General features: G+C 34.7%; 4 protein-coding genes and 1 pseudogene across 7 annotated transcripts; 1 reads left to right on the plus strand and 4 right to left on the minus strand.

Moving 5' to 3' along the window:
- Positions 1–9,550: 9,550 nt before the first annotated feature.
- On the minus strand, positions 9,551–13,600 carry LOC145001721 (uncharacterized). 2 transcript variants are annotated; one of them, XM_078961069.1, is made up of 13 exons: positions 13,297–13,600; positions 13,071–13,170; positions 12,857–12,944; positions 12,576–12,675; positions 12,407–12,480; positions 12,167–12,238; positions 12,006–12,083; positions 11,806–11,930; positions 11,647–11,719; positions 11,486–11,547; positions 10,172–10,546; positions 9,999–10,101; positions 9,551–9,920 (listed from the first exon to the last, which is right to left on the minus strand). In XM_078961069.1, the coding sequence occupies exons 2-13, from the start codon at positions 13,148–13,150 to the stop codon at positions 9,732–9,734; spliced, it is 1,419 nt and encodes a 472-aa protein (XP_078817195.1). In that variant the 5' UTR covers positions 13,151–13,170; positions 13,297–13,600; the 3' UTR covers positions 9,551–9,731. The 2 variants fall into 2 exon arrangements, with proteins under 2 accessions (XP_078817195.1, XP_078817196.1); XM_078961070.1 differs by having other exon boundaries at positions 13,309–13,594.
- Positions 13,601–29,220: 15,620 nt separating this feature from the next.
- Positions 29,221–34,315, plus strand: LOC145003085 (uncharacterized). The gene is made up of 3 exons (XM_078962234.1): positions 29,221–30,348; positions 32,745–33,214; positions 33,293–34,315. The coding sequence occupies exons 1-3, from the start codon at positions 29,221–29,223 to the stop codon at positions 33,885–33,887; spliced, it is 2,193 nt and encodes a 730-aa protein (XP_078818360.1). The 3' UTR covers positions 33,888–34,315.
- Positions 34,316–36,115: 1,800 nt separating this feature from the next.
- LOC145001986 (uncharacterized protein At4g37920) lies at positions 36,116–38,172 on the minus strand. Its single transcript, XM_078961303.1, has 6 exons — positions 37,940–38,172; positions 37,287–37,648; positions 37,048–37,216; positions 36,694–36,938; positions 36,418–36,605; positions 36,116–36,325 (listed from the first exon to the last, which is right to left on the minus strand). The coding sequence occupies exons 1-6, from the start codon at positions 38,067–38,069 to the stop codon at positions 36,166–36,168; spliced, it is 1,254 nt and encodes a 417-aa protein (XP_078817429.1). The 5' UTR covers positions 38,070–38,172; the 3' UTR covers positions 36,116–36,165.
- An 880-nt stretch (positions 38,173–39,052) lies between these two features.
- On the minus strand, positions 39,053–41,085 carry LOC145001876 (membrane-anchored ubiquitin-fold protein 6-like). The gene is made up of 3 exons (XM_078961209.1): positions 40,578–41,085; positions 39,649–39,819; positions 39,053–39,354 (listed from the first exon to the last, which is right to left on the minus strand). Exons 1-3 carry the CDS (start codon positions 40,705–40,707, stop codon positions 39,299–39,301), a joined length of 357 nt encoding a protein of 118 aa, XP_078817335.1. The 5' UTR covers positions 40,708–41,085; the 3' UTR covers positions 39,053–39,298.
- An 11,973-nt stretch (positions 41,086–53,058) lies between these two features.
- Positions 53,059–55,713, minus strand: LOC145000197 (eukaryotic peptide chain release factor subunit 1-3 pseudogene; annotated as a pseudogene). Of its 2 annotated transcripts, none has more exons than XR_013661153.1 (3): positions 55,581–55,713; positions 53,749–55,199; positions 53,059–53,367 (listed from the first exon to the last, which is right to left on the minus strand). The product of XR_013661153.1 is annotated as a eukaryotic peptide chain release factor subunit 1-3 pseudogene, transcript variant X1 (transcript). The 2 variants fall into 2 exon arrangements; XR_013661154.1 differs by having other exon boundaries at positions 53,749–55,196; positions 55,581–55,708.
- Between the last annotated feature and the right edge of the window lie 16,376 nt (positions 55,714–72,089).

Below are 72,089 nucleotides of genomic sequence, written 5' to 3' on the forward strand. Positions count from 1 at the left end.
CACATTGAGAACTCTAAGAACTCATATGCAAAGCCAACTTTAACTAGAATGGGCACAGAATATGTCAACACGATAGGTTATAAACCTCAAGTCGTGTGCTAGTGAAGAACTTCAGGTTTCATTCTTGATTAGTTCTTGAGACTATCAAGACCTTTAAGACTCCCACTGTCCTCTTGACCTATAAGACTTCCTTGTCAAACATCCAAGAGATAGTGTGGATTCTAATCAAGACAAACACTTCACACAATTGGCCGAAGTTGGTCTTTGTTTTATCCAAAACATCACAACTTACCAATTTCAAATGTACAAGAGTAGAAAACTTTTACTCTTACATTTGTCAAGTGTTTTAAACCTTATTTAAGACATGTCACTCATATTACAATCTTGGAGTATGACTCTAAGACTTGTATTGAAACGAAGTATGACTCGTCTTCTTGATTTAACCATTTCAACAATTCAAGATCCCTTCTTCTTAGTCATAAGAATGCACTAAGACTTTCTTAGAGAACAAATTTTGATATGGTTTCTTAATCATTAAGATGATCACAAAGCTGATACTAAAGTACTCTCCCATCTTTTTCAGATTTGAGAAACTTTTATCCTTCTGCCTAATTTGATTCTTCTTATCCGCTCTGCTATGCATTGAAGCCTTTTCCAATGTCTCAGAGTTACACTTAAGCTTGTAAGTATAATCATATTTACTGAGCTTTAGTAAACTATGACGAATAGCCTTACATCTTTTGTGGTGGACTTAATCAGTGCACATGACTATGTGCTCGATCCCTTAGTCCATTACTTGACTCACACATCCATGTGAACAAGTAATTAGTCTTAATTTTTCCAATACTTGAAAGTTCTCATACATCATGCTATACAACTTGCATGATTCCAAGTCCCGGTCCAATTGAGACTTTGGATGATGAGAATCTTTCCTTATTTGGTAAATTTAGACATTACCACAAATGAAGAATCAATTTCATATTTCCACTCTTGCTATTAATGGAATCATATAAGCAACAATTTTTTTCCTCAAATGCCATTGTAAGGATATTTTAAAATAAATAAAATCAAAAAACTTTCTTTTATTTTAAAACTATGCGGAAAAACTTATCCTTACAACCCATATGAAAAACTTGTTGTTATCTATTCCTTAGCAATATCTCATAACTCCTAAGAATTAGCTCAAGAATCCGATTTTTCAAACTACGCGATAGAAATCCATCTATGCGATCAGATTCAGCATATTCTTTTTTTTTTAAGTTCCTTTACTTTTCTTTGATTCTTAAAACATTACCATGTGACCCAGTCACATCATGCATCAAGAATCTCAGAATAGAAACTTAACAGAGTTAGATAGTGGACTTTACCTGAAGTAGAGTCAAACTTATTGACTTTAACATCCTTAGGTAAATTAGGCAGCTTCGCAACTAATGACCTTTCCTTTGGCAATATAAACATATGGACCCTTTGATAATGGTACACGGGACTATCACAGACTTAGTTTTTCTCTTTACCATTTGTTCAACCGAGTTGACTATGGCCGATCCCTTTCCATTGGGAAGAGAATGCTTTTTCTGTATTTCCAGTGTCACCATTGTCAATGTCCATAAAGTTTTAGGAAGTTGATCTTAACAATAAATAAGATCATTAAGGGTCTTGTCGTAGTCTATGTCATAGGTGTCCCAAAGGAACTCACTATGTAACTTAGAAAGTGATTGAACCACCAACTTTCTCAAGACATTGACACCCAACTCTCCCGGCTTGTCAATGTGTGATTACATCTCCAAGATGTGATCACACCTAGACCTTGTCTTGCCAATAGGGTTCGAGTGACCTTAAATTTTTCAAGAACTTGTGGGTTAGGGAGAATAATTGGAAGAGGAGAGAGAAGTATGATATCCATGGGACATCATCTTCATTTAGGAAAGCTTGTTTCAAGAGATTTGGGAAGATCATAAATGTCTAATCCAGACATGTTATGGGAGATATTCAAGATAGTTGATCTTTGAGTCCTTAATATGACACCCAATATGAAAATATTAAGGCTAGGACCCAACAAACTATTTTATAACTTAGAAGAGGTATGCCGTAATCCAAGCTATAAAACAATTTGAAGGTAGGTGAATGACGATTCACCAATTTCCACCAAGATAAACGAAATGTATTATTAGGTTTTAATTGGTTTTGAAACTCCTAGATCTTTTGAGATTCATTGAACTGTTCAATGGCATGTTTCAATCTCGAGTGTGCCCTTCAGGTTTTGTGACTGGGATGCCGAGGATCACAAAACAAGGTGTGAAGTAACCATGCAAATTACTGGGTACCCTTAAGTGTTTATCCCTCAATCGATGTGCCGGTTAACCACACACGCACCATCGATACTATGATAAACATTAAGTTACCCTTTGCCTACCTTGTTAAATACGAGTTAGTGTGCCGGTTAACCACACACGCTCCACTAACCGACTTAAACAAAGTGCAAAGTGTAATTTCATGGATTAGCACCTTATTCACATTTTCCTAAGTAACTAAGATTGGGTATTTTTAAAGAGTTTAGTTACTTAGTATTTATCATTAATACTTTTAATGAAAGGGAGAATTAAAGTCATGTCAAACCCGTTCGGCTAACGACCCTCCACCAGTCAAGCAAGCGGTGGGTGAGAGTGAACACCCATTAAGTTGCCATTTTATAGGCAACAACCTTATACCCACCTTATAGACCGGCTTCGTGAATGAGGCGTACTAGCGGTAAGACCGACTTTACTCTTATACATATAAATATTATTAACTTATAATACTATAAAGTATAAGGGTTGAATTTTAACTTTTAAAATTCTAAGGGCTAACTTGGAATTAAAGTATTCATAAGAGAAAACTTTACAAATTCCAAAACTTGAGGGCAAGTTTTGAAACTATTCAAAACTAATTAATTCCATAACTTATGTATTTAAAGTAGTTTTAATCCAAAAACTCTTCAAGTTCCATAACTTGTGGACAAATTATGGAAGACTTTAAATTAATAAAGAATTAATCTTTTCTTTATTTTATAACTTATGGAATTAATTAAGGTTACATATTTTATTTATTTATTTTTTAATGAAGTGACTCTTGAACCTCCATAACTTAAGGACAAGACTCTTCATCTTTTTGTAACCTTTGCCAACTTTATGAGTTTTATGAGTCTTTAATGTGACTCTTCATGTAACTTAAGGATAAGTTACACAAACACATTTTATACTCAACTCTTAGATTAATTTGGATTGAAAACAACTTTTTCACTCAACTTTTCTATTAATCTAAGCAACTCATAAGAACAAGATAATTCAAATCAAACTTTTTCATGTAATTAGTCTAACCTTTAAACTAATACAAAACATGAATCTATTGACAATTATCTTTGAAAATGGATTAGCATGAACATTACCACATTAAAAACAAGTTTATAAGTTCAAAAACAACTTAGGGTAATGTTCCTAGTCCATTTCTAGCCAAAAACCTCGAAGATATGTTGTCTGGGGTCCAACTCGTCGAGTGCATGAACACAACTCGGCGAGTTGGATGCATTTTGCCTTGGACTCGTCGAGTCCCTTCATGGACTCGGCGAGTCAGCTGGGCTGACAGCATCAAAACTCGATTTTTCAGCTTCTATTGCAGGTATAACAAGAAAACAAGCCTAGGCTCTGATACCACTGTTGGGTTTTGAGCATTCTAACACTCCTAAGTGTACATGCAACCCTAAATACCTTGGATCTATGTTTTCTCTATTATACATGCAAATATGAACATCCAAGGTATTATCCTAATCTAGCATACAAAATAATGGATATAACAAGATAGAATACATACCTCTTTGATAGTGCTTGTCTTCATGAAGCTTGAGTGCTTAGTGCCCCAAGTGTGACACCTCAAATGGTTCACACAACACCATAAGCACTTGGAATAACTTAGAGAGAAATTAGAACACTTCATGAAATCGTGTAGCCCTCATACATACACATAGTGTTAGTCATAGTCATAGTCACGATTTCTTGAGCCATGGGTTTCTTTTATATGGTGGCTATTAGGGTTACACCATGTAACTCATGACTTTACCCATTCCTTATGCTCCATGGGTTTTAACCTCCATGGAGTATCCATGGGTCACCCCATGGACTTAGTCCAACATAAGAAATCTTGGATCACAAGCCCACATATATAAGAATGAATGATTTACACAATCAACCCATATATTTAATTAGTCTTCTTTTGATCACTTAATTAATTCTAGATTAATTCTTGATCAATACTAATTAAATAATCTCATTATTCTTATTATTAATATACTAGAACTTATAATATATTAATAACCGTAAGTGTCTTATTTCTCTCATTATAGTCTATCCAAGTGCATGATGCCATGCAACCCAAATGGACCATGCCGGGTCGGGTCAAGTCTTACCAATTATAGTTATGGACTTAGACGTTAATCCAACAAAAAGGGCTCTAGAAGATGATCCATTTCCAGATCTACGAGCTCCAACCACCCCACTCCTTCTTTGACAACTTCCTCTTTCTTCCTCTTGGCTCTCCTTTTCCAAAACAAGCTTTCCAAGGTCAAACACACCCAAAAAAGGAGGTGGAACGGCTATCTAGGGCTTCTGAGGAGGAAAGAGTCTTTATGGAGGCTAGGGTGAGTACCATTATGTTCCTTATATAGTGGTTGGCCCTAAATTTAGGGTTTTGAGACTCTGAGCATACGTTGGGCGTACTCCTTATACGCTAGGCGTACGCCTTGAACATCCGCGTCCAACTTGCCCCATTACGCTGGGCGTACCCACACGTGTCCCAGCATGCTTGCATGGTCTTCCATGCAAATTGTTTCTATAAGGGCCATTCTTGACAAATCTTCAAAGTGTCGTAACTCCTTCATTCTAGACCCGATTCTGATGAACTTTATATCCACGGAAAGGTGGCGAGAAGATCTTTGCTTCTAGCAGCACACCCCAGTCCGAAACCTTCCCGAATAATAACCCATCGCTCATGAAAGACCGTAATGCCCTTACTCTTGATCTCGGGAACCCATAAATAGATATTTTAAGAACGGGGTGTTTCATCAAAGATGAGTTATTAATCAAGGAAATCCACCCGAACACAACCCTCATACAATTCGGTGTAATATGTTTAAACAATTAAGTGTGAATATACCATCAAAAATTATTTAATAGGGGATTGAATTAGGTGTTCAGGAATAAGCTTTGATGTTGATTCAAGATAAAAACCTTCCAATGTATTGTTATTTTAGTGTTTGGACCTTAATTGCTTTATGATATGGAAATTGGTTAATTTCGATATATACTATTTTTGGATATTAAATTGACTTAAAATATGTAAGGGGTGTTGATAATTAGGGCACTTCTAATTAAATAAATGAATTTAATTATATATTTATTCGAAGTAATAAGTTTTGTCTAACTAGCAACATAGGGGTTAAGTAAAAAATATAACAAATCGTAGTAATACTTGGATGATTTTGAAGTGTAGTGGCTAAAAGCCAAGGTTTGAGATGAAAAACCTTTTATAAGTTAAGTCATTTGGGAAGGAAAGAGTATGTTTATGGTTTTGATAGGTGAGATGAAATCAAGATTTATCTCCAAGGAAAATTTTGTAGTGTTAATTATAAAAGCATCAAAGCTCACATATGAATCCCTAATGGTATAAACATCACTCCTTTGATTCCATTTTTTAATTTTATGATGAGAAATGGTGAAAAAAATGAGTTTGGGTGTTAATTTGGGATTTAATTAGTAAATAATGTTTCCATTGGTATTAGAACAATGTCTTTTGCCTTGAATCAATCCTAAACAAACAAATCCACTCATTTTGGTTTCTAACGCGATCATAGATGATTGGATGTTAAAAGTTGAAAATAAAACACGAGTTTTGAATATATATATATATATATATATATATATATATATATATATATATATATATATATATAATGTGGATGGATAACGACGTGTGATAATGATAATAGTTATGTAAGATTAAACGTATTTATATTATTAAACAACATATTTTATTTGTCATTCTTACAGAATAATATTTGCCTATATATCCGCACAATAGATATCAATCCAGATTTGAACATCTCTCTCTCTCTCTCTCTCTCTCTCTCTCTATATATATATATATATATATATATATATATATATATATATGTGTGTGTGTGTGTGTGTGTGTGTTCCAATATGTTTGTTATGAGCGTACGTGGCTTGTACCTAGCCCATTTTTGACTTGTGTTTAGTTTTGTGGAAGACAGATAATAGTACTACCTTACAAATATTTTTTTTACCCGTAAGGGTAGTAATACAACCTTACAAAAAAATCAATTCATACAATTTTCACATGATGAGAAAATATAAGAAATGTTTGTGGAATGGATGGTATGGTCTTAAAGATGTAATGAAAGGACCCTTTTACAGGGAAAATAGAGTTCTAAGTGATCATATTTTTTAAAATTAGAAGGGGTGTGATAATTTTGTTGATTTCTCAATCGAGATTGAGGTGACTACATAGTGTGCTCTTGTCAAGGTGTATGCACGGTTGTGCAAATATGAAGAAAAAAAAACCTTCATGTCTTAATATAAAATGGTCGTGTTGAGGTGTATGCATAGTTGTGCAAATTTGAGTATGTTGAGCACCATTAAGGTGGATATGAGAAAGAATGATCTTTGCAACCCATGTAATTGCTTTGGATGATATAATGTACCTTATTGGCTTATCTCTTATTAATATGAATGGATATAGTGATGATAAGTGCACCCTTATGAGGGAAGGTGATTTAGGAGTACATCCTCTACAAGGAAGCTACAATGTAAGGATTTCAGCCCCTTCTAAGTTGTATGAGGCATATATCATAAATATTAGAAGGTGTATTATCGATGGGTAGTATAAGCGTATGACTATGAGTATGATAGGTATACATGTACCTTAGGGGTGTACAATCTTATGAATTCAAGTTTCAACTCGTATGAAGTTGAGAATATAAGGGTTTGTTAGAATGTTATAGTACAAATATATACCATTATGTGACATTGTGCAAGCATACATATAAGAGTGCATGCGCATACTGTTTTGAAATGATAAGTTTAGTTTGAGCTATAAGGTATGGATTTCATGACAAATTGCATAGCCATAACATAATAGGTAAGACCTACATAGACATTATAGGAATAGTTATGGCAAGTACATACTTTAGGTAAGACCTACATAGACATTTTTCATCCCAAACAAGATGATTTATAGGAATCAGTGTTCTAAAAGGTGCGCAATGGCGTGAGGTGTGACTTCGCCGTTATAAAAAGTTTCATAACGTTGCTGTTAGGCGTGGCACGTGGCAAGGCGTGTTATGGTATGTTATAGCGCATGTTTTTTCATTTGAGACAATGTTTTTTTTTTTTTTTTTGCTATTTTTTTGTCATTTCCAATCGGTGATATAAGTATTATGTTTTTTGTTAACTTTTTGTTATTAATTATTAATATAACACTTCTAAAAAGTAGTTATCTTTAATATAAATTTATATTTATGTGGTAATATAATTATAACTTAATACAAAATCGTCGTCTTACATCACGCCTTGAAAAAGGTTGTGGCTCATCATGGCTCGTTAAGCTTGAGGATTGGTCTTGCAGCCACGCCACGCTTCACGTCATTTAGAACCTTGATAGGAATAGTTATGTCAAGTACATACTTTAGAAATGCATTAACGTGGCCTTTAATGGAGTGCATTCATGTTATATGGAAATGTCGGTGTGATTGTGTTAATAATTCATCTTTATATGATAGAAGTTCATTACAAGAGATGAGAAAGATGTTCATGACATGTAAAAAAACCGTATATGATTTAATTTCTAAGGAGGAGAGTGGGTTGAACTATCCCATAATGAGTTGGGAATGCCAATGTGTTTGAGAAATTATGATTTAATGAAACATCAAATGAATGGTATTTAATGTCTAAAGACAAGAGTATGCATGGGTGTAATATTATTGCTCAAAGCATTTAAGCTCCTAGCTAAGGGAAGCCATTCGTGTTTGGCATATGTCATTAGTGTCACATAAGAGGAACGAAATAAAAGAAGAAAGATGTTTCGATATGAAAGATATGATTGTGAGATGGTATTGCATTCGATTCACAAACATTTTGAGTTTTTGGTGATGTCGTTTAGCTTGAAAAATGCATCATCCACATTAATAGACCTTGTGAATTGGGTTTACAAACCATTTATTGACAACTTGATTATTGTGTTTATTGATGATATACTCGAGAAGGAAGAGAAGAGCATCACTCAAAAGAGAAAGAACATAGGGTATAAATCTCAAGATACTGACTTGTAAGTACCCTAAAAGGACAAAGAGATATCTAAGTGATGATGTTCTTCGGGATTGCAATAGGTTCGATACTTGTATTGAACCCTCAATCAACATCAACGCGATACATAGTATTTTGACGTACATGTTCATATTTTACATTACAAGCATGTTGAGAAAAAAAAATTAATAAGAAAGGTCGCATCTTTTTTAGGTTTTATCTCTTTAAAGGATTTTAACTTATTTCAGCTTATAACTTTTTTACTTGTACGGTATTTCTCGGATTTCAACTCATCTTAGCATTAACTTTTATTTGTAATGATACCAAACACATGCTTTTGAAGGATGAATAAAGTTTTAAAGATGAAGGAGTTATGTTTTAAAATATATAAAAATTTTGCTTTATACGTATTATTTATCATTCCTAACCTTAGTACTTGCTACATGGAAAGAGGAAGTTTATAAGTAGCATAGACTTTATCGTATCGTCTTTGTTTGACTATATATTCCCTCGTATATTTTTCTAAACAATGTTTTTATTGTTTTAAAACTCTTGATAAAGTTTTATTGGTACTTGTGCTATTTTATAAAGTTTTTAGTAACTTTTGATCATTACGACCATTTTGAATCGATCATCCTATAAAATATAACATGTGTGAGGCTTATATCATATCATGTCATCTTCAAGTTAAAGTTAAATATATCGAGTAAAAAAAAAATCTCTCAAAATAGCTCTTTTACTTCGTAGAGAAGGAATGCTCAATCTTTTACTTTGCAAGTGCAACCAGTTGCATAAAGACACCACAAACTAGTTCCCTGTCATACATATATTATTTTAAAAAAAATGTGCTAAAAGTTTTTCCTTTTTCTTTTTCATATTTTACTAATTCTCTCTCACCTTTAGTGTGTGTAACTGTGCATGTATGACAAAGTTTCACACATTTGTAAACACATTCCATTGTTTTGCTATATATATTGTAATAGGGTAAATTACACAAATGAACCCTATGGTTTAGGGTAATTTGCAAGTTTGATCCCTAACTTATTTTTCTAACTCGAAAGGTCCCTACTGTTTGTTTTTGTTATACGCTTGGTCCCTGTCTTACATAAAAAATCTATTTTTCCTTTTATTTTTTAATTTATTTAAATAAACACATCTTTAACCCCACCCTATCACCTTACCCAAAACCATAGGAACCATTCGTGTAATCTACTCATTATAATAATATGATAAGATTGTTGATAAATCAGACTAAAAGCCTCCATATGTACAAACTTGGAATCATTTCCTATTTACATATTTCTTTTTATAATATAACTTTCCCCCAATCATTCCAACAGCTACTTTCCCCGATGAGTAAATGACCATTATACCCTTTTCTTACTTCTTGGTTGCATCAATAAACATGGCTCGAGTCCAATGTTCCACATCTTCAGTGTGGGATGGAGGAGGAGGCAAAGTAGGATGCTCCACCAGATCCCACCCTTCCGTAAGTGTTTCTTTTTTCCCTCCATTGTGGTTGTGGGCCCCAGTTTCATTAGCATAAAGACTTTTATCATGTGTACTTCTCTACATATATATATATATATCAAAATAAGCATTAGTATTTATTTAAAAAAAAAAAAAAAAAAAAAAAAAAAAAGGTACCATGGAAGATGAAGTATGTGTGCTTTCAAGTAAAGTACTTGAAGAGATAGCTGAATTCACATTCCATACTGAATAGTTTAACTGCTGAACTTGTTTCGATGATCTTAAAGAAAAATATGTTAGGAAGGACTAAAAGCGTAAGTTGAAGAAAAAAAGAAGGACTAAAAGCGTACCTTGAACAAGCCATTTTCAAGGAGACAGCAGTTCTAACTTCTTTAGAGGAAGAAAGCATGGCTAACAATTTAGCAAAGGCTTCAAAAGTAGAAGCATCAGGAGGAACTTCAAGGCACAATGAGTTGTAGCAATAAGCAGTTACACATGCGACGCTTTTTTTCAAAAGTGAAATTCCTTTTTGTAAATCCATGTGTGTTTCAAGGGAATGAGGGGATGCTGAGGTGTAACTGAAGCTACTAGAAGATTCCAAACGAGCCTTCTTTTCTGATTCCATTGAAGCAACTCCAAAATTACTTGAGCTTTTGTCTGACCATGATGTTTCTACACCCGTTGTGCAAAAGTTTTGTCTGGGTATGAAAAGTGGGTACTCGTTGCTGCATGATAAAATAGCAATGTACTTTCATTCGTTTGTTTATTGGATTAATTTATTATTATAGCGAAGTTTATCACTGATTTTGTGAAATAAATTATTTAAGTTGTTTTTTTAAGTTGCCAACAAACCAAATTTATTGTGTAAAACGGGTTGGGTGTTTTGAGTTTTGACCTACTATTAAAAGTTTATGTATTTACACTTTTGGCCCAAGTTTTTGACTTTGTTACAAATTTGGTCGAAACTTAGTTTTACAGATCTGCAACAAACTTCTTTTCGTATATTTAGTTTTTTACAAGAATTTTTTTGAAAAAATTAAGACTTTGCACAAACTTCTTTTACACAGTTTTTTATAAAATTGTTTCACTAAAAAAATTACAACTTTTTTATATTTTTAACAACTTAATAAAAAAAAAATTATACAGCCTTTTTAAACGTTATTAACTCTTTTTTCACTTATGTTGTAAAAAAAGTTTCAAAAATCATGTAAACAAAGTTAAAAATGTTGTCATAAAAAAGTTGTAAAAAATTTAATTTAAAAAAAGAAGTTAGGACCATTTTGTAAAAGAAAAAGGTTCTGACTAAAAAAATTACAACTTTTTTATATTTTTAACAACTTAAAAAACACACACAAATTATACAACCTTTTTAAACATTATTAACTCTTTTTTCACTTATGTTGTAAAAAAAGTTTCAAAAATCGTGTAAACAAAGTTAAAAAGGTTGTCATAAAAAAGTTTAAAAAAGAAATTAGGACCATTTTGTAAAAGAAAAAGGTTCGGACGAAATTTGTAACAACATTTAAAACACGGGCCAAAAGTGTAAATATGTAAATGAAAACTGAAAGTACAATGATGTAATTAACAGAAACAAAAAAAAAAGGATTTTGTAATACAAAAGTAGGTTGCTATTTGTTGCATTTAGGTGAAAACTGAAGTAATACCTTCTAGAGGAAGGGCGTGCATCCCAATAAGAATCACGTTGCCATATACGGGAGCATGAACCCTGCATCAAAAATTGATACCGGAATGCAATCACTCATTCCATTCCTTTGTCCAATTCCATTCCATACTATAAACAAAAGGTGATGAGAAAAGAAATTACCGCAAAACCTGAGTTATGAAGTGCAGGAGCACCAACATTGTGAACAATCAGATTAAGAAGCTGCACCATATATCTGTTGTATTTATTAAAAATAATAAATTTAAAATTAAAAAAGATAATTCAATATATATAATATCATAATTTAATAAAATTCCTAACCCTAAAGAAGCAGCAAGCTCATCTGAAGGAACAGAATGTGGATCAAGTCCCCTTGGTAATTTTGCATTGCAAATTTGATCATATTGTCCACTCAATCCATCTTTTCTCTCTCCATCTATATTCACCTGCAAACATTGAATATTTACAAATTTGCCCTTCATCATTTATCTAGACAACACTAATAAGTGAGAAATATGTACCTTGCGTTGTGGAAACAATTTGCATATTTGTTTGATAACAACAGATTGTTTGTGGAGGCGTTCTGATGTAATTGCCATCTGTATGTAATATATAGAAAAGAAAATTAATAATAATAATAATTTCGAAAGAAATTGAAGGAAGTAAATTTAGTAATTCTTACATGACCAAGGCTTTGAGTGCATATAAGATTAGGATAATATTTTTCCAGTTGTTCTTTTCTGTTCTTTTCCAACTGTAAATGGAAAGATGGGTGATTAAATTCAAAATTCCCCTTCAGTGTCTTCAATAGAAGTGCTAAAACTTATGCAACAAATTGCATAAAATGAGGAAAGGTGAAACATTTTGCATAAATGTGCATTTAAATTAAAAAGAAAATAAAAAAGGTAAGAGATTTTTATACCACATCCATGGCTGATTCAAGCAATTCATATCTGACTTTTAAGTCAGAAGTCGTTTTTTCAACTTTGGCTTTATCTGTAAAGAACAAATTAAGTATAAAATGATCAATGATTTGATAATTAACAATATCACTTGCAAATATTAACTACAGGAATATTATAAAATCTAACCTTTTGAAAGCTGTTCTTTTCGAAAATGGAGCTTCTCTCTCAATGTGGCGAGTTTCTCATGTTGAAGGATTCTCCAGCTGATTTGATCATCTGCCTTACTCTGAAAAAACAGAGTTGGAAAATTAACTAGTTTTTTAGCAGCAACAAATAAAGGAAAAACAGTATGTAAAAAGAGTATGAAGAAATCAAACAAGTAGAGAGGAGCATAAAAAGCAAATTAATCATTTTCGATCAAAAGAATCAGAAAAAAGACAAGCTATGGAGTATGGAGATGATCAAACCTTTGCAACAAGAACTTCACTCAGTTTTGAGTATAAAGAATCTCGACGACTCTTTAATGATGTCAAATTTGTGCCATATGAATTCAACCTGTATAAAGAAGATATCAATTCAAAATCCACTTTGGGAACAAATGGAGTACAAATTGATGCCTGTTTGAGCTGAATTGCTAAATTAAAACACTACAAAATACTAAAAAAAAATCGTAAATTTTACCTGTAATTGACACAAACCGTACAAATAGAAGCAAGATTCGAGTTCTCGCAGAAAGCGCAAGTAGAGGATTTCCTAGTCATCGTCCTTAAATTCTGAAACCCTAGAATTTTTTTAGCACAATGACCAATATCAAGCTAACGGATTACAACAATTACTATACAGAATTATTTGATTAATATAAACAACGAATGCAAATATTCAAATTGAAATTGTTGGGAAGAGCTACCAAATACGTTACCCCCAAAATCGAACAAGAACACCGCCCCCCTTTAGCTTTCTATAGAGTTGATCATGTAGGGTTTTGCTATCGAAGACGAAATTGCTGAATACATGCGATTTATACGCTGTAGAATTACAAGTAAACGAGTCTTGATCTTGGAATTTCGAACATTTTCAATTTTTATAGTGGTCGATAATCGGATTTGGGTGTTACTTTACGTGAAAGATGTATTTGAATTGATATATACGAGTCATATACATCACTAAAACGACCAAATATGGTTTAATATTGTTGTATAACTATTTTTTCTCTTTTTTGTCAAGCGACTAACGTTAAAAACCATTAAAAAGTATAAGTATATAGGATACGAAATGAAAAAGAGTTAACTAAGTTGGTGAAATTTGAAAGTATAGATATTATGTTGAAATAATAGGTGTTATTGAACATACACACATCCTTATAAGAAAATCATTTAACACATTCCTTTTGAGATTGTAATATGAATACATTAATTTCAATAATTTATTATATTTTTTTTGTGACGTATTTGTAATATTTCTACGTGTTATCTACAGAAAAATTTTAAATTTTTTTCAAAAGTCTTAATAAAAAAAAATTAAAAAATTAAACAGAAAAATCTCAATATTTTGATGTTTTGTCTAAATTAACGAAAAAAAAAGTTATATTTGAATAGCAAATAATAGATTATATAATTTTTTTTTTAAATATTGAGACTTTTCTATTAAAAATTTTTTTAGGATTTTATTGAAACTTTTAAAAAAAAATTGGGACTTTTCTATAAAATCATTTCCTATAAATTAAAGAATTTGGTATCAAATAACATATTGGATTGATATAATAACATAACTTCTTAATTTGATAACTGATAATTTTATTTAATAATAAAGTTTCATACATAATACATATTTCTTATAAATTTACATTGTCTAAAAATTTACGAATTTGCATCTATCTTTGAACGATGATAGCTCACATGAAATATTAGGTGCTGTTTGATTTTCTGAAGCAAAAATTCATTAAGTCTGCGAACCACCTCTGTAACCCTCTGCAGTAGAAGAGATGGATCAAACGGATACATATTGTAATAAGAAGAGTGTTTTTTTTTAACATCTGCATATTGCTGCAGATATTAATGTATAACTTTGCGGCAAGAATTAATGATATTTCAGTAAAAAATAATCATATTTCAACAAAAATAAATAAAGATATTTAGTAAAAAATAATGATATTTCATCAAGAAATTATCATTATTCAATATACAAAAACGAAAAAAAAAAATCAACAAGAATAAACAAAAAAAAAAGTGAAATAAAATTTCAACAACATATAATAAATATTTCAGCAAGAAAAAAAAAAGTTGGAAGAGACAATATAAGTGTTGCGTCAAACAAAGCACGCGTAGAGGTTTTTGACACTAAAGACTTTTAAAAAACAAACAACTGCGAGATGAAAAATGATGCGCGTGTACTGCGTCGCGCGTCAATAAGAGGTCTGAAGTTATTTTTTTCCAAAAAAACAAACAACACCTTAGTCTCCTACATACTTTCACGTAAGTAATCCTAAAACCTACACCTACAGAGACATCTCACAATTTTATCATGTAGTCAATGAATACCAACATCGACACCAACTTCAGGGTTGAATGGAGGATGACAACAAACAACATGCCTCTAACTTCAATTCTCATGGTTGGTGGAAGCAAAGGTCAATAATAAGGCTTCAACCAGCAAGCATTGATAATTCAATTGTCGTCTTCATTCTTTTTAAGGGTTGTTCGTTTACCTCTTAATACCTCTTAAAAACAGAGATATCTGAATTTTTTCAATTAAGAGTGTTTGGCAGCATCTTATTTTTGCCTCTTAATTTTTCAAAAGGGTTTTAATATTTCAGATATGAGTACGCATCTGAAAAGAAAAAGAGGGCACGCGTATTTCACTTTTCCTAACATATCCTCTTCAGTCTTCACACTCCTCTCTTTTTCTTGCAGCCATCAAAAAGACTGTCACAACTGGAAATTTTCTGTCTTGTAAACTATACACTCAAGCTAAAGTGAATCAAAAGCTTAACAACATGTGTAACACCTATGATTGCGACAACAAAATTTCAATCAAATACACCATACAAGCATTACAAATAGTCAACAAGCAATTGGAAACCCTAGAAGTTCTTATTTAGGTCCATTTTGGACTAGAACTTCCTTATTGGGCCTAATGGACCAATAAACTTCCAATTTGACTATCTTGGGTTTAGAACTCTTAAATGTGCTCTAATTGGACCCACATCTATTTGTTTCAACATTTTGGGCTATATTGGGCCTAGAATGAAATAAATTCAAAATTTTGAACCATGATTAACCTAAACTAGCCCAACAAAGTGTAAGAATCATATTATAATTTTTTTTAGGTTAAAACTCACCCAACTTAATATACACATGGGCTTGTGGGCATTAAAGCCCAAATTTTCCCTTTTTCCTTCCAAAAATCTCGGCCCAAGGCCCAAACCCAAGGATAAGATGAGAGTTGACTTTGTCTTGCCACTTCATTATTGCCTTTTGGATATCTATGCAACTCATCCCATATCTCCATGCATAGCACTTCAAAGGTCACCTCCTCTCCTCTCTCTTCTTGCTCTCGGCCGAACACAACACACACACACTCACAAAAATCCATTTCATTCTCTCTAAGTCTTGAAGGACATCTCCTTCCTCCTTCTTCAAAAGTTTCGAGAATCAAGAGCTTTTCAAGGAGGTTTTTCCCACAAACACATCATCTAAGGTAAGTTGATGACTAATCCATGATCTAGCTACTTCATTTCATCAAAAATCTATTCTAAATCTATTCCAACTTGTGATCATGCACCTTAGAAGTCACTAAACTCGAGATCTACCAAGGAGACTTGCTAGGATCGAAATTTTCTTCTTTTCTCTCTTCAAAACCGAAACTACAACTCAAGGTGAGCTTCGTACCCCCTATTTTCCGTTTTTATGAGTTTTTTTTTTTTTTTTTTTTGGGGGGGGGGGGGGGGGGGAATACAAGTGAAAGTGTAGATCTATATGTGTTTTGTATGCTTTGTATGATTTCCATGCTTATATGTGTGCTTTTGTGAGTTATAATGTTGGATTTAGCCACAAAACTCCTCAAAACCGAGATTTACCTTATGTTAAATGATTTTAGCCTCTACTATATTTCTACATACTAAGTGTCTCTAGAAAAATAGCTAAGTGGTTTAGTAATAATTTCTTTGGACTAAAAACACAATTTTTGGACCTAAAATGTGAAAAATACAAAAATTAAGGGCCCAAATTGACAAATCACGAATTCTGATGGATGAACTGTGTCAAAACAGTTTCAATAAAACAATTTCTGGAAATATACTCATTTAGAGGATTAAAAACATAAATTTCAAGCTTAATGGGCTAAAAATGACATTTTCGGCCCAATGAGGCCCATTATGCGAAATTTTCTGTTTTGGAGGGCCAAAACTGTGTTTTTCTGTAAAACAGTGGACTATAAGTGATCCAAGTCCTTTCCAAAGGTTTAAAATGCTTTTTAAATTTAAAAGGGACTAAAGTTGCAAAATTTTACAATTTGGGCCAAAATTGTCAAACTTGCGAAAAAGAAGGGTTATAACCGAGAAAACTGAAATTTCAGGGACTTAAGCTGTTTTCTAGGAAAAATATGCTGGAAAATATTTATTTCAATAATTTTTGGTATTAAAATGTCAAGAAAATTGATTTAAGGACCAAACCGAAAAGTATTTAAATAAAGGGTTGAAAAAGTAAATTTTTACAAACAAGGAGGGGCTGAAAACAGAAAATTTTCAAGGCTAATTCAATACATGCAATTTGACCAAATGATGGTACCACGACTATCAACGAAATACAATACATTACAACACCAAAAGTCGTTAAACGAATTGGTTCGGTCTCGAACCAATAAAAATCCGAAACTACTAACACGACGACACTATGACACTACGACATTACGATTCATAACTAATAACGTTTGGGAATTCAATATACATGCGAGTGTGCACAGACGTCTACGCACCATCTTTGGGCCCCAAAAGTGTAAAATCTTGTTTGTTGAGCCTAGCTAGCCCAATGACCTGATCTTAAGGCCCGAAAACCTCTATCTTACGAAGTGTTGGGTTTTACCGATCCGACATAACGTAAAAGGACTTTCAATGGCTTGTATACTACTGGTCCCCAAGGGTCCTTTGGTATTGCTAGTAGAGTCTACCTTTTCATGCGAAGCGGGTCTGGGACCCCTCGTACCTTTTTATCCCCAACCGGCTAATGGAGTCATCGAGGCCTTCGTGTCCTCGTTCTCTTCGGGTGTGGGACTACACGTAGTCAGGGCGGTTGGATAACATGATTAGTACGGACGACGCCTACGGGATCGTTAGTATTGCTATAGACTAGTCGTTTGTGGAACGTGTGTTTGTAGCAAATAATCATGCTCAAAAATAATCCAACGTCGCCTGGTACTGATAATTTCACGCGTTGCAATTGTTTCAATGTACATTCATGTAATTCAAAGAATTAGGAAAACATCGGGTTTTCCTAGGGTATCTCAATACATACGGATTCGGAATGCACACAATTTTAAATGAACAATTTTTACAAGTATAGAAACAAACAAGCATACCTATGGATCTTCACACCTTTTTAACTATACTATTTTCAGAAAATATCGGATTTTCTGGTGGTTTTTCAACACATTACAAACATTGGATTTCAAACATTACTTATGAACTCACCAACATTTCATATGTTGACGTTTTTCAAAATACTTGTATTCTCAGGTAACAGATAAAGTGAAGGATGAATTGTACTCTATGATGTTTTGCTGTGGTTTAATTTAGTATCGAACAGTTATTTTTGAGAATGTAATGTTTTGGAACAATGTAATGGATGTAAACGCTACCAGTTGTATCATTCCAAATGTTGGTGATGTATAATGTTATGTTTCATGTATATTCATTGTGATGGTATTCAATTGAGTCACGACAGCCCCCGGACGTTTCCGCTGTCTGGTTCGGGGGTGTGACAGGTTGGTATCAGAGCTTTGTTTATAGTGAACTAGCATATCTAGCCACACATGGATATGCAACTATAAACGAAAAAGAGGGACTAACATAACTCTAAACAAAACAAGTAAATAAAACACCCTTGCTTGCATTAGGAGTAGGAACATAACACCGAACCAAACAAAAATAATACTAGTATCTCGGTTAAATTCAGGGCTGCTCTTAGTGGTACCAAGGAGTGGATGTAGCCAGATCAACTACACTCTCTCCAAAGTATAACTAACACACATCTTGATGAGACCAGGATTTCTAGGGAATCTAAAACTATACCCCTACCACCAAAAAGAGAACGCCTGTTTAGCTTATGCAATAGCGGTAGAGTCATAGGAAAGTGATAGCTTATTCGTATACTTTCTCCCAGTCTTCGTGGAGGGAGAGCATCAGGGCATTCAGTTTCACCAAGCCCTAGGAGCACACGGGATACTCAAAGACGAACCAGAGGGGAATCAGGAGGGAGTCCACGGCGTTGAACCTGACGAATACATGGACACCGACTACGAGTTCGAGGAGAACAACGATGACATGGGGGAGGATCAGGCCTCGGACATAGATCACGTCGCATCTCCTGTTAGCGAAGCGCAACAGGATCACCACGTCCCACCAGTGAATCCCGCGAGGGAAAATCGCTCCCCAGAAGCTGAGATTGCCGACTTGCAGCAACAACTGTTCGCCATGGAAGCACGTGCCGTGCAAGCAGAGCTTGAGAGGGATGAGGTCATTGTAAACATGACTGAGATGGCTCAGCTGTTGGCTCAGCACTTCGGCATATGATTTCACCGTTATAGTAGGACGCAGCTCATCGCGGTTAGGGATAGACTTATCATAGTAGGTCGTTAGGAAATATGCTATGTACTCCGACTCTATGTTTAAGTGACTACACTACTCATAGAGTCGTTATGCTGTCGAACTAGTATCACTCATTTATGCTCCTACGAGCAAATTTTGATGTATCAAATGCGGATAATAGTAATAAATTTTTACGTGTTTTGTTACGATATTGCAAATTGCTATATGTTGAGAAATTATTATTGATTGGTCAATGGTAGTAGTGTTTAAGTTCGTACCATGCACCTAGTCTGTAGGATCACGACCTCACAGAAACAACATACCCTCAACATCTTTCCGTATTGTGACAGAAAGATGCCTCCCCGACCTACTCGCGGAAACCCAGGACCAACCCCACCTAAAGTTGACTCAGCCGCTTTCCAGGCAGCTGTATCTGCAGCAGTCACTGCAGCGATTGCGCAAATTCATCAAGGGAACAATGGAGGAGTCAATGGGCAAGGAGCCGGAAGTTCGAACAATGGAATGAATCAAGGACCCCCCAAGACATGTACCTACAAGGACTTCACAAACGCCAAACCACGAACTTTTAATGGCACTGGAGGGGTGATCACTCTGAAGCGATGGATCGAAAAGGTGGATTCGGTATTCGAGATATGCGATTGCCCAGAGCACATGAAAGTGAAGTTCGCGGCCTGCACTTTTGTGGATCAAGCGCTCACCTGGTGGAACGGACATGTAGAATCCATGACGCTCCCTGTAGCCAACTCTATGCCGTGGACAGAGATGAAAGAAATGTTAATGGCTGAGTACTGCCCACGAGGCGAAATACAGAAGATGGAGCAAGAGCTATGGAACCTCACTGTGCAGAACGCGAATATCGATGCCTACATATCGAGATTTAGCGAACTATCTCTGTTGTGCCTGGGTATGATCACCTCGGAAGGAAAAAAGATTGAGCGATTCATCTGGGGACTCACATCACCAATTCAAGGGAATGTGATAGCTGCAAACCCCGAAACATTTGACAGTGCGAAAAGATTGGCAAAAAGGTTGTATGACCATAACAACAAGAAGGGAGAGAAGCCAGTGGAGACTGAGAAGACGAAGGAAAGTGATGGCAAGAGGGGAAAGAACAATAAGAGTAAGGGGCGCTAGGGCCCCGACACCTCCAAGAAGTAGCAGACAGTGGCGGTTAATGCTGTTACCGCAACGGTTCCAGCCGCACCACATGCTCCAACCTCAGCCACTTCAAATGCTTCCAGACCTTATTCCGGTAATCTTCCCAAATGCAACAAGTGCGGTTTCCATCACTATGGAGAATGCAAGGATTTTCAGTGCACCAGTTGCAACCGAAGGGGACACACTGCAAAGTACTGCAAGGCTTACCCTCCCCAGAACCAAAATCAGGGAACCAACAACAACAACCATCGCAACAACAACAACACCCATGCTAGCGGCAATAACACAGGGCCTAGCCACACCTGCTTCGGATGTGGGAAGACTGGACACATCCGCCGAGACTGTCCTAACAACAACAATTTAAGAAATGGAGGAACAGGAAGGATGTTGACCATGGGTCAGGGTGAGGCCATTCAAGACCCCTCTGTTGTTACCGGTACGTTTCCCTTAAACCACGCTTATGCATGCATCTTATTTGACACCGGAGCGGAGCGAAGCTTTGTAAGCAATAAGTTTAAGCATTTATTAAAACAACTGCCCCAAAAGCTAAATGAAACCTATACAGTGGAAATGGCCAATGGGAAAACCGAATCCACTGGGGAAATCTACACCGGATGTACCCTAACTCTTAATCAACACGTCTTTCGAATAGATCTAATGCCAGTGTCAATTAGGAGTTTCGATGTGATCATCGGCATGGACTGGTTAAGCCCCCACCATGCCGAAATTATGTGCCATGAGAAGGCCGTTCGTCTTCGTCTCCCAAATCACGAAACCCTAGTAATTTATGGAGACAAATCTAGCATGAACCTTCACCTCATTTCGTGCATCAAGGCGCAGAAATATCTAAGAAGGAACAATCTGGCGTTCCTGGCTCACGTGGTGGATAAAACCAAGGAGGAGATTAATGTTCGAGACATTCCCGTAGCATGTGAATTTCCGGACATGTTTCCTGAAGATCTCCCAGGAGTACCCCCAGAGAGACAGGTTGAGTTTCGAATCGACCTTATTCCAGGAGCAACTCCTCTCGCTAAATCACCCTACCGGCTGGCTCCTGCCAAGATGCAGGAATTATCCAGCCAACTCAGCGAACTTTTGGACAAGGGATTTATTCGACCTTGTTACTCGCCATGGGGAGCTCCGGTGCTCTTTGTCAAAAAGAAGGACGGATCTTTTAGAATGTGCATCGATTACAGAGAATTAAATAAACTCACAATCAAGAACCGCTACCCACTCCCACGAATCGATGACCTATTTGACCAGCTCCAAGGAGCTAGTTATTTTTCTAAAATAGATCTACGGTCCGGATACCACCAACTCAAAGTCCGGGAAGAGGATATTCCAAAAACCGCTTTCCGAACTCGCTACGGACATTATGAATTTGTCGTAATGCCCTTTGGTCTAACGAATGCCCCTGCCGCATTTATGGACCTAATGAATCGAATCTGCCGACCGTTCCTCGACAACTTTGTCATTGTTTTTATCGATGACATCCTCGTCTATTCTCGAAACAAGGAAGAGCATGGCCAACATCTCCGACAAGTCTTAGAAACTCTGCGATCAGAAAAACTTTACGCCAAACTTTCTAAGTGTGAGTTCTGGCTGCGAAGTGTGAATTTCCTAGGTCATGTAGTCAGCCAAGATGGAATCCATGTGGATCCCTCTAAGGTCAAAGCTGTAGAAGGATGGGCAATCCCGACAACGCCCACAGAAATTCGTCAATTCTTGGGATTAGCAGGCTACTATAGGAGATTCATTCAAAACTTCTCTAAGATCGCCAAGCCACTTACCTCGCTTACGCAAAAGGGCGTACCATTCAAATGGACAGACAAACAAGAGATTGCGTTTCGAACCTTGAAACAAGCTCTCTGTAGCGCACCTGTACTATCTCTGCCTGAAGGAACGGAAGATTTTGTAGTCTACTGCGATGCGTCAAATCAGGGCTTAGGTTGCGTTCTCATGCAACGTGGGAGAGTGATAGCCTACGCATCCCGCCAACTAAAAACGCATGAAGTAAACTACACGACCCATGACCTAGAGTTGGGAGCTGTAGTCTTTGCCCTAAAGATTTGGAGGCATTACCTTTACGGTACAAAGTGCACCGTCTTCACGGATCACAAGAGTCTCCAACACATCTTAAACCAAAAGGAGTTGAACATGAGGCAACGAAGATGGGTTGAATTGTTAAACGATTATGAGTGTGAGATTAAGTACCACCCAGGCAAGGCCAACGTGGTAGCTGATGCCTTAAGTCTGAAGGAGTACTCTAATCGTTGTACGAAAACTCTCTCGATAACCATTCAATCGCACCCGGCCACTCAAATTGCAGTAGCTCAGTCAGAAGCCATGAAGACGGAAAATAGAGCAAGCGAAGCATTGCGCGGAATGGAAAAGAACCTGGAGGCAAAGGAGAATGGAGTATACTATTTCATGAACCGTATTTGGGTCCCTAAATTTGGAGGGTTCAGAGATGTTGTCATGAAGGAAGCCCACAAGACGCGATACTCCATTCATCCCGGTTCCGATAAGATGTATTTGGATATTAAACAACACTATTGGTGGCCTAACATGAAGGCGGAAATCGCGACCTACGTCATTAAGTGCCTTACGTGCGCCAAAGTAAAGGTGGAATACCAAAAACCCTCAGGATTGTTACAGCAACCGGCAATCCCTGAGTGGAAATGGGAAGGGATTTCTATGGATTTCGTGACCAAGCTACCCAAAACATCGGATGGATTAGACACCATATGGGTAATAATCGACCGACTGACGAAATCTGCCCATTTCCTGCCAATTAAAGAATCGTACAAGATGGAGAGATTGACGCGTTTATACATTCGAGAGATCGTGAGACTCCACGGAATACCAACATCTATCATCTCGGATAGGGACAGTAGGTTCACGTCCCGATTTTGGCAATCACTTCATAAGGCGATGGGAACAAACCTCGATATGAGCACCGCTTATCATCCACAAACGGATGGTCAAAGCGAGCGAACCATCCAAACGCTCGAAGATATGCTCCGCGCATGCGTGATAGACTTTGGAAAGTCTTGGGACACCCACGTACCCTTAATCGAATTCTCATACAACAATAGTTACCATTCGAGCATTAAGGTGGCTCCTTTCGAAGCACTGTACGGGCGTAAATGTAGATCACCGTTATGTTGGGTTGAAGTAGGTGACACCCAGCTAGCAAAAACACACATGTCGGACAAAGCACTAACGGGACCGGAGATCATCCGTGAAACCACGGAAAAGATCGTTCAAATCAGAGCTCGATTGCAAGCATCGCGTGACCGAAAAAAGAGCTACGCTGATAATCGCCGAAAGCCCTTAGAATTTCAGGTCGGTGATCGAGTACTATTAAAAGTCTTGCCCTGGAAAGGAGTCATTCGTTATGGGAAGCGGGGAAAACTAAATCCATGATACATTGGACCTTTCGAAATCGTCGCCCGAATTGGTCCAGTAGCATACAGACTGCAACTACCCGCAGAGCTAAACGGTGTACACCCCGTGTTTCATGTCTCTAACCTAAAGAAGTGCCTATCAGACGAAACCCTTGTCATTCCTCTTGACGAAATCTAAATCAATGAGAATCTCCTGTTCGTCGAAGAACCAATCGAAATCATGGACAGAGAGGTGAAGCGTACTAAACAGAGCCGCATCCCGATCGTGAAGGTACGGTGGAACGCAAAGCGTGGGCCAGAATTCACTTGGGAACGCGAAGATCAAATGAAGCGAAAGTACCCTCACCTATTCTAGCATTCTCAAATCTAGCTTTCAAACAGAATTTCGGGACGAAATTCCCTCTAACGGGGGGATGATGTCACAACTGGAAATTTTGTGTCTTGTAAACTATACACTCAAGCTAAAGTGAATCAAAAGCTTAAGAACATGTGTAACACCTATGATTACGACAACAAAATTTCAATCAAATACACCATACAAGCATTACAAATAGTCAACAAGCAATTGGAAACCCTAGAAGTTCTTATTTAGGTCCATTTTGGACTAGAACTTCCTTATTGGGCCTAATGGACCAATAAACTTCCAATTTGACTATCTTGGGTTTAGAACTCTTAAATGGGCTCTAATTGGACCCACATCTATTTGTTTCAACATTTTGGGCTATATTGGACCTAGAATGAAATAAATTCAAAATTTTGAACCATGATTAACCTAAACTAGCCCAACAAAGTGTAAGAATCATATTATAATTTTTTTTAGGTTAAAACTCACCCAACTTAATATACACATGGGCTTGTGGGCATTAAAGCCCAAATTTTCCCTTTTTCCTTCCAAAAATCTCGGCCCAAGGCCCAAACCCAAGGATAAGATGAGAGTTGACTTTGTCTTGCCACTTCATTATTGCCTTTTGGATATCCATGCAACTCATCCCATATCTCCATGCATAGCACTTCAAAGGTCACCTCCTCTCCTCTCTCTTCTTGATCTCGGCCGAACACAACACACACACACTCACAAAAATCCATTTCATTCTCTCTAAGTCTTGAAGGACATCTCCTTCCTCCTTCTTCAAAAGTTTCGAGAATCAAGAGCTTTTCAAGGAGGTTTTTCCCACAAACACATCATCTAAGGTAAGTTGATGACTAATCCATGATCTAGCTACTTCATTTCATCAAAAATCTATTCTAAATCTATTCCAACTTGTGATCATGCACCTTAGAAGTCACTAAACTCGAGATCTACCAAGGAGACTTGCTAGGATCGAAATTTTCTTCTTTTCTCTCTTCAAAACCGAAACTACAACTCAAGGTGAGCTTCGTACCCCCTATTTTCCGTTTTTATGAGTTTTTTTTTTTTTTTTTTTGGGGGGGGGGGGGGGGGGGGGGAATACAAGTGAAAGTGTAGATCTATATGTGTTTTGTATGCTTTGTATGATTTCCATGCTTATATGTGTGCTTTTGTGAGTTATAATGTTGGATTTAGCCACAAAACTCCTCAAAACCGAGATTTACCTTATGTTAAATGATTTTAGCCTCTACTATATTTCTACATACTAAGTGTCTCTAGAAAAATAGCTAAGTGGTTTAGTAATAATTTCTTTGGACTAAAAACACAATTTTTGGACCTAAAATGTGAAAAATACAAAAATTAAGGGCCCAAATTGACAAATCACGAATTCTGATGGATGAACTGTGTCAAAACAGTTTCAATAAAACAATTTCTGGAAATATACTCATTTAGAGGATTAAAAACATAAATTTCAAGCTTAATGGGCTAAAAATGACATTTTCGGCCCAATGAGGCCCATTATGCGAAATTTTCTGTTTTGGAGGGCCAAAACTGTGTTTTTCTGTAAAACAGTGGATTATAAGTGATCCAAGTCCTTTCCAAAGGTTTAAAATGCTTTTTAAATTTAAAAGGGACTAAAGTTGCAAAATTTTACAATTTGGGCCAAAATTGTCAAACTTGCGAAAAAGAAGGGTTATAACCGAGAAAACTGAAATTTCAGGGACTTAAGCTGTTTTCTAGGAAAAATATGCTGGAAAATATTTATTTCAATAATTTTTGGTATTAAAATGTCAAGAAAATTGATTTAAGGACCAAACCGAAAAGTATTTAAATAAAGGGTTGAAAAAGTAAATTTTTACAAACAAGGAGGGGCTGAAAACAGAAAATTTTCAAGGCTAATTCAATACATGCAATTTGACCAAATGATGGTACCACGACTATCGACGAAATACAATACATTACAACACCAAAAGTCGTTGTTAAACGAATTGGTTCGGTCTCGAACCAATAAAAATCCGAAACTACTAACACGACGACACTATGACACTACGACATTACGATTCATAACTAATAACGTTTGGGAATTCAATATACATGCGAGTGTGCACAGACGTCTACGCACCATCTTTGGGCCCCAAAAGTGTAAAATCTTGTTTGTTGAGCCTAGCTAGCCCAATGACCTGATCTTAAGGCCCGAAGACCTCTATCTTACGAAGTGTTGGGTTTTACCGATCCGACATAACGTAAAAGGACTTTCAATGGCTTGTATACTACTGGTCCCCAAGGGTCCTTTGGTATTGCTAGTAGAGTCTACCTTTTCATGCGAAGCGGGTCTGGGACCCCTCGTACCTTTTTATCCCCAACCGGCTAATGGAGTCATCGAGGCCTTCGTGTCCTCGTTCTCTTCGGGTGTGGGACTACACGTAGTCAGGGCGGTTGGATAACATGATTAGTACGGACGACGCCTACGGGATCGTTAGTATTGCTATAGACTAGTCGTTTGTGGAACGTGTGTTTGTAGCAAATAATCATGCTCAAAAATAATCCAACGTCGCCTGGTACTGATAATTTCACGCGTTGCAATTGTTTCAATGTACATTCATGTAATTCAAAGAATTAGGAAAACATCGGGTTTTCCTAGGGTATTTCAATACATACGGATTCGGAATGCACACAATTTTAAATGAACAATTTTTACAAGTATAGAAACAAACAAGCATACCTATGGATCTTCACACCTTTTTGACTATACTATTTTCAGAAAATATCGGATTTTCTGGTGGTTTTTCAACACATTACAAACATTGGATTTCAAACATTACTTATGAACTCACGAACATTTCATATGTTGACGTTTTTCAAAATACTTGTATTCTCAGGTAACAGATAAAGTGAAGGATGAATTGTACTCTATGACGTTTTGCTGTGGTTTAATTTAGTATCGAACAGTTATTTTTTAGAATGTAATGTTTTGGAACAATGTAATGAATGTAAACGCTACCAGTTGTATCATTCCAAATGTTGGTGATGTATAATGTTATGTTTCATGTATATTCATTGTGATGGTATTCAATTGAGTCACGACAGCCCCCGGACGTTTCCGCCGTCTGGTTCGGGGGTGTGACAAAGACCCGCCTCTATCCTCTCCGTTGCACTTCACATAGGACCATTGTCGGCCGTCGCACACACCACCTCTGTTGCAGGTCACCGTCGACACCCCCCCCCTTCTCCTCCCACTCACCCCCACTCTGTTCTGCCTCCCTCCGGCTAGAGACGCCGCCTTTCTTTCCCTCGCACACCGACCGCCACTACCTACTCCTTCCCCTCAATCGCAGAAAATTTTTTACTGTTTACTCTAAAAAAACGTGGACCAGTTTTAACATATAACAATTTCTGATAATTTCGTTCGTTCATATTGTTTCTTAATTCTGATGTAAATTTCCAGGTAGAAAACATGAGATAGCAAGGTTCCCAAACTATCATTCCGTTATAGATGAATTTCATTATACAAATGTTGTTTATTATTTCCATTATCCAAAGATTAAAGGATACAATCTCTAAAGTGTTTTTTATAAAGGTGTTTAGTTTTTATATAATTGTTTGAAGGTATTTGGTTTGTTGATTGTGTATGGAGGACTATTTGATTTTATACAATGAATGATGTACATCTGGTGTTCGATGGAATGCTCGAGAGAAGTTATTTATGTTATGGTGAAGAAATTATAACTATACATATGGATCTGATTTTTGTGTGTGCTTTGGGGGGTGTTTGGTTTAGCTTTTTAGAAGCAAAAGTTCTTTTTGTAAAATGACTTTTTGTAAAAGAACTTTTTACAAAAGTTATTTTTTAAAATGTGCTTGGATTGACTTTTAAACGGAAAAAGTTAAAAATTAAAGTGATTTGTTTAACTTTTACATGTAAAATGATAAAAAAAAAAAAAAGACTTGTTTAGGGTAGATGAGGGGTATATTGGTAATTTAATATTTTTAGCTGGTGAAAAGTTGGGAAAAATCAGGTAATCGTGACTTTTCAAAAAGACTCAAATTACTCTGTGGAAAAAGTCATTTACAAAAGTCTTTTTTCCTTTGCCAAACATTTTTTGAGACTTTTTCTAAAAGATAAAGTCAAAAGTCATTTAAAAAGCTAAACCAAACACCCTTTTGATATTAATTTTAGTTTCAATTGACAAAAAATTGCTTGTATATATTATTAGATTTCATGTTAATTTTATATGTATTTCAAGTTGTTTTTGTTAGGAGGGTAAAATGGTTATTTTTATCATTTGACACAAAAATTCAGATGTTCCAAACAAACAATATTTTAAAAATTCAAATTTTTAAAAATTCAAACCCTCTTAGAAATTCAGATCTCTTAAATATTCAGATCTTAAAAATTCAGATCCTACCAAACAACCCCTTAGTTTGATGATTAGTCAACATGAAAATTTGAAAATTTTGATAAATAAAAGGGAAAATGACCTTTGAGGGTAATAAAGTATTCGTCTTGTATTCATTAGGTCCCTTATCTTTTTTTTTGTCTTTATTATACCATTGAACTTGTAATCCCTGTTCACCAAAGCCACCGTGACCGGTTATCACCTGTTTTACCGGTTACCACATTTAATTAGAGATGACATGTCTTATTACGTGGAATTAGAACACATGTTTCTCTTTCACCCGTTTGTCCTTACAGTTAGGGTTCTTTTTAATTAAGGGAAGAAAAAGTTCAATCGAAGCATACGGTTAGGAAATTGAAGACAACTGGTGAATGCGAGTGTTATAGTGAAGAAGATGGCCTCCGATTCCAAACAAAGTAAGTATTTAACAGTTTATTTACATTATAATGGTTTATTCGCACCAAAACCATTAGTGTACTTGAACGCTGTTGTTGTTTCAATCTGTGATGTCGATTTTGGTGCAATGGATTTCAAAGACTTTAACTTGTTCATTGCAAAGTTGATTGAAGGCAGTTGTGATAATGTATATTATTGCACTAGAAATGAACCATTGGCATAGGGTATTAGGAGAATTACGAATGATGCTGACTACTTTGAGTTTATTGAAACGGGTTATAGTGATGAAGCCGGTCTAAGAATGAATGTGTATATAGACCACGAAAATGAACCTGTACTTGATTGGGCTGATGATGAAGGGCATTATTTCGACGAAGACCTGGATGATGATAAAGATTCACAACTTTCTGATGATATTCCATATGAGCATGAAGCAGATGATTACATTCCTTCTCTTGACAAGACTATTGGTGATGAATTCTTACATCGGGTGTCAGGTATGTGTAAGGATATAAATGATGAGGCTGAAACTGATGAGGTTGAAACCAAGAATGGAGATGACAAACCAGTGTACCCTGTCCATAATGAGAACCAGAAATGGGACAAAATGGTGCCAATTCTAGGTATGAGATTCTCTAACCCCATGGAATTGAAAAATTGTTTGACTAACTATGCAGTGAAGAATGGGTACAACCTTTATTTTGAGAAAAATGATAGTCAGAGGTTATTAGTGAGATGTTGTAAAGAGAACAAGAACCCCTCTTGTCCTTTTAGACTGTGGGCTTCCTGGATGAGCAGTGAAAGGTCTTTCCAAATTAAGTCATTAGTTGATGAACATAACTGTTCAAGAGTCTTCAAACTTGGTTCCATTGTAACATATAAATGGATTGGAATGCATTTTAAGAATCAACTTCTAAAGAACCCTAAAATGAGCATAAGGAAAATGAAGGCCAAAGTGAGTACAAAGTTTAACTTGATTGTTAGTGTCACTCAATGTAGAAATGCTAGGAGATATGCTTTGGATGAGATAGAGGGTAGTTTGATAGAACATTATGGTAAAGTATGGAGTTATGGAGAAGAAATAATGAGGACAAATCCTGGTTCAACAGTAAAGATAGATGTGAATGTCATGCCTGATTCCACAACCTACTTTTCTAAAATGTATGTTTGTTTTAAGGGTGTGAAGGATGGTTGGATTGCAGCATGTAGGAGGGTAATAGGGGTAGATGGTTGTTTTTTAAAGGGTATATGTAGAGGCCAACTGTTAGCAGCTATGGGTAGGGATGCAAACAACCACATCTTCCCTATTGCATGGGCTGTGGTGGAAGTTGAAAATAAGGAAACATGGAAGTGGTTTCTTGACCTCCTTCTGGATGACATTGAAATGGGAATTGGTCATGGATTGACCCTCATATCAGACCAACACAAGGTATATTTCTGTAACGCCCGGGTTTTCAGGGCTAAGCATTTTTGTCAATATAATAGTCTAGGTCAACTATTGTAACTCTTTTTGAAGTAATAAATATGAAATATTTGAGTATTATGTGAATTATGTGTGTTTATGTGTTTATTATTTAATTATAAATGTATAATTAATAAAGAATAAAAATGAGCGTCAAAATTAAAGTGTGAGATAATCCCGATATCTCTACATAAAGTTGTAGAATATGTCCCAAGGTTTCCGTGCATATAAAGAATGCCGAAATCCGAGCTATAAAGAAGAAGTTATGGCCCGCCGAAGTTTTACGACAAAACCGGCACGACACCGGGAGACGTAAATAGTGAATTTACGATAGAAGACTTTTTAGCCTTAGCAATCTAAACAAAAGTCGTAGAATATGTTAAACTAAGAACATCGATAAAAAGAACGCCCAAATCTGACTTCGTATGAAGAAGTTATGATTTTTCTAAGATTCGGCTTAGCAGTGCACGGCCTGAAACTCGAATTTTAGTTCGAGCGGTTTTTGGCTTACGCAACATAAATGAGAGTTGAAGATCTCATTAATAGGAAATCAACGGTAAAAAGACAGACAAAAACAGAGTCCGTATGTAGAAGTTATTAATTTTACGCAGACGTTTAACAGTATAATCTCCTTGTACTGTTAAATTTAAGATCGGTCGAGAATTAGCTGACGGTGTCAAAATGAAAGTTGTAGATCTTATTATTACCTACGCGTGGATATAAAGAACGTCAAAAACGGAGGTCGTATGTGAAAGTTACGGATTTTAGAAGTCGGAAGTGTGCTGTGCGAAAATGGGTGATGTGGCACAATCTTGGCCATTGCTTTCTCCCCAAGGCTTGCCACCAGATGGTGACATGTGGCACCAAGTTCAGCCACATTTCACCCTATAAATACCACCTCTCCCACCCTCATTTTCTTCACACCTTTCCCATTCTTTCTTCTCTTTACTCTCTCTCTCTCTAGAACCTCTCTCTAGCCCCGAAATCCCCCGAAAAGCCTAGGGAACCTCCCTAGCACGAGGCGGAAGCCCCGGAGTGCTCGAAGGCTCTGAGAAGAAGAGATTTTCGGCTCGGGAACGCTGCTCCAAGCAAAGCCCGGTTTTCTATAAAACCCGCTGTAAGTGAGCTACGCCTACGCTATTTTTAATATAACTTTTATTTAATTATAGTAACGTTATTAGGAACTTATAATAAATACTTGGGCTATTATTATGGGTTATATAAGTATTTTTTTTTGACGCTTATATAATAATAATAATAGCTAGACTATTAATTAGTCTCGACGAATAATAAACTAAACTCTAGTGGTAATAATACTAGGTTTCGTCGAAGAAAAATTCTTTTTAAGAAGCGAAGCGCTGTCTGAGTTCGGAATCACCACCTTTTCCGGTGAGTGCATAGTTACCTTCAACTTACACATAGATATGAAGTATTTTATATAAATTACGTGCTATGTGTGCATATTATCTGAATACTTGCTATCTATGCTAGATGAACGTTGTTATACATGTTTTCAATGATTTAAACTGTATATGTATTTTATATCTACGAAAATGTTGGGGTAAAACATGGGTAGATGTAATAGGTGATGTGTGATAAAATGATGAGAGGCCTCGATGTTGTTGTTGTTGATCCAGTCATCTAGCGGAGTATAGATGACGACCACGGACTCTTCTAGACAGTCCAGTGGAACACTAGCAGGCTCGCAACCTGTAGGTGTTGTGAACGATGTGTTCACCGGTGTACTCCATCCCCCACATGGTTGCCTATTAGGACATTTATTGCTGAGGAATCCCCTTAGCAGTAGTGTCCGTCCCGATGATAATCCTTAGGCTAGGTCCCTTATGATAGGTGTTTAGGGACGTAAAGTGAGGATAACGGGAACGGGTAATCGGGTTATTGTTGATTGATGAAATTAATAAACTTATTTATTGTGGGTTGAAAACCCTATGTGCTCACCAGGCTCCCAAGCCTGACCCACTCAGTTTTATGTATTACAGGTAGTGGCGCATGAGCATAGGTGTGATGTTTTGGACGAGGGATTACGGATATAGACCTGTAGATATGAAATAATGTAGTAAGGCTTATATTGTACTGTTTATACTTTTGATCTGTACGAACATGACATCCCGAGTCTTTTAATGAATACATTTCTATGGAAATGCTTTTGATAAATCTTTATCATATTATTGTTTTGGGACAAATTCCGCAAACCATTTATTAAAAGATAACTCTGATTTTGAAATAAAGTATAAACAAAACCGGTCTTTTCTGGCCGTGATTTTGGGGATGTCACAATTTCTGTTTTGTTTTGTTTAAGTTGAATGTTTTTGTTATGTCATCTATTTCATGCTTTCTTTCAGGGATTAATAGAGGCTGTCAAAGAAAGGGTTCCAGCAGCAGAGCATAGACAATGTGCTAGGCACATCTATGCTAACTTCAAGAAAAGTTTCAAAGGTGAACAATATAGGAAGTTGTTTTGGGCAGCAGCTGCTAGTACTACTCAACCAAAATTTGAGGCAGAAATGAATTCCATAAAAAAAATTGATCCTTTGGCTTATGAACACCTCATGGAAAGGGACCCTAAAAGTTGGTGCAGGGCATTCTTTGAAGTGGACAGGGCTTGTGATGCTTATGAGAATGGCATATCAGAAAGTTTCAACTCTGTTATTGATCTTGCTAGGAAAAGGCCACTCATCACCATGTTGGAAGAGATAAGGATTTATGCAATGGAGAGGATGTATAAAATGTTGCAAGAGGGACAAAGTTGGGGGAATTTAAAAATATGTCCATCTATAAGGTTGAAGATATCAAAGCTAAAGAAACAGCAAAGGTATGATATAACTTCTATTTTATAAATATTATATGTCTCATCTATAAGATTAATAGAACTTCTTATTTTTTTGGGCAGATTTTGGGGTGTTATACCATCTGGGATACAACAATATGAAGTTAGGATTGGAAATGATGGATATGCTGTGGACCTTAACAACAACACATGTGGATGTAGATCTTGGCAAGTATCAGGTATCCCATGTGTGCATGCAGTGGCAGCCATTTCATACCTTAACAGGAATGCAGAGGATTATGTTGCACCATGGTTCCATACAGCCATGTTCTTGACTTGTTACAACCATACCATTAACCCACTTAATGGTAGTTCCATGTGGCCTGAAGCTCCCTACATGAAGCCATTGCCTCCTCAAAAAAGAAGGTTACCAGGAAGGCCAACCCTTAAAAGGAAAAAAGATCAATCTGAGATGGAAAGCAAGGGGAAAACAAGGCATACTATCTCAAAAGCAGGTTCAGTTAATAGATGCAGTATTTGTAGAGAAAGGGGCCACAATAGATCAACATGTCCTACTAGACCAGCAGATGTAGCATCCACTTCAAGGCCAAAAAACAAGAAACCTAAAAAATGTAAAAAAGAGAAAGGTATGCTATTAAAACAATATAATTTAAATGGAACATCCAACTCATTAGCTACATATTTGTATAGCAGGTAAAGTGGAACCAATTCAAGTGGATCCAGTTCAAGCAGATCTAGTGGATCCAGTTCAAGTACCAGCTCCACAGGTTGATCCAGTTCAACAGATCCAGTGGATCCAGTTGATGTACCAGCTCCACATGTTGAACCAGTTCAAGTAGATGATCCACATCCAGATGTTGATGTCCCTGCTCAACCAGTTGCAACTAGGCAGAGGATACGAAAATACTCAGAAAGAATTACCAAGATAGGGTTGAGGAGGAAGGTTTTGAAGAAAGAAGGAAGCACTGGACACAACCCAATGGTGTTGGAATGATTTTATTTGGAAAGACAAACTTTTAGTCTTATAAATATGTAATTGGGATATTAGGACAACTGTGGGCACATGGCACATCTTTTGACATATTAGGACAACTGTGGGCACAGCTTTTGTAATAGTGCACATGATGATGGAATATTACAACTTTGTCTTTTATCTATATGCTTTGGTGTACGGTTATTTGCATATAGATTGTTTAATCTTATATTATCTATCATAAATCAAGTAAATTTAGTATTACTACATTAAGCAAAGTTTGGTGTTGTTGTTGTTGTTAATCTGGACCATATTACCCTTGGATCACATCAACACATTAACAATTGATTACTGCCAAATTTAATATGGACCATTTTACCCTTGGATCACATCAAGACATTAACAATTGATTAATGCCAAGATTTAGTCTTGATACATTAAGAAATGTTTGATGTATCCAATGTGGTTAATCTGGACCACTTTACCCTTGGATCACATCAACACAATAACAATTGATTACTGCCAAATTTAATCTGGACCATTTTACCCTTGGATCACATCAACACATTAACAATTGATTAATGCCAAGATTTAGTCTTAATACATTAAGAAATGTTTGATGTATCCAATGTGGTTATTCTGGACCATTTTACCATTGGATCACATCAACACAATAACAATTGACTGCCAAATTTAATCTGGACCATATTACCCATGCATCATGTCCAATTCATTAACCTTTTAAACATATTAATACTTCTTGGAAAGCACTCAAAACATCAAACTATCATTAATCAAAAAGATTTAGTCATAATACATCAAACAAATTACAACATTAAGGATTACATTTAGTCTTTGAATACAGCTAAACTAAGGGTTAAATTAAGGGCTAAACTACTTCTTAAACACAAACAACAGAAACAACACAATCATCACAACTTTATGAGTAAATAGCTTCCATTTGAGTTTTTCAAACTCTTGTCTAACAACCAAATTTTCTTGTTCCATCTTCATCTTACATATGCTGATCTCGTTTTCCAATATAGAAACTTTGAGGGTTAAATTGCACGGTTCTTTTTTGTCCTTCCCAGAATTGACTTCATTTTCGGGGGTTTCAGGCTCCAACCATTCCCAGAACTTGCATTTTGGTCCTTCATTCTTGAAAAAAGTAACAAATTGGTTAAAGAAAGAAGATAAAACGAAAAGTAAAAAACAATTGCTTTACCATGGAGTTAGGGCACAATCTGAATTTTTTTCCTGGATTGTCTTTAGTTCGTGAAGTTCGTACACGAGATGGTAACCCACAGTAACAAGGATTTTCAGGTTGAAATTCAACATTTCGTTTGGAAGAAATAGAAGAAGAAGAAGAAGACATGTCGATCTAGGGCAAGAACGGGCAAGAAGATGCAGTACTTAACTTTGCAACTAATAAGCCCAGTTTATGGCACATAATGCCACGTAATATCCACATAACTAGTAACCTACAACAACCGGTATCAAGGGCTTTGGTGAACAGGGATTACAAGTTCAATGGTATAATAAAGACAAAAAAAAGATAAGGGACCTAATGAATACAAGACGAATACTTTATTACCCTCAAAGGTCATTTTCCCTAAATAAAACATTAATGACATGTCAAATCTTCACAAGTCATGAACTTGTTCTTGATTTTCAAACCTGTTCTTTAGTTCCGAACATATTTTTCAAAGTTCGAAAAGGCCGTACAAATTTTTTTGAACAAATTCTTCCCCATTATTTCGTGAATATGTTCTTCTCTTTTTGCTTGCGCAAATGTTCTTTCCTTTTTTTTTTTTTTTTGAAAATATTCTTCCTTGGTTTTTTTGATAAATAGAACAACAAAAAGAAGTTTCAAATAACATTCATGTTTTTTTTTTCTAGAAAAGATGGTTATTTTGTGATATTCAAATACGGAGTGTGGTGATACTACTGTATAATATTCATTTTCCAGATCATATAAACACCATAACCATGTTTACAATGTTTACATGAATTTATCTCGTATCAACTTCTCAATTTCTTCCATTTTTTGAATGATTTTAGGGTTCATAAGATCCCGAGCTTCCTTTACAAGTGTCCCTTCTCTACTAAAATGGTAAGCATTCACCACAGCCTTAATCCAAGTATGTAGTTTTTCAGGTGTCCTACAAAACCATATAATAAAAAAAAAAATTAAACGATATAAGTTAAATTGTGTCATAAACTCATAAATGTGATAAAGGCTAAGGTTACATACGTATATAAGTTATCGAAATCCTGTCCCTCAAGCTCATCACCAGGGGTAAAAGCGTCATTTAGCGCACATAACAACCTTTCGGGATCTTCAATAGTAAGAAGATATTTAACAATTCGGACCTCTTTTGGCATAAGTCTTTGAAGATTACCTCTTGCTGTCATGTACAAATGATACAATATGTCTTTTACCTGTCATAAGATTCAAAAACGGTTCCTTCAATTCCATTCCAGTAGGAATTACTGATTCCAATTCCATCATTTCAAATTCATCACTTACCTCATCTTTCATCATGTTTGTCTCCTTTGCAGCTGACCAAGCTTTTGTAATCATCAAAACCAAAGCTGAATCCAATTGATTTTTTTCAGCTAAATTATCAATCTTCCTACAAGCAGCATCAACAGAAGGAGAATTTATAATATCTTGAAATTTTAATTCTGCAGCATTAATTGCTTCAATGCTTTCTGTTGCAGTATCATAAGCTTCTACAGCAGCCAAACATTTGTTCCCAACTTTTGCAATCACTAATCATAACAAAAATAAATAAATATACATATATATATTTTTTAATGTATTAGGTTATTAGCAACAACACAAATAAGCAAAAATAAAAATGGGGATTGAGTCACTCACGATTTTGTTCTTCCTCATTATCATGATAAGATTCTGCAACTGCATGAAGATGCATAAAGAATTCTTTTGTGAAATCTTTTCGTCTCCTAGCAACAATATCACCAATTTCAGAAGGTGAATTTTTAACAACTTGTAGAAGTTCATTATGTCTTTGCACATCTTCATCAACCTGTATATGGTTTAAAACAAGTGTTACACAGTTGGTAAAATGTCGTATATACCCTTCAAATATGAAATACCTCTTTCAGCTTTCTTCCAAGTCGAAATAGCTTGTGCTTCATTCCAGGGTCGTCTTCTTTATCTGCTCGATCTTGACATCTTTCAAAGAAATGAGGGCGAATGGTTTCCCATTCCTTGCTAAAAGCTAACAATCTTCTCCAATCAACAGGGTTAGGTTTGTCGACCATGAAAACTTCAATCAATTTGTCACAAATTCGAATCATTTTAGGGTCACCAGAATCGTCGACATTCTCTTCACCAGTTTCAGAACTGGTTTTCATGGTAGAATCGTTTGGTACAGCAGTTGTATGATTTGCATCACCAACAACAGCTTCGACTGTAAAGTTAGATGGTTGCAACCTTTGCGAAGTCAACTTAAGACCTGTAAATTAGGGTTTAGGGTTTTTCTCAATAAATATCAGAATCATAATCGCTTCTACACAAACATCCAAACACCCGTTGATGTTGTTAATAACTTCGTTGAAATCGTAAAGTTACTAGAAATCGAGAAAGTTCTGTTGATAAAAAGTAGTGATGAAATTAATTTGAACAAATTCAATTTCTGATATTCTATTTTTAAGATTTCAATTTCCGAATTCGACAAGAGAGCTGAGTAGCTAAACAAAATACATGTTTCAGATATAGCAAACCATGAAAGACGGTTGAAACTTACTAAGTGGAAAAGATGATTTTCTGTTTGAAATTCTGATGAAAGAGGAAGAACATTCTTTGGAGGTAGAAGTTGATTGTTTGCAGGTGAAGGAGCAGTATGAACTGAGAGATGGGGATGACAGCAACTCCATTAATGAGTTCTAATTAGGGTTTCAAGAGATAAAGCAGAGACGATAGTGAGTAATGGAGACGAAGAGAAACAGAGTCGTGAGGTTTTGGGTGAAAATGAGATTTGGATTGCCTTTCAAAACTTTTTTTTGTCATTTTCTTATTTTTTGGTTTTTTTTTTTTTTTTTTTTTTTTGTACAATTATTTGGTGTGTTTATTAAATTTAGGTTTAATTTTAAAAAACCACAAATAATAGTAAATCGTTATTATTTTATTTTATATTCAAAATATCAATAAAAAAATTTAGTTTCTTGTTACACCCATTTCAACAAGATAAATAAATAGGTATTGAATTTTATGTGTTATCCAGTTTCATTCAATATAGCAAAATTGGTTGATCTAAATCTATCTTGCATTAACATTTAGTAACATCTAATATGACAAAATTATCTTATTGGAATGTATTCCAATTGCATAATGAGAACACACAAGAAAAAGGTTTAGTTGCATGTTCAATACAAATATAAGATAAGTAACAAGTAAATTGTTTACTATTGATCCTTAAATAACGACATTTTACCTTTAAATTTATTTCGTTGTGTTTGTAACATAACATTTGTTGTATCTATATTGTAGGTTGGACTAATGCCATAAAATGACAAGTAATAACATTAAATTTTTCCTTTGATTTATCTTTTAATTGTATTCAATAAGTCACTATTTTTTAGTTCATATTGAAAGACATTTTTAATTGTATTCAATAGGTCACAACTTTCTTTTTTGGGTTCACATTAAAAGACATTTCAAACGGATAATTATGTATATAGAAAACTATAATGAACACGATGTCAAAAAGCTAAATGTACATAAATGAACAATTATGTCATATTTAATATCACGATCGACAACAAGATTATATCAAATCAAATTTGTATGTTTTAGATTAGCAAATTTCTTAACATATAAGAAACCTTGTTCTTTATTTGTATTAATTCGTATAAGTATCTTTAACAACCAAACAATCAAACCACGAATATGATTATAAGACAAATTAAAAACAAATGATGAAATTTCTTATCTTTTTAACATCTTTTCAATCTACAAAGCTTCTATACCGATTCATATACCAACATAAAATCATATTTTCCTTTTCTTTTTCCCTTTCTGATTTTGAGAAAAAGATTTAAGAAAATTTGTAATGATCAAAATATAATAAACCCTCCAAGATCTCGTGAAAATCGATGTATAAACTTCACAGAATCATGCATGAACAACTGCTCGTTTTGGGGGAGCCATCCTGCAACTTTTCTGTTGAAAATTCAAAGAAAAAAAAAGTGTTAGAAATGTTGATCTGTTGACTATTACAAACTTGGTTTGACTTTTGAGGTCAAATAGAAAAAAACATTGAAATTTACTTGTTATAATCGTCTACGTATAATAGAAATTGTGTATGTGTGTGTGTTCAAAATTACAACAATCAATAACAAATCTTACATTGCTCTTTCGTGCATTGAAACCATCAAAAATTAACAATAATTTATGTAACAAATACTAGATGAAATGAAATTAAAAGTTTTACGAATTTGTGAAGGATTTTTTTACCACTTTTTTTATCGGCCATTGGAGGTCGCATAACGATATGCATAGTGATGACACCTCCTGGGATTTCGCTAACATGAGATCTTGATTCAGCAAGTGTTTTGTTGTTTTCAAGAATCTTTCCCGCGTTTATGAGCTTCACATCATTTATTGTTTTGGGTGCGTTTTCTTTTTCTGTCAAAAAAAAAGATTCATATAACGATTGAATATCAAGAAACGATTATCATCATTTCCTCTCATCACATAAAAAGTTTTGCTTTTTGACCAATTTTCAAGCTAATATCACTAAAGGTCTTGTTTTTTTTTTGAATGTATTAATAATACTATCAAATTCACGACATGTAATAAAATCCTAACAAATTCGTGGATATAAACAAAAATTATCAAAAAGCATATAAAGTTCGATTTTCAGTTTAATGTAAAATTGTATGAGTGTGAGATTTTCAATCTTAACACCGCAAACATTGACCAATAATCAAAACCTTTTTTTAAAAAGTAAAAGTTGGATGTTGCAATTGTGTAAGATCGATCCTAAATTAAGTCGTGAAAATGAAATTAGGAGATAATCATCATCGTGTAAAATTTCGTGAACAAAATTAATCCCATTTCGGTTTTAAACAATTAGTTTATGCATCAATTCATAATCTTTCTTTCTCCAAATTTATAAAATTTCAACAAAAATAATCTGAATTCAGAAACCCCATAAGCCAAATTATCCAATAACCAACTTGAAAATATGTGATTATGCAGAATTTCGATTAGTAAAAGAACAAGAACAAAATTCAAGATTTACAAGCAAATAAGGCTCAGGGAGCAGATGCAACTTTTAAAACAAACCCCCAAAAACGAAAACGCGTGAACAAACAAAATTAGATATGAAAATCAAGAAACTTGATTTAATATATTGATGAAGATGATGATATTGAATTAACCTTTGGGCCATTGTGAAATAATTTTCTCTTTTAGAGATCCGACAGTTGTAACAGAGCTGTATTTGCTAGGTCCGATATCGCTGCCATCAGCTAACCTAAATTTGACATCAATAAGTTCTTCAGCCGCCATTGATGAACACCTCAGATTATCATAACCCAGTTCGATTTATTCAAAAAGAATCGGAAAGACTGTGTCTTTTTCAACTGGGTAAAGTTAAAACCCAAGATTTGGTACTAAAAATCAATCATACTAATTAAAAAGAGATGAGAAATCAATGGATCGAGAACAGTTTTTGTGGGTTTCAATAGATTTGAAGATAAGGAATCAAAGAAGAAGAAGAAGAAGAAGAAGAAGAAGAAGGGGTTGAATTAAAAGGGAATGAATGAGAAGGTTTCTTGAATGGAGAAAGAATAATTTTGTGCGAAATGGGAAATTTATTTATGAATGATAAGATTGGAATTTGGAATTTGGAGCGATGGTGGGATCTTTTTCTTTACCAATGAAGAGGTGTCGACATGCCATGAGACAAGGCCACGGACTTCTTTTTAAGAGCTGCGTCGTTAAAATGAGCAAAATGGAAAGGTATTACACTATTACTTGTATTATTCAATATGATTTTCTAATATTTGTGTTAAAGCACACATAAAAAATATTAAATATTAATTATGAAAAATATTATTATAATTAAATTTAAAATATATTTGTTATGGAAATTATTAATTCACTTCACATTTAATTATGGTAATATTTTTTATTATTAATGTATTTTATAATTAATTATGGTAATATATAACATCAATTAATGTTTATTATATGTACCCTTAAAATACATATTAGAAAATCCTTTATTGAATATATAAAATTTTGTGAAATTAGTAATATCTTGTAAAATGTTATTTTAAGCAAGTATTTTGCAACTTATTATTATCGATAAAAGTTTCATTTTTTAATTATTTTATAATATAATATTCTTTTTACATTATTTTTTTAAAAAACTATGAATAATTTTGTTTTTTTTCTTTTATTCAAAATAGTCATTCATTTTATTTATGTGTTGCAAATAATTTCATATTTTCGCTGAATATTAATAAATCCAAAAAAAATATATTTTTTTGTTCAAATATCATCCAATGAAATTTACAAGCTATTGTATTCTTACAAAAATCTTTATTATAAGCAAATGTGTGACTAACCCATTTAGTAGAAGTTTTGTCTTTTAGATTGGAACTCTCAAGTTCTAATACATATATTGATGATTTCGTGATAGTAACTTCTAACCACTAATCATTAACCCCACCGTTAATATAAAAAAAAAGTTGTATTATAAAATGAACGGTTGTTATATAATGGACTAATAGTTTCTAAAAAAATATACATCTATGGTTGTAAAATTTCTATCTTGAGCATTTTAATATACTTTTTTTATTGATTTAATTTATAATACAAATTATATGTAGTAATATTGTGAAATTGGTAAATATTTTAATATTATAGCATAATTTATGCTTTTTAAACAAAAATATTGTTTAGAAAAACATAATCGACAACCTTTTTTGTCATACCTTGTTCTAAATCGTTTCTTGATTTGGGGTTGTGACTCGAAGATCGGTTATCATAATGCTTAGGGGCCTTTGGAAAAGAGGGGTTTAAACCCATTTGGGTGTAGGCAAAGTAAGTTAGATGATCCCGGATTCCGGTTTGTGATTTGGAAACCAAATAAATAATCGTAAAGCGGCATTTTGGGCTTTTATGGAAATTAGACTTTAGTTCAGGAAGTTTTAAGGCAAGGATGCGTTGATAGAAGCATAAAGCTTCGCGTTACCGTTCCGTGGATATAAGGATCATTGAAAACGATCTTAGAAAAAAGAAGTTATGGCCTTCGGAAGTTGGTGGATTTAAGGCTAAACGTAGTACGCAGGGCGTACATAGAGAGTATGTTGGGTGTTCTAGGGAGAAGGATCACGAGCATCGATTGGAGTACGTTGGGCGTACTGAGAGTATGCAGGGCGTACTCCAACTTCATGCGAACCCTAATTTAGGGTTTTGGACCCTATTTTAAGCTCCTTAACTCAACACCAAACCCTATTATGTTCAGCCTCCATCCCTTTAAACCCTAGATTCGAAACCCTAATTGCATTTAGCGATATTTTAGCTTAAAAGTGAGTTTGTTGGTGTTTTGTAGTGAAGAAGAATAAGAAGAGGAACACTTGGGGGTAAAGCTTGAGCTTGTAGATCTAGGGCTACCTTCTCATATGCAAGCTTTTTGAGGTAGAAATCACTCACCTTGATGATCATTTGTGCTATATTCGTTTTATGGAGTCTTGTATGCATTTTGAAGTCTTTTGAGTTAAAGTTGAGCTTTTGAGCAATGGATATTAGATCTTAGCTCTATGACGGTCCCTTGATCATAAAAATGCAAAGTTTGTGAAAGATTTTGGTCCATGCAAGTATTAAGACCTTCATTAAGCTTCTTTTTAAGTTTTAAGTCCCTTTAACGCATGTAAGAGAGTAAAGTTGGCAACTTTATTGTTTAAGACCTTATCTAGGGATCATATTTGTGTTTGGACAACTTAGCTTAACCCATTAAGAGCTTAATATTATTTTTATGGCCTATGACGAGTACGTTGGCCGTAAATAGGAATACGCTTAGCATAATGACCGAATCTTGCATCAACAACTTGGACATGGTGCTTCGTGGATGAGTACGCGGGACTACTCCCCAGAATGGACATTTTGGGCCTTTTAAGGTTTGGGCATTGTTAGGCCATTGGACTTCTGACTTTAAGCCATGGTTTGGTTATGGGCTTTCTTATAATTGGTCTCATGATAGTTTTTGGGCCTAATTAGGAATTTGGGCCATATTGTGCTTTGGGATGCCTTTTAGAAAATTGGGCTTTTGAGCAAATGGGTTGGGCCTTAGTTTTGGGCCAAGTAAGGAAATGGTAAAATGGTCATTTACCCTTTAGGAAGTGGGATTATGGAGTGGCCCTCAAATTTTTTGTTATCTGGTTAATTTTTAATTAAGGTTGTATTAATTGTTAGTTGGTGTGAGGTTATCCGGTTCAACAACCCGAGCAATTATTTGCTTATCAGCAAATTAAGGTGAGTCTCCCCACTGTAATCGTGGGTCAAAGGCACCAATGTCGACCCACTATGATATGTTATTCTAGTTGTCTTTGTAACTCTTGCATGGTATGTTGGGTTAGGCCCATTTTTATGTTGGGCTAGGCCCATTGTTTGCTGGGCTATGCCCATTTGTATGTTGGGCTAGGCCTATGGATCATGAAAGGCTATGCACATTGCATGTTATGTAGGTGCTAACTGTCTTTGTGACTTTTGTATTTGTATGATCGAGCTGGGCCTATTGGTTTGGCAGGGATAAGCCCATTAAGGTGGGTTAGGCCCAATACACGGATTAGGCCCAATATGAGGGCTAGGCCCAATTGTATGTATGATATGTGGTATTTTAGAGACCTCATTAAGCTTTGTGCTTACGGTTTTTATGGTTATGGTTTCTGTACTATCGGTTCGAAAGGAAAGAGTATGGCGTGATCGCATCACATCCACTCATGTTTCCGCATTGTGATGATTTTGGGATTGTACTCTGATAACTATTTTATTATGAACTACTTTTGTGTGTTTGAATAAAAGATAACTAGTGTTTAATTAAATTAAAAATGAAATTTTTACCTTATAAATTTTGAGTCGTTACATTTTTAGGAAATAGAAACGTTTATATTTTTTTAAATTTTTTGTTCCGAACAATTTACCAAGTTTTCGATAAGATTAACTGTCAATTTTTTCGAAATAAAAAAACAAATGTAACTTCTTTCATAAAAACCCTCTCACAATTGAAAACTATTTTTTTTATGTATCAATTTACTTTTATTTTAACTCATAATTTCCCTGACCATATTATTGTTGACTATCTTCATGTAGGTTCGATTGTACATTTGCTTGTTAATTTTGAAACTGGAGATTTTGGATCAACAAACTTGTATAGATTCTATCACAACTTGTTTCTATTTGGAGACCAAAGGTTCTACATTATCTAATTTAAAGATCGGAGATTATGTGTTTTCCAATTGTAGATTGTATGTCTACTAATTTTAAAATAATTTAGAACTCAATTATTGAGAAATTTCTTTACTTACTATTGTTGATACGATTAAGAATAAAAAAAATTGAGTCTCAGATAAATCTAGCATGATTATTATGGATCAAACCAAATAAAACTTGTAATAATAATAAAAAAATGTTAAATATTAAATGATTACTATAATATTAAATATAATATCATTTATTGTAATAGATTAACATCTTAACATTGAAATTGTTATTAATAATTGTCTATTTTGTTATAAATTTTAACGAACTTATATTTATATATATATATATATATATATATATATATATATATATATATATATATATATATATATATATATATATATATATATATATATCCAAAATTATTTTTTATGCAATTACCGATATAATATCACATATCACATAATAACTTTTGTACACAACTACCTGCATTACATCTACATATATTCATCTTCACACCACACTCATTCAACCGATCCCTATCCTTATACACTAACCGACCCTACATACCCCCAACCCCCCATTTACTTGTCTACACCAATCCCTATGCTCTACATTTCCATTTGAAATGTGCATTTGAAAATGTTTAATTTTATGTTGATTCCTATATTAAAATTTTGTTTTAACTTATGTTCAATTATGTTAAATATTATTCTGAAATAACAAACAATAAAAAATGAAAACTATAGAAAACATACATCCAAACATATTTACTAAAATAGAAAATAAAAATTCTATAAGTTTTAATCAAGCATATTTTCTAATATTTCTACTAAAAAACTAAAACTAAACTTTGTACTCTTTTTCTCAATATTAAAAATAAGAAACAAAAAATATCTACAGCAAAATACACCCTTGTTCTTATTTGGAGACCTTTTTTCGTATCTTTCCACCCCGACAAAAGTTTCATCAATTTGGTTACATCTTATTAAAATTATGGTTTATTAATAGTTAAATATTATAAAGGGCCATTTTGGTGTAGTTGTTTTCGTATTTAAAGATTTCGGTTAAGGAAATCCAAAATATCTTTGGGGTGATGACAAATTAGAAGCATTATCATGAATAAATTATAGTGGCCGTGGGTTTTGGATGTTGCAATATCTTGAATAAACTATAATGACCATGGGTTTTGGATGGTTGAAAAGGTTCAGTCATTGATTTTTCTAATGTATATGTTAATCTAATTATTAATTCAAAGTTGCAACTTGCAACCATTGAGCCGGCATTTGTTTTCTTCAACTCTCAACACACTTTGTTTTGTCAAAACGTACTATAAGAAGTAGTTTTTGGTATAAAATTTGATAATTACTTTTATTTGTATGATAATTAGGGTATGTTTTGTTGCATGAATCTCTTGCAATTAGGAGAAATTGGAATCTAATTCCACCATTTCCTCATGTTTGATTCAAGTTTTTAAAAGTAATTATAATCCTAAATGAGTTCAATTTTCTATCAATAGAGAGAAAATAATTGTACTCCTAAAAGGGTCATGGGTAAGATTGAGAAAACTCAACGGAAAAAACAAACATTAACATTAAGTTAGTTCATACTACTCCACTATCCTATATTAAAACTTTCTTACTTTCATATAATATCATAGTAAATGTTAGCTTTTTCAAGCATCAAACTATCTTATCACTTTCTTTAAAGCCATCATCTCTTCCTCACACCCTCGATGGTGACATCCTTCGTCCGCCTAACCATAGTCATCAGTTGTCTACTCTCTTTTGTTTATAAATCGCCATCAACTTCTTTTACTGAAATCCTTGACACTCGCAATGAATTTATGATTGTTGTGTACGATATCATGTCCAATAATGGCATATCACATATCCGTACTTACACGACCGTCATCTTCATCACATGCTCCTTATCGGAAAACATTCAAATTCATACTATAAAACTAAAGTTACAATCATCTTATAAAATTTACGATTAAAAAACTATCGATATTTAACATTAAAAACATAACAATAGAGATTCTCTGGTATGTTATATCTATACTACATAATATAAAAATAATTTGTTCGCATGTCATTTTTCTAAAGTATTAGTTCAAAATTTTATCTTTTATTCTCATGTTGATACATAGCAGTTCCACATATTTTTCTCTATTAATTTATTTTTTTAAATTCAAACAAATCACATGTTTGTACCTTGACTTGAGCTTCTCGCTTAAGTTCTTTTTTTTTTTTGTTAATATATATTTTGCTCGCCGTTCAAAAATAAATAAATCAAGATATACATTAAATTTGAAATTTAAAATTTGAATTAAATTATGAGATTTTCTAATATATATATATATATATATATATATATATATATATATATATATATATATATATATATATTAAATCCAAACGAGATTTCCTAATATATACAAAAAAACAATTATACACCTATTTAAAATATTTACTTTATTATTATATCTAAAATTTATAAATTTTATTTTATTGACATATATTATGAGAAAATGGTAAATAATCTTAAATCTATTCCAATAATTAAACATCCTTTTTAACACGTGTCACATTTTCATTCATTTTTCCACATATAAATTTTTGGCTATAAAATTAAATTTTTTATAAAATCGTGGTTTTTACGGGTCTCTAACTTTATGTGTGTGTTTCTATATATATATATATATATATATATATATATATATATATATATATATATATATATATATATATATATATATATATATATATATATATATATATAAACAAATAATATATTCTGTTTTCTAAAGTGGACATTGATAAATAGAGAAGCATAATAAAATTTTTGAACATAAAATTGGGACCAGTCAACCAAATATATATTCATAGGTCTCTAACTTTATATATATATATATATATATATATATATATATATATATATATATATATATATATATATATATATATATATATATATATATATATAAACAAATAATATATTCTATTTTCTAAAGTGGACATTGATAAATAGAAAAGCATAGTAAAAATTTTGAACATAAAATTGGGACCAGTCAACCAAATATATATTCAAAAAAATAAGAAATAGGACTTGGTAACAAATGGGCATCGTGTCTCTTTAATAATTGATTTCATTTCAATGGTTGTTCCTGTTTGGTGGGCTTCCATAATCATCCATTATTATAACCACTCTCTTTTTTATATGTATTTAAAAAAGTACTTTCAGAAATAAGTAAAAGACCAACTCACATTTATGTTGTACATGATAAATGAATTTTCAACACATACAATAGCGACTTACATTCACAAATGTTTTATTTTATTTCATGTACTGTTGTATACTGTAGATCTTGGAACTTGAAGAACATCTTTCAGTCTACATAAGTAAATTTTACAGTTAAATATCTACATGTGACATGTCAAATAATATTTATGTCCATTTGTTTTTTCAAAAGTAATCAAGTAGTATTGTACTTTTTATTTTTCACATTCAGGTCACTTTTTTTTGTCAAAATTGTCGGTGTGTAATCGTGGACAACCCTCCATGGCTCAATAGGATTGTAGCCCCAAACTAATGTGAGTTGTTTATAAGGAGTTCATTAGCTTCACAAATATATTGAATCGTTAAAATATGATGCACTAGTGGCGACAAGTTCCCAAATAAGTGAGCGAAGCAACAAGTGAAGCTCCTAATTGGACTCCGACTCTATCTCTCTCACACTTATGAGTATTCCGATTTTTGATTGTCTATTTTGTTAGCTTATTTGATAATCTCTTTCTAACCCGTGTTTTGATTTCTAATTCCTTGAAGTTCTATAAGTTCTAAATAATGATTTATGAAATATGAAGTTTTAGAGTTCAGTTAACTGATACATATTTCCTGATATCTATGATTATATTCTCTCATTTCCATATATTCTCTCATTTTTTAGTCTGGATCTGAAGGTAAGTGAGGTATGTTAATCACTTAGTTTTTATTCTCATCTCTTAAGTTTTAGATTGTTGTGAATCTTTAATGCACTAGTTTTTTATTTATAATTCTTAGTTTATCGTATCCAAACCACACCTTACGGGCAGTGAACCTGATCGATTATATTGTATAGCTTTGATAAACAAGGGTGTCAAACACAAGGGGAACAATAGTGAATTAATTTAGAATGTTTGATTATAGGTTACACAAAACACACAAAACCAATAAAAAGAGTTTTATTAAATATTTTAATACCACTTAACATCAAACATCCATAAACTGACTGGAAGACAAATCTCTTTAGGTACTTTGGTTTAGACAAATTACATCTTAAAATTATAGATAATTGCACTCACATATTTATTTATTCATGTTCATCGATTTCTAAAATGATTAGGTTCATGTTCACTATTACTAATCCTTTAGCAAACAAATCAATTCAAACAGTGACCAATTGATTAAACAAACAAGTTTCCTAGTGTTTATTTCGAATCAAGTAAGACTTGTAATATTAGTTAACTAAATTTGTCAATTCAATCAACTCATATGTGGTTGTTCATCACACATGCTCACACATTAACTTATTTATTTTCTAGTTAACCCTAGGTTCATGTTCATTAATACTAGGCATACAATCTTGTTTTCACAAAAATATATGATTCAAGCAATTAAGAAGATATTCATACAACTCAATAAACTTGATTATTAACAGAAAATAATTACCATTAACACATAAGGATCTTTTAACAAGATTAATTAAACACGAATAAAACAATCCAAATATCAATTAATCCATAAAATCAAGGATTCATCTAATCATAAACACAAAGCAAAGGGTTTTAACACCCAAATCAGAAAGTAATTGCATATAGTTTGAACGTTAATCTTGGTCGGAAAAACAAACCACATGATTATCAGCATCAATCTGCTCTCTAATCCTTCAGATCTTCACTTCTGTCAGCTTAACGGCCTTCCGGTCGCCTTCTAGATCCTTAAAACGGCTTCTTGGGGGTTTATAATCGCAGGAATCAATCTAGGGTGTAAGATCTCCCTTTAGGGCTATTTTCGGCTCTATTTATAGTTTTCAGCATCAACTCGACGATTTTGGACACCAACTTAGCGAGCTCTTCATTAAAATCCCGTATTCCCCAAGTCAGCGTCAAGAATCGCGAAGATTCCATTCAACTCGATGAGTTTGTGTTAAACTCAATGAGTTCTTTGGGAATCACTATTTCTCAAAACACAAAAGTCGTCCAAAATTGTGTTTACTTTTTAGAATATTTTGGATCTCGTCAATCGGAGTTACGAGTCATGAGATATGGCCAAAACACCGACGATGGGTCAAGTTGTCTAGTAAACCCTTTTTGCGTCGTTTTAGCTTCTTTCTCCTCATTTTGCATTAAAGCTCTCATTTAACTGTAATTTAACATTTCAAATCATATTAAGTATCTTTTAGATCCAAATAGCATAAAAACATAGTATAAAATAATAAGAAAACGTCATAAATATATGCATAAAATACACGTTATCATAGATGTTTCAAGTTAAGTTTAGTTTTGAGAAAGAATGAAAATATCGAAAAGGCAAAGACAATTTGGGAGAGACGCCACAAGTATGATATGGATAGGATCATTTATGAAGGATAGGTTAATTTTAACTTTTATTTCATTGGTACATAATTATTTATAGTTACACTTTAATTTGTGGTTTTCTTGATTTTTCTTGCATGATCACTTTCTAAAAATGATGAATTTTATTAGTTTAAAGGGTATTGAGTGTTGATCATTACACGATTTTTGAATTTGTTATGATTTCAAGATTTTGTTTGATAGATTTTTTTTATTTAATTTTATTGACTATAAGTCGCAATTCAATCTAGGTATCCATAATTGATTTTATGATTATGTTTTTGTTTTATGTATAAAGACAATGTAAAATGGTTCTTAAAATTAAGTTGCTCCAAATTTTTCGAAACCTATTTTGGCGATTGCATGGATACAAAAGCCTGCATCTTTGTGTGATGAAACTCATCTAATATGGTGAGACGTGTTCTTGGAAAGGAGAGGATAAAAGCATCAAATAAATGTTTGGATGATTGAAATGAAATCTTATAGGATATATTTCGGTTATTTGGCTACATTATTCTAATATAAATTTAAATCTTATCGTACTTCAGTTTTAGTTAGTTGAGTATAATTATTTGTATTTTGAAAGGCCTCATATTTGTTTTAACCTCAAATCGATTTGGATCATGTTGTAGCTATTTTATTTTCAAATTTGTCCCACCAAGGAGTGAGGTTCTTTTTAGAATCTTTTAAAAGTATCATGAAGCATACTTGGTAAGGTATATTTGTACACATATATTTTGGAAAGTTCATCATATTTCCACTTAATAATTTTTTCTTTCCACTTGAAAAAAATGATTAGACCCTTTTACCCCTTAGTTAATAGTGGAGAGAGAGAGAGAGAGAGAGAGAGAGAGCAATATATGATTCTTCTTCCATAATGCGTTAATATGATGTTCGTCATTGCATTTCATCGTTGCTCAGTCGTTGTTTGCCACGAGAAAGATCTGTTGCTTTTTTTTAGAGTGACAGCGGAAATAGACACAAATTAGCAAAAAGCTAGAACAAAATTGCAGAAAGATATGTTGTTTCTTAATTGCTAATTTTGATGCTCGGTAAGTTTCCAATTTGTTCCTTCCTTCACACCTCATGTAGAGACCCCGATTCTCATTCTCTCACAAACACACATACACATTGTTCTTCTATTTTTTAAGGAAAATGACGACCCTACTATCTTTTCTGATTTTGCGCATTCAATCCCTAAAATTTGTTTCGGACCCTCTAAGGGAACAAAATGGTTTTTGTAAGGTCGATTTGGTCCTTTTATAAGAGTTAAAAGGGGTCAGTCGGTAACATATGTGCCACGTCATTTAAAATTGTCACGTTTAAATGTTGACTGTGTCGCGTTAGGGTTTTTAATGAGCTATCAACGATACTTCGTCCCTTATAACTCCCGACGAACACTTTCCCTGATCTGCCGCTGATCACCATTGACTTCGTCCCTTATAAGAGACACTTCAAGTTGGAGTTATAGTAGCGTGATCTGGATGTCCTCATGATTGGTTGAAGCACTTCCATTGGCTTGTATGCAGCGCAGGTCTTCGAACGACCAATCATGGTGGAGAGACATAACTGACAACATTTTTGTCTAACTTTGGGATACGCATTGTTTGGCAAGATTAGGTTATCAAAGTTGAAGATTATGCTCATTTTAGGGCACAAACATTAGTTTATATAACCATGTGAGGCATGAACAGTCAAAGTCTTGCTCCCAAAGGGATGTATGTAAACAACATCGTATTACTTTCCTAACCGGTATAAGATTTCATTATTAAAGAAACGTCGTATAGATCCATGTAGACGCTTACATGTCTCAAGTTGCAAATATGGCACTGTTTACTAGTTAAATTAAGTTAAGGTGATTAAATAGACAGGTCATTAAACATTTTGTTTCTTTAAAGAGCACGAAAAAAAAAAATTTAGAGACTGAATGCGCAAAACCAAAAAAGATAGTAGGACCGTTACATCATTTTCATTTTTTTTTAAATTCGATTTCATTTGATTCAAGAACAATGAGATACTCTAGGGATTATGTTAGTTATGTATCAACATTACAACAAAAATATTTGTATACATCAAAAACCTCGGGTTCATTTGTTCAACAGAGGTAAATTATTAAAAATGGACAAATTTTATAAATGAAACAAAAACCGATAATATTGATAAGCCAGAAGTTTTCCATTTCGTTACACACACTTGAAAGATGATTGTGGATTCATGATAGTTACTTTTAAAATTATCCATGGACTTGATGTAATGTAACTGTTCATTGTAAGCGCAAGAAATTGTTTCCTGTGTTTATTTGAAAATTTTGACAAAATTGTTTTTTCTTAATAAATTCCATGAACATAAGATTTTAATGCAACTAATTCATATTATACCCCACATAGTATTGTATTATGATTGGATTAATTTAATCAAAAGATTCTTATACTACAATGGCGGGATTAATTCAAGATTCACGACCACATATTCTTGGTTCTCGATCACATTGTCCTCCACCAAATGCCTTGTTGCAAGATACAAAGAAAATAGTTGTGATAAAGTAAGGCAATCAAGCCTTTAATTTCATTATTTGGCGCAATAAGTTTGAAAGGCCATGTAGATAGATAAAGAGGTTTACTATAAAACATATTGCTACTACATTAAACATCATTTTTACCATTTTAATTGGTTTTATTTTAAACATGCATTTAAACTCGTTATTACATCCTAAAGTTACAAAAATCAATTACAAGTACCTTACTTAAAAATGATTATTGTGATCTAAATATTTAAAAGAAACACAAAATTAATAAATCTATAGAAAAAAAAATAACCAAACAAAACCTAATTGTTTCCATCAAGGCAATTTCAAATAAGATGATACGAATCCATAAAAACAACCACAAGTTTCAAAAAGAAAGATGGTAATATGAATCTCTACAAGTTGAGATAAAAGTAAAATGACACTAATAGCCCCCAATCACGACCAAAACATAACATCAAACTATGTCTCGAAAGCCAAAGCTCAAAATGCAAATCCACAATCAAGGGCATACTTAAAAACATGTTGTAAAATCTCAAGTGCAACCACTAGAAGTTTGGGGTATAATATGTTGTTCATCCACGCTATTTATTCCAACTGATTCAACAAACAAAAAAAAAAAAGTTATTCCAATGCCACAAAAATACTATTATTATTCCACAACAAACATTTTTATCCTTTTCTTATCTAGCATCAAAAACAAAACATTGAATGCAACAAATAGCAACATATAGAAAGAACGACCTAACTTTTTTACATATTTACCGTTTTACCCTCGTAGTTCATCTCTTTTAGAAAAAATCATCATATTAGCTCTTATTACCTAAATTTCATTAATGATTGATTGCATTATATCAAACCAATCCTATGAAAACTTTAAAAAAGTCAACATAATCCATCATACCACTAAACATCCACCATTGAGAGAGAGAGAGAGAGAGAGAGAGAGAGAGAGAGAGAGAGAGAAGAGATACTAACCTTTTAAGGAAATTGATGATCAGTGAACAAATATGGAGCTTAATAGACTGCTTGAAGAGTACCCTGGTGCTGAATCTTGGCTCCACCCCCTTGCACCAGTATCTGATCATTCATTGATTGCTATTCATCAGAATCATAGTTTTCTCCATCATCAGAAAGATCATCAAAAGAACGAATGTCAAGCTGATAACGAAGTATCCCACCAATTCCACCAAACCCTCTACAAAACTGTGAACCTTCTTGTGATTTGTTTGTCACAAACTCAAGTGTGCACCCAAACTTCTTGTACTCATTAGCAAACCACTCGAGCAATGAAGTCTTTTCTTGAACTTCAAGTTCAGCATTTGTTTCAGGGTCCCTAAAGTTACTCTGATCAGCTTCTTGTTCCTTGTTCAGATGCTTTATGATGATTTCACTTGTAGCACTGTGTTTAAGCACGTATCGATTGATGTCAAGATTCTCCCACACAATGAGAATTTCAACAGCTCCCATCTCCAAAGATTTCAAAGTGTCTTCAACACCAAAGACGTATTTACCAGTGTCTTGACTTATCTCTTCAAAATACTTCCCAATCAGACGCTTTTCTTGGATGAACTTCACATTAGCAAGGATTTCAGAGGACAATTCGATAGCTTGATTGAAACCATTCTCTCCTCCATATGAAACATCAACCACGTTCAAGATTTTGGCTTGAAGGCGAGGGTCAAACATGTCGGATTGACTCAACTCGGTTTTGAAATCAGCAGATCCAGCAAGGATAAGACCAGAAACATTAGGCTGACTGGTGGCAGGGTTGATGTAGAACTGTGTTGCCAGCTCAGCTGTCTTTCTCACATAGTTATGACGTTTCTCCATTCGAAGACGTGCAAATCGAAGAGCAGATTGTCCTCCTCTCCCGTGTTTCTTTGGTAAATCGACTGTGAATTTGTGAAGAACTTCCCTTGTGTTGCCACTCAATGTCCCGAAAAGTGTCCCATTACCATCCATAACAATGAAACCAAACTTGTCATCAGATTCCAAGAGCTCGCTTAAAGCTTCTGTATGGAACTTGTTATCACAGAGATAAAGGGAGGCGTTGATTGGTTTGAAAGGTTCAAAATCGATTGTAACCTTCTTCTCTTTTCCATCATCAGTGAGTATAGTTCCAGTGTAGAGCACAAGTCCATTTGGGGGAACTTTGTTGTACAGCTTAAGCCTCTGTTGAGCAGATGTTATGGCGCCTAAAACAGATTGACGATTCACTCTGCTCTTGATATTTGAAGCAGTTCCAAATTCATCACCAAGCATCTTTGTGACTCGAGAAATCTGATCGCGTGGAGGCATAATAAGAGAGATCATACTTGTACCATTGCCTCTTGCAGCCTCCAATGCCTTGATAAGCTTTTTGATCTTCCATATCTCTATATTCTTATCGGTTTCTTGTCCATCCGACATCGTGACGAAATTATCTGCTAAAAGAAGCCAACAGATATCGATTATTGGCAAAATCGTTACAACGCTACTTCGATTTGTTCTAATCGAAGCTGTATCGCATATCAATATAAGGAGACACAGACCAGAATCCAGATCGATACATAACTTAATAACTACTACTAATTATGAATACGAATTCTAGTACGTTTGAAAACGAGCGATCTAACAACACGAGATTCGAGACGAAAAGTACAATACGATGACTTAAGGAACTAAAGAGAATCCACAGAATATATGAAACTATAGTAAAAAACTTAACAAATTACCAAATCAAAAGAGTAAAGCGTATGAAGTTTAATCAAACAGATGCAATAACAATTGATGAGGACTGAAACAGATCTGAGGGAGAGAGTTCTTACATGAAGAGGAAGAACGTCTGCGGCAGCTTGGACTGGAGTCGGTTTTTGGATTGTGGTTGAAACCCTAAGGAAAAGGTCAATTTATGTGGAAGAGGAATTTGCAAAATAAAAATAGGTAATACTTATCCATTAGCACCCCCGAAGTCTTGAGATATTCTAAATTGGCACAATAGCATTGAATGAGAACAACATTATAAAAATATGAAGAAAATCGGGGCATATGGTGCTATTGATATGTATTTTGATAAAAGTCAATTTGTAAATGTCAATTAAGATTTAAGTCGAGTTGGATTATTTGGAGTATAAAAAGTTTGATAGCGATTCTATAAAACTTATGGTATTTTGGAACTAATTATGACTTTATTTACCTTATTTTTTTTTGTTTTGAGACAAACAAACTTTTTTTTCTTTTTTTAGTTAACTTTTCTTGTTTAGTTTTTTTTTCTAACTCACATTGGGTGCTTTCTTATAGGTTTTTTCTTTTCAATTTGGTTTTTATTAAGGGTGTGTTCGGTACGGAGCGTTTGGAAGCATTTCAGAGCTTCTAGCTTTTGACAAAACGCTCCGTTTTGAACAAAAAGTTTCGTTTGGTACTACAAGCTTCTAGCGTTTAGTTTAAACAAAACGTTCCAAATTTAAATGTTACTTCATGTAGCGTTTAACAAAACACTACAAGCTACAAGCTACCCGCTACAAGTTACCCACTAACAACTAGTTTTACCGAATACGCCCTAATTATTTCTGGATTATTAATTAACTAATGTAATAACAAAAGATATTCTAGTTCAACGGTATTAGGTGTTGTTCACTGTTCTTAAAATCTAGAATTCAAGTCATGTATGAAACTGTGACATCCCCAATTTCTCAGCCAGAAAAGACTGATTTGTTTATGCTTTGTTTTTAAAATCAGAATAATCTTTTAAAGAAAACAGTTGCGGAATTTGTTCCCAAAACAAAATATGATAAAAATTATAAAAACATTTTTTTAAAGAAATGTATTTTCATTATATAACAAAATCTCGGGATGTCATGTTCCGATACAGACACATAAGCATAAACAGAACTTACATTATTTACACTAAAGATTTTACATCTCCTTTAATCTCTCCGTGAAATATATCTCCATATCGATACCTGTGATACAAAGAAAACTGAGTGGGTCAGGCTTGGGAGCCTGGTGAGCATATAGGGTTTTCAACCCACAATAATATAATTATTATATTCAACCATCAAACAATCAACCCAATTACCCATCCTCATTATCTTCTTTATCTCTTAGGATTTTACCTTAAGAATTCAACTACTCGTCATTCATTCATTCATAAGGATTGACCTAAGGAATTAGCACAAAATCTATTACTACATAAGGCGCATCTACCAACATCATCCTTTAAGCGCCTCTGTCAGGATTACATCATACACTATGAGGCGCGACTGCCAGGTTTATGACATTATCTTTTAGGCACATCTGCCGATATTATCCTATAAGCGCATCTGCCAGGATTATCCTATAAGCGCATCTGCTAGTATTATGATATTCTCTATTTGGCGCATCTGCCGACATTATCCTATAAGTACATCTGCCAGGATTACGACATTCACTACTTGGTGCATCTACCGATATTATTCTTAAGCGCGTCTTTCATACCTCATCATTTTATCACATACCAACTATCTCATCTACTCATGTTCTACCCAACATATTTGTAGATATAAAATACATATACAGTTTAACTCATTTAAAAACTATATAAAACATCCATTCCACACTCATCTCAAATAAACAACAATATATAAACACATAGCACGTATTTTATAACAAATACTTCATATTTATATGTTAGAAGAAAGTAATTACACATTCACCCAAACATATACTTAATACATTCAAACAATACTTGTATTATACCCGTGTTTATGAAAGAGACTATACACCCACACATATAAACAACTTTATATTATACACATAGCACGTATTTCATAGCAAATACTTAATATTTATGCGTTAGAAGAAAGTAACCACACACTCACTTGATCAGAAGATGATCGGACAGCACTACGGCTTGTAGAAGTAGTATTCTTCGGTAGATCTGGAAGATTTTCACAAAAACCGGACTCCTCGCGGGCAGAGCTTCGGCTCGGGAATTGCACTTCTCGGGATCTTTGGGGCCTCGGGACTTGATTCGGGGCTCGGGAATGATACAGGGGCTTCGGGATAATTCTTGCACGAAAACAATGCAAAAACGCGAGAGAAAGGGAAGAAATGAGCAAAAGAATTGGCTGCCCTCGACATCCTTTATAGGGGGCTGAAACTCGAATTACGTTGGGCGTTATTCTATGTTACGCTGGGCGTAATGTGGATAAGCCCGGTGACTCCCCCCCCCCCCCCGGATAATATCCGAATTTTTATTTAAATTAAATACTTTAATTATTTAATAAACTTAAAAAATTCATATATTCCTCATACGAGCTCCGTTTTCGACGTTCTTTATATCCCCGCGTAGGTGATACTACGATCTACAACTTTCGTTTAGACTCCGTCGGCTAAATTTGACTTTATTTTTATTATTTATTTTTAGTAGGCCGGACAGGAAAATTCCGTTATAAATTCATAACTTCTTCATCCGATGTCCATTTTCGCCTATCTTTTTATTGTTTCACTACTATTAACGAGATCTTCGATTATCGTTTATATTGTTTCGGCTAAAAACCGCTCGATCTCAAATCGAGTATTCGGCGGTTGCATATCGCTAAGTCGAAACTTAGAAAAATCATAACTTCCTCATACGAAGTCAGATTTGGACGTTCTTTTTATGCACGTTCATGGTTTAATGAACTCTACGAATTTCATTTAGATTGTTAAGGCTAAATATCACTCTAACGTAAATTCACGTTTTACGTCATTCAGCGTCGTGTCGGTTTTGTCGCGAAACTTCGACAGGTCATAACTTCTTCGTTATAACTCAGATTTTGGCGCTCTTTATATGCACGGAAACCTTGTGACATATACTAAAACTTGGTTAAGATTAATCCTTCTAAATAATCTTCCATAAAAAAGTCATTTTTGATGCTTATCGTCTCTAAATTGACTAGCCCGGATCTACAGGCGTTACAGAAACATATGTGGGGGTATGCCTTAGAGACTGTCGCTCATATCTTTAATCTAGTCCTAACTAAGAAGGTTGTCAAAACACCTCACGAGATGTGGACAGGGAAGGTTTCCTCGTTAGCACACATCAAGGTTTGGGGTTGCGAGGCTTTCGTGAGACGCGAGACTCACGACAAGCTCGAACCTCGTAGTGAGTGATGTATTTTCATCGACTACCCACATAAATCCTTTGGATATCTCTTCTACAGGCCGAGTGATAATGTTGTCTTCGTTGCGAAAAGAGAGAAGCCTTTCACGATAGAGAACTCATAGGCCAAGGAGACAACAGGAGGCAAATTGACCTTGAAGAGCTTCAAGAGTCAAGCGGTGAAGGACCCTCAAACACTCGCAATCAACCTGAGGAGGAAACTCTTGTTGTACCTCTGAGGCGTTCCAGTAGAGTTAGTGTTCCATATGTGTTGTATGGTTTCCGTATAACATCTGAGGATGATACATTTATCAGTGATAGCACACTGATAATTTTGGATGAACCTAACAACTACAAGGAAGCCATGGCAGGCCCCGAGTCTACTAAATGGAAAGAGGCTATAGACAGTGAGATTCAGTCCATATATGATAATGAAGTTTGGAACTTGGTTGACAATGTATCGGGTCGTAAGACAGTCAGGTACAAATGGATTTTAAAGAAGAAGACTGTGACATCCTCAATTTCACGGCCAGAAAAGACCGATTTGTTTATGCTTGCTTTTAAAATCAGAGTAATCTTTTAAAGAAAACAGTTGCGGAATTTGTTCCCAAAACAAGATATGATAATAACTTATCAAAATATTTCTCAAAGAGAATGTATTTTTATTTAAGAATAAAACCTCGGGGTGTCATGTTCCAATACATACATATAAACATAAACATAACTTACATTCAATTACACTAATGATTTATATCTCCTTTAAATCTCTGTGTGAAATGTCTTCATATTGATACCTGTGATGCAAAGAAAACTGAGTGGGTCAGGCTTAGGAGCCTGGTGAGCATATAGGGTTTTCATCCCATAATGTTATATCATATATTTATAAATATATAACATCCAAACTTGTACAATTTCACCATATAAAGGCAACTCTTATCCCACCCCATCGATCCTCACAACGACACGATCTAAACTCTCGTATCTAAAATTTTCCTCTTTACCTGATCCCTACTCACGGATCTAAAACTATCATCTTCACCCAATCCATACTCGCGGATCTAAAACTAACCTTTTCACCTGATCCATACTCACAGATCTAAACTAACCTTTTCCCGTGATCCATACTCACGGATCTAAAACTAACCTTTTCCCTGATCCATACTCACGGATCTAAAACTAACCTCCTGATCTGATCCATACTCCTGGATCAATAATTGTACCCCATCCATATTCCCGGAATAGGGACAATTAACTATACCTTAATCTTGATATGATCCATACTCCATGACCAATAACTGTGCCCAATCCATACTCCCGGACTAGGGACAATTAACTTAGTCTTAATCCATACTCCCGGACTAATAACAAGTTTTATCACTTTTATCACTTTACCTGATCCATACTCCCATATCTAAATTTAACCTCTTGATCTAATCCAACTCATCCTTTTATCACACACCAACTATCTCATCTACCCATGTTCTACCCAACATATTTGTAGATATAAAATACATATACAGTTTAACTCATTTAAAAACTATATAAAACATCCATTCCACACTCATATCAAATAAAAAACAATATATATACACATAACACGTATTTCAAAGAAAATACTTCATATTTATGTGTTAGAAGAAAGTAACCACACACTCACTTGATTAGAAGATGATCGGATAACACTACAACTCTTGAAATAATCTTCTGCGACGAAACTGGGATGTTTCCTTCAAAACCGGGCTTCATGCGGGCAGAGTTTCGGCTCAGAAATTGCACTTCTCGGGAACTTTGGGGCTTCGGGACTTGCTTCGGGTCTCAGGAATGATACCGGGGCTTCGGGATATATCTTGCACGAAAAACGATGCAAAAACGCGAGAGAAAGGGAATAAATGAGCAAACAACTCGGCTGCACTCGACTTCCTTTTATAGGGGGATGGAAACCCAAATTACGCTGGGCGTAATGTGGATAGGGTCGCTGACTCCCCCCCCCCCCCCCCCCCTTCGGATAATATCGAAATTTATAATTAAATTAAATATCGAAATTATTTAATAAACTTCAAAAATTCATATCTTCTTCATACAAACTCCATTTTCGACAATCTTTATATCCCCGCGTAGGTGAGACTACGCTCTACAACTTTTATTTAGACTCTGTTGGCTAATTTTGACTTTATTTTTATTATATTATTTTAGTAGGCCGGGACAGGAAAACTCCGTTATAAATTCATAACTTCTTCATCCGACGTCCGTTTTCGCCTATCTTTTTATCGTTTCACTAAAATTGACGAGATCTTCGATTCTTGTTTAGATTGTTTTGGCTAAAAACTGCTCGATCTCAAATCGAGTATTCGGGCTGCATACGGCTAAGCTGAAACTTAGAAAAATCATAACTTCCTCATACGAAGTCAGATTTGGACGTTCTTTTTATGCACGCTCACGGTTTAACGAAATCTACGACTTTAGTTTATATCGCTAAGGCTAAATATCTCTCTAACATTAATTCACTATTTATGTCACGTAGTGTCGTGCCGGTTCTGTCGCGAAACTTCGACGGGTCATAACTTCTTCGTTATAACTCGGATTTCGGTGTTCTTTATATGCATGAAAACCTTGTAACATATACTATAACTTAGTTAAGATTATTCATTATAAATCATATTTCATAAAAAATTCATTTTTGACGCCTACCGTCTCTAAATTGACTACCTCGGATCTACGGACGTTACAAAGATCGACATGGATGGGATATTACACACGTATAAGGCGCGACTGGTAGCGAAGGATTTACTCAAACTCATTAAGTTGACTATGATGAAACATTCTCACCAGTGGCGAAGATTAAGTCTGTGACAATCGTCAATCTTGAGTCAAGTCAAGTCATCAAGTCAAGCCGGTCAACTCTATTAAACCTTGTGTATTAGGGTTTGTGTTATGTTCGTGCTGTATAACTTGCTATATTAATGGGAAAACATCACAGGAGAAAAGTTTTGTGTTAAAAATTTCCTAAGCCTTAGTACTAATCAATGAATTAAACTGATGAAAACCATGTTGCATACTCATTAGGAGTGTGTGGGATCCTTAATCATGACTTAACGGGCTCCGGCCCTTAACCGGGGCAAAAACGGCTTAAAACGGGGCGAAAACGAGAAAAATGGACCTTAAGAACCGAAACCCTCTTATAAGAGGCGAAGTTCCTTAGGACCGAAAGGTCTTCTTAGGGACCGAAAGTAAGAAGACCGAACCCGAGCAGGAGGAACCGAACCCTAGAGCAAGAACCGAATCTACTGTTCACCAACCGAGCGGTCGGTCCCTCTCGGTGCCTCTCGGTCCGCCCCCACTCTCTGTTCGCTACCCCGCCGCTCCGTCACCTTCTGTTCTTTCTTCTCGCTCGGTCTCTATTCGCGCGCTCTGTTCCTTCTCTCCCCTCTGTCTCTCGCGCGCTCTGTTCCTTTCTCTCCTCTCTGTCTCTTCGTGCTCTCGGTTCTTCCCTCCTTCTCCTCTCCTCTCGGTTCCGCCTCCCTCTCTCTCTCGGTTCAGCATAAGAGGGCCGAACCTCGGCCAGATTTCGCATTTTTGTCATTTTCAGCCCATTTTTGATATTTTTAACATTTTAAGCCCGTTTTTCGTGATTTTAAAGCGGGATTTTCTCCAGAAATTTTATTTTAACATAATAAACCCTAAATATTCATAATTTAAACATATTTTTATAAAAATCATTAATTAAATAATAAAGATCTAATGGGGGATTTATTTAAGGTAGAGTGTTGACTTTGCCTTAACTTATGACACAAGCAACCACCCCACACCCACTCTATGACCAGCCATACCTCCCCACCTTACCTATGTCACTTCAATGTTCCCTTACACTCAAATTTCACTCACTCCCACGTTTTTGAGCTGGAACAAACAACCACACTTCTCATTTTCTCTCATTTCTCTCATTCCACTAAGTAACAAACACCACTTTTTCTCTCAAACTCTTCTACACAAATTTTCGAGATCCAAGGCTGATTTCAAGTGTTCTTCCACACTTAGTAAGTAAAAATTCATCCTCCCTATTACTATTTCACTTCATTCTACTCAAATCTTTGGTTGCTTACACAAACTCCCTAACTATGATGTTAGATTCTCGAAAACCTTCAAGGCATCTCCAAGTGTTCTTGAATTAAACACTTCCATTCTTCAACAATCATCTACTGAAATCACTCAAGGTGAGTTCATACCCCTACATTTTCATGTTTTCTCAAGTTTTCAGGGGGGGAATACAAGTTAAAACACTAGGAACATAGCTAAATTTTTCTAACAGCCTTCATCAGAAAAGTTCAACTCCATTCACGGACTGTTTTGGGCATCTTAAACATTTTTGTTTTCAAAACTGTACAAGGTGCAAATAGTTCAAGTTTTTAGCTTTAAAATGGCTACTTGCACATCTCCATACGATTTTTCTACAATTTATGGTGATTTTTACAAAACTGCCTATCATTTCAAACAACAATCCGGACCAGTCTGTGATTATGGACTTTTTCACCCAAGTTAGAGGTCATATTAATTTGTGATAAAAATTATGAGCAAACTAGACACATTTTGTGAACTCTCGGAATTTGCGGATCTAGTTTTCGACTTCGTATGATTTTTCTGTGATTTTTCCAAAACAAGGCAGAATTGCCAAATTTTGCCAACAGCATGTAAATATCATAACACTTTGTATTATGTTGAGCAAAGTGTATAATCATAAGTTTTAGTATTTGTATGTGTTTCCTTGTTAGTTTATCATTATGAACTGAAACTAAGACATTCATATTAAATATTAAATATTATTCATTCATTTTGGAACACGTATTATTCGACTAGAAAAAGTATAGTTTGATAAATTCACAATACTAATACATTTCCATAAAAGAATTCATACATATTACATACATTTTAGATAAACTATAATAGGTATAGTTTATGATACATCACTCAACGCACTCGTACAAAAAGGGTACATCCATACAAGAAAGATTTATATTCACACACATTTCACGTAAACTTGTTAACCTATGTTGTGAGACTCTCTCTCTCTCCCCGTACGTCCGAGTGCGGGATATAATTCCTGGTAGTTATAATCAGAATCTCCTTGAGGGAGAACGTGATACTTGTATATAGATCTATATTGGGTTTGACACCCCACACCTTGCTGCTAGCTACAGTGGGACCTGCAGGTCTACGGGTGACAAATGTCATTTCATTTTCGCGACGCCTGAGAAACGTTGTGGCAGGTTCACATAGTCACAGTATGATTATAGCGACTCACTTAGGGGGATAACAATTCATGAAGTTTACGGGGTTTCATAAAACCGAAGTAGGTTTTAGGTTGATAAAAGAAATTTACTTTCCATAACATTTTAAACTCACAACATTTCTACTAAGAAACGATGATTTCTCATACATCCTAGTCTTTGGCTATAAGGTTACATTTTTCGGATTTCAAGGAAAATATCGGATTTTTCTGAAACAAACGCGACATTTACATGTGTAATACTTCTACTAAGTTTATTAATGAAAGCTTATGAACTCACCAACCTTTGTGTTGACACTTTTCAAATAACTTGTATTCACAGGAAAACACTAATCAGGTTATCAAGTGCTTTTGAGGATGGCACGTTAAGGCGTCAAACTTTTCAAATTTTGACAACATATTGTAATTGATTTTGAAACATGTAATTCATACAAGTGATGTAACTTTTTCAATTATATATATGTTGGTTGTGTTTGCTTAAATTACTATTAAAATTGTGGTTATGATGCTATACATGAAGTCCTCCACCCCCGGACGTTTCCGCCATCCTTGGTTTGGGGGTGTGACAAAGTCTATTAGGGTTATGTTGGCCATAGCTGAATTTCATGATTTTGAAATATGGCAAATGGGTGTCAAAACCGCTTTCCTTAATGGAAAGTTGGATAAGGATGTTTACATGAGTCAGCCAGAGGGTTTTGTCAATGAAAAGTATCCTAATAGAGTGTGCAAGCTTGAGAAATCTATTTATGGATTAAAACAAGCACATCGCAGATGGAATCTTTGTTTCGATGAGAAAGTCAAAGAGTTTGGTTTTTCGAGAAGCGAGGATGAGTCTTATGTGTATGTCAAGCCTAGTGGGAGTACAATTAGTTTTCTGGTGTTGTATATGGATGACATACTTCTCATAGGAAATGAGATCCCAACATTGCAGAAGGTTAAGTCTTGGCTTGGGAAGTGTTTCGCTATGAAGGACCTCAGAGAAGATGCCAATATTCTAGGGATAAGGATATTGAGAGACAAGAGTAAAAGACTAAATGGACTTAGTCAAAGTACCTACTTGGATAAGGTGTTGAAAAGGTTCAACATGATGGATTCCAAGAAAGGTGACTTACCCATCCAAAGCAATACCAAACTGAGCAAAACTCAGAGTCCGAGTACAGAGGCTGAGATAGTTGAGATGAGTCGAGTACCATATGCTTCCACAGTTGGTTCAATCATGTATGTTATGACTTGGACTCGCCCTGATGTGGCCTTTGCTTTGAGCATGTTCAATAGATATCAAGGGAATCCGGGTAAGGCTCACTGGACTGCGGTAAAAAACATTCTTAAGTACCTGTGGATGACTAATGGTTGAGTCCTTACCCTCGGTGAGAGTGATGACTTAAAAGTAACGGGGTATAGTGACGCCAGCTTTCAGTCCGATAGAGATAATTTCTGCTTTCAGTTGGGTTGGATATTTACCCTGAACGGAGGAGCAATAACTTGGAAAAGTTCCAAGCAGGAGACTGTATCTGATTTAACGTGCGAATCAGAGTACATAGTAGCAAGCAGGCGGAGAAGGAAGCAATATGACTGAAGAACTTTATCAGAGACCTTAGAGTTGTACCAGCTATAAAGGAGCCAATGGATATTTTTTGTGATAGCGAGAGTGCAGTTGCCTTAGCCAAGGAACCAAGGGATCATGGCAGATCCAGGCACATCCACAAAAAATATCACTTCATAAGACATCGAATATACGAAATACTCATCGTAGGAAAGAGGGTATCATCAAAGGAGAACCTAACGGATCCCCTAACGAAGGGACTGAGTAGGGTTAAGCACTTACAACATGCGAGGCGCATCGGGATGAAGGACAATATTAGTTTTAATGATTAGACAGATGTTTAGAAACTTGAAATAGTTGAATGTAATTGACATTTGATGATTATATAGAAGATGTTTTTTATTTATAAGTAATGTTATTATCTTGTGTCAAACATTTACTATTGTTTCATTTTGCATGTTTTAACTTCCAGAATAATTATATTATTCAAATTGTCCACAGTCGATCATACTTTGGAAGTAGGTATTGAGGCAAGACTGTCATGAATTTGGCTTGTAGATTGTTTGAAGTGTATTAGACATAGCAAAGTTTGCTAAAGCATTCATGAGTGCTCATAAGGTCCGAGTATCGGATTAAACCCACGCTTACTTGAATCACTTCATGGAATTTATCTCGAGTGATCGTGAGATGATAATATCATCTAATTCTTCAGACCAAGATATATGAGTTGTTGAATATGATTTGGTTGTACATTGATAATGCGAAACCACAATTAGTAACTTGATGTTATAAAGTGCACTATTGTGTATGATTGAACAAGTAGTTAGTACAAGCATATATTGTCGAAATTTATCCGTTCTTTTTAGTCCTTGGAGGGCTAAAAGGAATATCCTAGGCCTCTCGATGATTTTTTTTACTTATGTGTCGGGCCCGGTCTAGACTAAATTGATGTGTTCAATTATGTTCTCTGTCAAACAAATCGGAAATCGAGAAACAAATTATTGGATAGTAAGAATGACATTGTTCCATGTATTTGTCCGGCTAATATCTTGAAGAATAGAGGATTATATGATCCCTTATCTAAATGGCATGTCGGAGTTTGACAGAGGCTTTTAAGAGCTACGATTGCTAGTCGAATCCTGAAGTCGTACTTGCAACTATAGTTATTAGACTTATCCAAGTGGGAGATTGTTGGCTAAGGTGTCTAATTCCATAACTATAATCGGTATGTACTTGACCCGAAAATAGCATGGTCCATTTGGGTTGCATTTCACCATAACAATTTGACATGATGGACTTTTGAGAAGAGGTTATTTATGATTTATTAATATAATATAAGCTTTAATATATTAATATGAAATCATGTTATTTAATTAGTATTAGTCAGAAATTAATTCAGTGATAGAAAGAGACTAATTAAATATACGGGGACTAATTTGGTAAATCAACGATTCTTATAGTGTGGGCCAATGGTTATTTAGGATGGGCTATAAGTCCATGGATAGTCTATCGAAGTTTAACCTATGGATCCTAAGTAATATGAAAGGTCATGTCCATAAGGGTTTACATGGATGTAACCCCTTCACTTCTCTCTCTAACTTCTCTCTAAGCCTCCCAAAACCCTCCCAAAGCCCTAGTAACCTCAAGGTGCTAGAGGAAAGACCTGGAGCGCCCGAAGGCTCCGAGAAAGGAGATTTTCGGCTCGGAAGTGCAACACCCCGACTCCCAGGTATAAAATTTAAAGTTTATAGTCATATTCTTAGACCTACTCGACGAGTTGGATGCCCTAACTCGTCGTGTAGAAGCAGATAAAGTCACGTCATTTAGGAGATCTACTCGATAAGTTGGAGCACCCTAAATCGACGAGTAGGAGCTGGAAAATGAAAACCTAATTTCCAGGGTTCTATACCATGTTAAAAGTGTCATTAGCCTCCTTCTTCCTCCCTTATCATCCCCCTTGAGCTCAGAAAAACCCTAATCGTGTCTACTCTCCATTTTTTGTTTGTTAAGAAGCTTAGAAGGTGGATTTTGTGAAGAGAGCTTGAAGTCTAAGGATCTTGGAGCAAAGAGAAGCTTGTGGATCTGATTTCTACTTCATCTTAGCATCATCTTGAAGGTAACAAGTCGTTACGCTGGCTTCTCTCTAGTTAGATCTCTTCATGCAAGGGTTTAGGGCTATTTCTAGTTTGTTGTGGAGTTATTTTTGGTTGTGGGCATGATCTGAAGTTGTACTTCAGATCTAGACTCCTCTAGCCCCTTATAGTCATAAAGTTCTAGTTTTTAGCAAGTTATGGTCGTCTCCTTACCTAAAACTCCTTCTTTAGCTTGGTTTTGGCCTTTAAGACCATGTATGCATGTAAAGTTTGCAACTTTACATGGTAACTATGCCTTAGGAAGCTAGATCTACAATTTGCAGCTTTGGGATAGCTTAAAAACGTCTGAATGAGAAATGGACTTAAGGAACTTGACGAGTTGCATGGTCAATTCGACGAGTAAGATGAAGATTGCTTGTATTGGTTCTGCATGGACTCGGTGAGTCAGTGAGATGACTCGATGAGTTAGGGTTTTTCTCGACATTTGGACACCGCATGGACTCAACGGGTTGTCTGGAAACTCAGTGAGTCAATTAGGGTTTTCACGATTTCTTGAGTTCTGGAAGAACTCGACGAGTCAGTAGGCTACACTCGACGAGTTTGGTCAACATGGGTTGTTGACCTTGACCTTTGACTTTGAGTTTGACTAAGGGTTGACCAGTTTGACTTTTGGGGGTATTTTAGTAATTTGGAAATTTATAGAAGTGGATCATTGGTGGATTTAGGTGTTTGAGTTGGAGATGTATTTGGAGGAGTTTGACATTATCATCCCGAGCTACTTGTGGGGTGAGTTTTCCTCGCTATACTAACAGGGTCGAAAGCACCAATACAGACCCTTTTTGGATTTGTATCCGAGTTTATTGCATGGTGATATGCTAGTGACATGTTAAGTCGGTATCCTGGTATATAGGACGATGCTATGCTAGTGACATGTTAGGTCAGTATCCAGGTATATAGAATGATGTTATCTAAGTGGCCTGTTAGGTCGATATCCTGGTATATAGGATGATGCTATGATTAGTGATTTGTTAGATCAGTTTGACTGCTATATATGATAGTGTATGATATTTATGTGCACATGATTGTTTGATTTGGGGGTTGGGTTGAGGCAGGCCTGCTTGGTGCTGAAGGCCAACATACCCAGGGTGGACCGGATAGACTGCAGGCCTGGTAGGGCATACTAGTCAGACCGAAGGCCCTACGAGCGGTCCGGATAAGCTGAAGGCCCTAAGAGGCGGTCCAGACGTGCCAATGGCTTGGAGGACGGTCCAGATTGACTGATAACCATGTGAGGCGGTCCAGTTAGGCTATTGGCTCATTATGCATGTTGTTTGTTTATATGATACAATTATGGTTTGTATGTCATTGGTATTTTAGGGGAACTCACTAAGCTTCGGGCTTACAATTGTTGATTATGTTTCAAGTACTTCTGATGATCGCAGGAAAACGAAGGCGTGATCGTGCACCTCCTTATATTTTTATGATGTGATTCTGGGATACTATGACATAAACCATTTTGAAAATAAATTTGTAATAATTATTATTTTTTGAATGATTTAAAAAGTTTTAAATTGGCATGATTTTTATGGGTGTTACAGGAAGTTTTGCCCCGCAAAGCTCGGTTCCTCGCTAAACCCCTTGTAAGTTGAGTTATGCTTACCGTACTTTAATTAAAAATTATGTTTAAGTTCGTTATCGTTATTATGAACCTATAAACAAGATTTATCAGTGATTCCAATTTATTATACTGACTGATCTACTTACGGGGATGATATCTAGGTTGTGATTTAATGAGGTGTTTAACATGGGATTTCCAAACAGTATACTTCGAACACCAAACGTCCCTACCTCCGATATGATCCTACCTGGTTGTTCCTTACTTGAGAGATCATGAAAGTAAACTTTAAGTTAATGATGAATCTAGACTAATAATTAGTCGCAATAAATATTAAACTAAAACTTAACGATAATAATGCTAGGTTTCGTCGAAGGAAAATAGAATCGTTAGAAGCGAAGCGCTGGCCGAGTTTGGAATCATCACTTTATCAAGTGAGTGCATAGTTACTTTCATCTTACACGTAGATATGAAATATTTAATATAAATTACGTTTTATGTGTGCATATTATATGTATTCTTGATATCTATATTGGATGAACAATTTATACATGTTTTTACTTGATTTAAAGTGTATATGTATTTTTATACCTATAAATATATTGGGTAAAGATAGGTAGATAAATGATGAGAGATGAAATATGGTATAGATGATGAGAAACCTTGACTTTAAAGCCGATCTACTCATCTAGCAGAGTATAGATGACAACCACAGACTATTCTAGACAGTCCAGTGGAACGCTGACAGGCTCACAACATGTAATTGTTTTTAAACTACGTGTACACCAGGTGTTTTGAACTACGTCTTCACCATGTGTTTTTGAACTACATGTTCACCAGGTGTTTTTGAACTACGTGTTCAGCATATGTACTCTAAAGACCATGACTACTATGGACTTAATGTCTAATAGATAACACTGACAACTATGAACTTAGTGTATGTTAGATAAACCCCGATAACGATGGACTTCGTGCCTATTCCTTAGGACGATCCTTAGGAATAAATATGAAGAAGAGATGATTCTTATGGATGATACTTAAGAATAAAGAAGATAACGAGGATGAGAAATTAGGTTAATTGTTTGATGATGAAACATAATAACTTTATTATTGTGGGTTGAAAACATTATGTACTCACCAAGTTTCCCAATCTGACCCACTCAGTTTACTTGTATCACAGGTGTCGATACGGAGCTACATTATACTAAGAGATTAAATGAGATGTAAATCACTAATGTAAATGATTGTAAGATCTGTTTATGCTTATGTTTATGTATTGACGATGACATTCAAAAGTTTTAATATAAACAAAATACATTTTTCGGAAATGCTTCGATAATATATTTATCATGTTTTCCGGAAACAAATTCCGCAATATTATTTTTTAAAATGAATATTCTGATTTTCAAATAAGCATAAATAAAATTTTCAAAAATTATATTTACCTAAAAACTTGATGTTACAATTTTATAACATTGCAATATGAAATTCTAGAACGAAAAATTATTTTTGTATTTGATTTACCGCTATAATACAATGTTGTAACAATAATAAACAAAATCGGATGATGTATTTGATTTGTATCAACTATTTATTATCTATTGTATATCTTTTTTGTCAATCTAAGATCATTGGTACTCATTATACCATTATGACCGCAACCAACATGGTATAGCTTATAATAACGTTTATTTGGTTCAAAATTGAAAAACTTAAGAACCGTGCAAATAGGGTTCAACGGAACAGACTAAAATTGAACTTGGGATATTGTGCAAACTAAAACCAAAGCAAATGTACATATAATATATATACTATATTTTCAGTTTTTCTTTGTCAAATCCAAACTAGAACTCAATGATAAAAGTATGTATGCCCATTAAGTCCATATAGAGAAGGGGCGAGCACGAAAAAACGAACCGACCAAGAATCATTTAGATCGAAGCCGAAATCTAGGAAATTATAAAATCGAACACTGAACCATGAAGTCTATTTGATATTGGGTTGATTCCGTTTTTTTAGGTTTTAATACAATTTTTTTTCGGAACCATATGCTCACACCTACCTAAAATACAAAACAAACTCAAATTAATCAAACATGAAACACAACAAAATCATTAAGTAACGGTTTTAACTTAAGCTCTAAAATATAAAGTAACTTAAAGAAATAAATATTAAATTATAAAACATATTTAAAATATTTAATTACATGAATGAAACATATCTAAAACATAATTAGAGTTTAAAACAGCCATCATTGATGACTTTTTGTTTAACTGGTCATCTAAATTAATATAAAAATAAAGATAAATACACCTAAAATCCCCAACTATTTTTCCACCCTACACAAGTTGAGATTTTTTTATAAGATATTGGGTTTCTCTAATGTTGTAAAAATTTAGCTTTGTCTGTGTTGCCTAGGTAGAAGAGAGTTAAACCAAATTTTAATAGATAATTAAATTATTGTGTTGTCTAGATGTAAGAAAGCTAAACCAAATTTTAATAGATAATTAAATTATATTTGACTGCCAATTAGAATAGTCTAAAGGGGTCTTTGAGATTATTTTTTTAAACAACTGGTTATATTTTTATTTAAAATTATTTATTAGCTTATGCGGTAGTGCTACGTATGTAACATTCCAAATTTTCAAGCGAAGATTTTCATTTTTAATTAAGTAACTTAT

This window comes from Lactuca saligna, chromosome 6, assembly GCF_052625555.1.
Source record: "Lactuca saligna cultivar CGN05327 chromosome 6, ASM5262555v1, whole genome shotgun sequence".
NCBI lineage: Eukaryota > Viridiplantae > Streptophyta > Magnoliopsida > Asterales > Asteraceae > Lactuca > Lactuca saligna.

Bases quoted from the DNA above. Each gene is read 5' to 3' on its own strand.
- LOC145001986 (XM_078961303.1), bottom strand. From the start codon at position 38,069: ATGGAGTTGCTGTCATCCCCATCTCTCAGTTCATACTGCTCCTTCACC. The intron at 37,649-37,939 runs GTAAGTTTCAAC...CCTAATTTACAG, and splicing joins AAAATCATCTTTTCCACTTA to GTCTTAAGTTGACTTCGCAA. The intron at 36,939-37,047 runs GTGAGTGACTCA...TGTTATGATTAG, and splicing joins TAATGAGGAAGAACAAAATC to TGATTGCAAAAGTTGGGAAC.
- LOC145001876 (XM_078961209.1), bottom strand. From the start codon at position 40,707: ATGGCGGCTGAAGAACTTATTGATGTCAAATTTAGGTTAGCTGATGGC. The intron at 39,820-40,577 runs GTTAATTCAATA...TTTTTTTGACAG, and splicing joins TATTTCACAATGGCCCAAAG to AAAAAGAAAACGCACCCAAA. The intron at 39,355-39,648 runs GTAAAAAAATCC...AATTTTCAACAG, and splicing joins AATGGCCGATAAAAAAAGTG to AAAAGTTGCAGGATGGCTCC.
- LOC145001721 (XM_078961069.1), bottom strand. From the start codon at position 13,150: ATGACTAGGAAATCCTCTACTTGCGCTTTCTGCGAGAACTCGAATCTT. The intron at 12,945-13,070 runs GTAAAATTTACG...TTCTTTATACAG, and splicing joins ACGGTTTGTGTCAATTACAG to GTTGAATTCATATGGCACAA. The intron at 12,481-12,575 runs GTTAGATTTTAT...TGTTCTTTACAG, and splicing joins AAAAGAACAGCTTTCAAAAG to ATAAAGCCAAAGTTGAAAAA.
- LOC145003085 (XM_078962234.1), top strand. From the start codon at position 29,221: ATGAATGTGTATATAGACCACGAAAATGAACCTGTACTTGATTGGGCT. The intron at 30,349-32,744 runs GTATATTTCTGT...GCTTTCTTTCAG, and splicing joins TCATATCAGACCAACACAAG to GGATTAATAGAGGCTGTCAA. The intron at 33,215-33,292 runs GTATGATATAAC...TTTTTTGGGCAG, and splicing joins AAGCTAAAGAAACAGCAAAG to ATTTTGGGGTGTTATACCAT.